Raw genomic sequence first — 72,089 nt, 5'->3', positions numbered from 1 at the left:
TGAAGGAGAGGGCTTTCCTACTGAAGGAGAGGGCTTTTCTACTGAAGGAGAGGACTTTCCTAGTGAAGGAGAGGACTTTCCTACTGAAGGAGAGGACTTTCCTACTGAAGGAGAGGGCTTTTCTACTGAAGGAGAGGACTTTCCTACTGAAGGAGAGGGCTTTTCTACTGAAGGAGAGGACTTTCCTAGTGAAGGAGAGGGCTTTTCTACTGAAGGAGAGGACTTTCCTAGTGAAGGAGAGGACTTTCCTAGTGAAGGAGAGGGCTTTTCTACTGAAGGAGAGGACTTTCCTAGTGAAGGAGAGGACTTTCCTACTGAAGGAGAGGGCTTTTCTACTGAAGGAGAGGACTTTCCTACTGAAGGAGAGGGCTTTTCTACTGGAGGAGAGGACTTTCCTACTGAAGGAGAGGACTTTCCTACTGAAGGAGAGGGCTTTTCTACTGAAGGAGAGGACTTTCCTAGTGAAGGACAAGACTTTTCTAGTGAAGGAGAGGACTTTCCTACTGAAGGAGAGGACTTTCCTACTGAAGGAGAGGACTTTCCTACTGAAGGAGAGGGCTTTTCTACTGAAGGAGAGGACTTTCCTAGTGAAGGACAAGACTTTTCTAGTGAAGGAGAGGACTTTTCTTCTGAGGGAGGGTGGATTATGAAAACTTTCTGTGAGGCGTCGGTGTTGTTGATGCAACAGACATTGTTAAACCTGTTGATGGAATCAGCTGACCATCACACAGGGTAATTGTGGCTGTAGTGTTGGATCGTATGTTGATGACTGGTGTTCTGCTCATATGGAAAGATTCTAAGACTTATAGGAGAGATTTGGCTGAGATCTGTGCCCTTGCGGACAACAATCAAAAGCTTAAAGCTGTTATGTAATGCAAAGTCAGAAATTAGCCATCCTTGCCACGCGTAACAACACCTGTGTGCCTCCAGATATTCTAGCTATAACCAATACAGTTTACCACGTCCGCTGTGTGAGTGGGAACTGTACACTCCAAACGTTCGCTATCCTGGGCCAAGTAGATGCAGCGTCACCATGAGCGGGAACATGCAGTCACCCTCATCGCAGATGATATGAAGTATACACTTCTGTCATCATACTGCGTACGTCAAGTGTGTGTGTGTGTGTGTGTGTGTGTGTGTGTGTGTGTGTGTGTGTGTGTGTGTGTATGTGTGTGTGTATGTGTGTGTGTGTGTGTGTGTGTGTGTGTGTGTGTGTGTGTGTGTGTGTATGTGTGTGTGATACACCAGGAACACAATATGTCAACGATAATTCTTGCCTCCGTGTCCTTGGTAGCCTCTGTGTTGTCGAAGAGTCTCAGCAGAGAACGTAACCCCATGATTCATATCCTCTGAACCAGACAAATCAGAATGTTTATGGAAACAAAGAAACAATGGATGTATCAGACACAGTGTAAGATTAACTGGTCCGGCAGTGATGGGAAATACAGGAGTATAGATTTTGAGAGTTGCAGAGTAGAAGAATGAGAAAATAGAATATTTAGATAAATGTTAAGCCTTTCATATGGGTGTATACAGTTCTTCAGTTTTCCCACCGAATCACTGTGAACAACAGGAGAGTGGAAGACGTAATAATCAGTACAACTACACACACACACACACACACACACACACACACACACACACACACACACACACACACACACACTCAAACGTAAAACAAATCATACAAACTCACATGAATAGTGTTTAGCGCACGTCTTCTCTCACCAAGATTCACAACAATTTGTTGTTGTAATTGTGCAGATAAAGGTACAGAAAATCATCGAAGACTGCACTAACTACAGACGTGAGGTTTGAGCCACATCACACACCAGCCACAGCCGAACGTAACACAAGATATCACAACAAACACCAGGACTCGATGCAGCCGCGACCATCATCCTGGAGACCCAGATTTACGACAGCCACCCCAGGAGAGACAGGTACATTCACGCAGCTGCTGGCTCCCCTCCGAACTGGGTCTTTGGCAGGGACCACTACCCTGAGGGGCGGATCAGGGTACCAGAGACCTTCTTATTTTGGTTCTGGGGCGCGCAGGACAACCAGGATGAGGAGGGTAAACCAAGAGTCCTCAGGGAACAGCGCTAGACATGTGGGATCCTTCAGGGAGAAGGGACTTCGACTGCAGGTCGAGGCGCTGGTCGGGACGGCTCAGCTCACGGTCCGCAGGTCTGCTAACGCTCCGGGATCTCTGCTTCTAGATTATGTGGGTGGCTTGCTGATCACGCTCTCTGATCTGCAACAAATCTTACCTTCAGGTGTTACCGGACGTCTCTTGCATGAGTTACACCACGAGCGAAAAGTCACCTTTGGCGAGCTTGCAGCACTGGGAGAACACTCTCCTCAAAGAACTTACTTTAAACGAGTCCACATTTTCTTGATACTGGAAACAGCGTAACGGCTTCCCCTCACTTCTGGCAATCTTTCCTCACTCCTTCTCTCCATGTGACCAAACCATTTCAACACACCCTCCTCTGCTCTCTCAACCACACTCTTTTTATTATCACACATCTCTCTTACCCTTCCATTACTTACTCGATCAAACCAACTCACACCACATATTGTCCTCAGACACTTCATTTCCAACGCATCCACAAAAATTTATCTATAGTCCATGCTTCACATCCATATGATATTGCTTGAACTACAGTTCCTTCAAGCATAGCCATTTTTCCCTTCTCGACAACGTTTCCCCTTTCCACTCATTATTCAGCTCTCCCAGCACTTTCGGCCCCTCCTCCATCCTATGACTCAATTCCGCTTCCACGATTCCATTGGTGCCAATTCCACTCTCAGTTCTTCTCCATTCAAATTTACATCCCAATTAATTCGTCCTTCAACCCTACTGAGCCTAGTAACCTTACTTCTATCAATATTCATTCCCAACTTACTCCCTTCACACACTCTTCCAAGCTCAGATATCAGCTTCTACAGTTTCTCACTCGAACCTGCCACCATCGCTGTATCATCAGTAAACAATAACTGACTCACTTTCCAGGCCCTCTCATCCCCTACAGACTGCGTACTCGCCCATTTTTCCAAGACTCGCATTTAGCTCCCTCACCATCCCATTCATAAACAAATTAAACTACCATGGTGAAATCACACAGTTATGCTGCAGACCGACCTTTCCTGGGAACCATTCATTCTCCTTTCTTTATACTCGTACACATGCCTCACACTCATGGTAAAAAATTCTCAGTGCTTCTGGCAGTTTACTTCCCACATTGCATATTCTTAAGACTTTCCACGAAGCATTTCTATGAACTATATCATATGCCCTCTCCAAATCCATAAGCGCCGCGCACAAATCCATCGGTTTTTTCTGAATATTTCTAACACACAGTCCTTATAGCGAACATCTGATCCACACATCCTCTACCACTTCTGAAACTACAGCGATCCATCGCAATCTGATGCTCTGCACGTACCTTTATCCTCTCAGTCAAAACCCTCTCATACAACTTACCAGGCACACTCAACAAACTAATACCTATGTAGGGTGAACACTAACTTTATCCCCTTTGCCTATATACAATGGGGCTATATACATTCCGCCAATCATGAGGCACTTCATCATGATTTATACACACAGAGAATATCCTTAGTAACCAATCAACAACACAGTCACCCCCTTTCTTAATAGATTCAATTGCAATACCATCCATTCCAACAGCATTGTCATATTTGATCTTACGCAAAGCTTTCACTGAATCTTCATCTCCTCACCAAAACATCTCCATGACTCTCTCACTTCTCATACCATCCTGACCAAGACAACCTATATCTGCCACTCCATCATCAAACACATTCAACAAACCTTCATCACGACCTGTTATCACTTCCCCATTAGCCCGTTTCACCGATGTTCCCATTTGTTCTTGTGTCTTTCGGACATTATTTATCCCCTTTCAAAGCATTGCTTTATTCTCTCTCTAAAGTTTACTGATACTCTCACTTCAACTCTCATTTGCCCTCCTTTTTAAACCGTGCACCTTCCTCTTGACCTCCTTCCGCTTTCTCTTATACATCTTCCAATCACCACTTGCACTCCAATGTAAGTATAGCCAAAACGCCACTCTTTTCTAGTTTATTAACATTTTACTTTCTCATCCCACAACTCACTACTCTTTCTATTCTACCAACCTCTCACCTTCCTCATGCCATGCATCTGGCATATGCCATCAGTACTTCCCTAAACACATTCCATATCTCACCCACTTCCTTCACTTCATTTGGTCTCACCTCTTGTCATTCTACACTCAATCTCTCCTGGTGCCTCTATACACAAGTCTCTTTTCCAAGTTCACGTCCTCTCACCAACTCTTCTCTACCCAACATTGTTTCTTGCTTCGAAAAGCTTTACAAATCTTTACCGTCGCCTTCACATGTATATACATACACATGTATATACATAAACGCCCACACACGCACATATACCTACCTATACATTTCAGCGTATACATACATATACATACACAGACATATATATATATCTTCTTTTCTTTCTTTTCTTTCATACTATTCGCCATTTCCCGCGTTAGCAAGGTAGCGTTAAGAACAGAGGACTGGGCCTCTGAGGGAATATCCTCACCTGGCCTCGTTCTCTGTTTCTTCTTTTGGAAAATCAAAAAAAAACGAGAGGGGAGGATTTCCAGCCCCCCGCTCCCTCCCCTTTTAGTCGCCTTCTACGACACGCAGGGAATACGTGGGAAGTATTCTTTCTCCCCTATCCCCAGGGATAGGTTAGGTTAGGTTAGGTTAGGTATATAGGTATATATATATATATATATATATATATATATATATATATATATATATATATATATATATATATATATATATATATATATATATATATATATATATATATATATATATATATTTTTTTTTTTTTTTTTTTTTTTTTTTATACTTTGTCGCTGTCTCCCGCGTTTGCGAGGTAGCATATATATATATATATATATATATATATATATATATATATATATATATATATATATATATATATATATATATATATATATATATATACATATATATATATACACGTGTACACATCCACAGTTGCTGCCTTCATCCATTTCGTCGTCACCTCGCCAGACATGAAATGGTACCCCCCTTCCCCCGCGATCGCAAGAGGTAGCGCTAGAAAAAAGACAACAAAGGCCACATTCGTTCACACTCAGTCTCTAGCTGTCATGTGTAATGCACTGAGACCACAGTTCCCTTTCCACATCCAGGCCCCACAGAACTTTCCATGGTTTAACTCAGACACTTCACATGCCCTGGTTCAATCCACTGACATCACGTCAACCCCGGTATATCAAATCGTTTCAATTCGCTCTATTCCTTGCATGCCTTTCACCCTCCAGTATGTTCAGGCCCTATCGCTCAAAATCTATTTCACTCCATCTTTCCACCTCCAATTTGGTCTCCCACTCCTCCTCGTTCCTTTCACCTCTGACACATATATCCTCCTTGTCAATCTTTCCTCACTCATTCTCTTCATGTGACCAAACTATTTCAATGCACCCTCTTCCGCTTTCTCAACCACGCTCTTTTTTATTACCACACATCTCTCTTACCCTTTCATTACTTTCTCCGTCAAACAACCTCACACCATATATTGTCCTCAAACATTTCATTTCCAACATATCCACCCTGCTACGCACAACCGTATCTATAGTCCACGCCTCTCAACCATATAACATTGTTGGAACCACTGTTCCTTCAAACATACCCATTTCTGCTCTCCGAGATAACGATCTCGCCTTCCACACATTTTTCAACGCTCCCAGAGCATTCGCTCCCTGCCCCAATCTGTGACTCACTTCCGCTACTTTGGTTCGATGCACTGCTAAATCCACTCTCAGATATCTAAAACACTTCACTTCCTCCAGTTTTTCTCAATTCAAAATTACCTTCCAATTAACTTGTCCCTCAACCCTACTGAACCTGAGTCATGACCTTGCTCTTATTCACATTTACTCTCAATTTTCAGTCACCAACTTCTGCAGCGCTGTATCATCAGCGAACAACAACTAACTCACTTCCCCAGCCCTCTCATCCACAAGACTGCATGCTTGTCCCTCTCTCCAAAACTCTTGCATTCACCTCCCTAACAACCCCATCCATAAACAAATTAAACAGCCATGGAGACTTCACGTAGTCCTGCCGCAAAGCGATATTCACTGGGAACCATTCACTTTCCTCTCTTCCTACTCGTACAAATGCCTTACATCCTTGATAAAAACTTTTCACTGCTTCTAGCAACTTACCTCCCACACCATATACTCTTGATACCTTTCAGAAAGCATCTCTATCAGCTTTATCATATGCCTTCTCCAGATCCATAAATGCTACGTACAAATCCATCCGTTTTTCTAAGTATTTCTCACATACAGTCTTCAAAGCAAACACCTGATCCGCACATCCTCAACCACCTCTGAAACCTCACTGCTCTTCCCCAGTCTGGTGCTCAGTACATGCCTTTACCTTCTCAATCAGTACCCTCCCATATAATTTCCCAGAAATACTTAACAAACTTATGCCACCGCAATTTGAACACTCACCTTTATCCCCTTTGCCTTTATAAAATGGCAGTATGCATGCATTCCGCAATCCTCAGGCACTTCACCATGAACCATACATACATTGAAGATCCTCACCAAGTAGTCAGCAACACAGTCACCCCCTTTTTTTTAATAAATTCCACTGCAATACCATCCAAACCCGCCGCCTTGCCGGCTTGCATCTTCCGCCAAGCTTTCATTATCTCTTTTCTGTTTACCAAACCATTCTCCCTGACCCTTTCACTTTGCACACCACCTCGACCAAAACACCCTATATCTGCCACTCTATCATCTAACGCATTCAACAAACCTTTAAAATACTCACTCCATCTCCTTCTCACATCACCACTACTTGTTATCACCTCCCCATTTGCCCCCTTCACCGATGTTCCCATTTTTTCTCTTATCTTGCGCACTTTATTTACCTCCTTCCAAAACATCCTTTTATTCTTCCTAAAATTCAATGATACTCTCTCACCTCAACTCTCATTTGCCCTCTTTTTCACCTCTTGCACCTTCCTCTTGACCTCCTGCCTCTTTCTTTTATACTATCTCAAAATCCATGCAGTCGGAAATATCTTCTATGTTTGAACTTCAGAGGTACCACATGGTCATATGTTTAAGATTTTCCTTCATGCATAAGTAATAAGTAATATTTTGCAATAATTGAACGAGATTTTTTTAGGAACCTTTGTAGTTAAATGTACCAAAAAGTAACATAATGAGAACTTCTATGTTACAGTTTCCTCAATAAGTAGTCGTCTAATTCGACAGGAAAGAAAATGGACTTTCAGAATCTACGTAGTGTAATTTAATTGAAATATGTTACCGTAATTTTCAGTAATCTTAACTCTGAAAATGATGCTGAAGTTCTCTGACTTCTTTTCATCATGGATAACCCACAGTGAGGCAAGCCAGCCACTATGACATGCTACATCTTCTTCAAGTATTTCACATGGCTGTCTGGATGCTGCTGCTTGTAGGTCCACCAGGTAACTTTCTGAAGCAACCAAGGTGAATGACCCAGAGAGACGTTGTTAACAAAATACACGAAGGAAAAAAAAACCTTGTAAATCTCAGTCAGATGCCATGCTCTTGTGAAACTTACATGTCCATTCCATCTGGTCTCATTGTCAACTATTCTGTCTTTTTATTCCCCTCATGTAATAACACTGAGCACTAATTACTCTATTACGTTTTTACTCGTACAAGCATATTTGGCAAACTTCAGAATGTGTACTAATTTTCATGAATCAGATTGTTCAACAGATACCGTTCTGAACTGGACATTGTGAAAGAAATTTCAATTTTCAAAGCAGCTTTCACATGTTAAGTTCTCCTTTGTACTTTTTATTGTGTCTTTCTGTCTAGCTGTCTGTTTAACATCCTGCCATTTTTGTTTAAAGAACAGATTACTTAATTTCTAAAGACCACAGAAGCAAAACTGTTTAATGGAAATTGCAAGTCTATATCAGAAAAATATAATAATGTACATTATCATTATCTTACAAATGTTTGACCTTTTCTTTCATCATATAACTTGGCAGAATATAATCATATAACTAATTAGCATATAATACAATATACCCTTTGAGTATAAAATACCATATACTTAGTCAGTATATAATGATATACCATGCCACTATACGATGATATTCATACATTTTGTCAATATATAATCTGTTTCTCAATATTGATATATATTCAGGGTTTAGAAACATGATTTATCAAAGTATTGTCATAGGTATTTCAGTTGAGATAGAATCGTGTTCTTATAATTTGCAATGTTGATTCTGGTTCTGTAAACGTTTGAATGCTGTTTTCACTCATCATGTAGTGAGTAAAAGGTTCCAGTAATGTTTTAAGCAAAATAAGATTTCAATAATGAACAGCCTATAGTTAGTTAGTGATATGTCTCATGATGATGATTGTTTCACAGAAGACTGAAAGGTACGTACGTATGATATGATAACGACAGCAACTTGGGTTCTTGAACTGTTTATCTTCCTTAGTGAAATGAGAGTTTGAGATCAATACAGAGTCCACCGTCGGCCATGCAACACCTCTCCCTCCGTCTGCTATGTTTCCTGAAACATTCATGATCTCATTCCCTTCCTCTGATCACCAGTACGGAGGAAGCAGTAGCATAGTCTACGGGTGATCTCCTCCCCTGTGTGTGGTCCCAGGGGGCTCTGGTAAACCTTTTCTCGAAGTCGTCAACCTCAGAACATTGAACTATGTGTCACATAAATCTTGGTTTTCTAGACGACCTTCCTTCGGGTTGTTTGCTGCTCCCTGTTCCCAAATGCCTCGATTCCTTTCTGGTGTTCCATCACAGTAATTGTTGATGGAGAGACGCTCCTTTCTTATCGTATTTATAGTGGCGCCCCTTACTGCTCGATCCCATCAACAGTGGTACCCCTCAGTGTTCTGTCCTATTAACAGTGGTGCCCCTTACTGCTCGATCCCATCAACAGTGGTATCCTGCAGTATTCAGTCCTATTAACAGTGGTGCCCGTGAGTGCTCTACCTTATTAGTAGTGATGCCTCCTTAGTGTTTTATCCTACCGCCTATTATCTTTCTTCTCTATATAAATGATTTCTTGTCTTCATTTTCTGTTCCTATTCACTCTTATGCCTGTGATTCCACTTTAACCGCTCAGCCCACCTTCTTTCCTTGCCTCTTTTCTATTGCTTTTTTCTTTTTCGTACTGAACATATTTCCTCTCACTGTGTTCACCTGGGGAAGTAGTATTATGTTCAAATTATTTGCGCTGGAAATCAGATTATCTCTACATGTCTATGTGAGTCATTAGTTCTCTTCAGTTCAGTCTTTCATCACTGCAGTTCAACCCTATGATGACACAATTCAGATGGACACAACCATATCCTGTACTATCTCCTGGAAACCACACATCATAATCAACATCTGAAAGTCTACAAACACCTGCAGAACCCTGAATGGTGTCTACATTCCCTTCTTCTCACGTGAGAAGGCCCGGGTTGGGGGATGTGTTGCCTGCACCATGTCGGTCGCTTCGTTAACCAAGCAATACAGGAAATATCTGGACGAACACGTGTGTGTGTGTGTGTGTGTGTGTGTGTGTGTGTGTGTGTGTGTGACGGGTCAGTTCAACTGGTCATCACCCGTCGTGGACGCGACTGGTCCTGGCTGACTGGAAGCTGGGACATCTGAAATTCATATTATGCAGATGGTACACCTGCGGTGCGTCGCGTGGCTGTGGGCAGCGACCGCTGTGTGCTGCACACACACACACACACACACACACACACTTCTTTATTCAGACACCTGGCTGACGGAGCGGGTGCTCTGTGTGGTGAGGACCTTCTTTCTCTGTTACGTTTATGTAGATGTAATGAATTCATACGTCTTTGTACATGGCCATAGAGATAGACATATTCTGATGAAAGCTTTGGGTTTGGCCAGAGTGACGTCTGGTGTTCTGCGCAGCAAGTGATGTTTAGTATTATCTTGTGTAGGCAAGGGAGGCGAGGCTGTGTGTATCTGTCATATGTGAAGCAGGAGTCAGGGGTTTGGGCTACCTCAGGTTTCATGATATCAGGTTGATGCTTCCAGGATTATGGAATGTGTTTGAGATTCCTTCTTGTGGTTTCCAGCTCCACTGGGACACTGAATATTCAAGAGGGAGGTCTTGCAAACACCCAACCTAAAAGTTTTATAAAAAAAAATTCGTTTTCAGTTTATTCACATTTTCCGAAGACATGGAAACACAAGGAAAATGTTAATCGTTAAATCTAGCGACAGATAAACAAATACATGAACAAGTAAATCAATATCAAATCACTTTTTTCATTTGCGATGTAAATAAGAACAGCCACGTTCAGAAAACAAACACATTTGTCGACATAGATGTAAAATAAGAATAGAGGAAATGCATTATATAAGATTAAAACTACAATATGAGTAAAGGTAATAAGGAAACAATAAAGTAGAGGAGAGAAAACTCTTATTAAAAATTGTCGTGAGTTTTCAGTGGGATCAACAAAATCCTGACTGAGGGAAAATTCCCATTAGTAAAGGCAGGTCGGCAGCGACCGGGAAAGAGAATACAGAATGTTGTGTTTGAGATGAGGTGATTGAAATATTGAATAAACAGTCTTAGACGCACCAACGAATTTCGATTTATCAACTGAGAGGAAAGGAAAAATGTAGGAATGAGTGTTTGAACATTCAATTATGGTGATCAAGGAAACGTCTTGCGCTCTCCTTGCAATCCGATATATATCAGTCACCAAAAATGATGTTTATCTTGGTGACGTCACACTAGTTCTGAGGCGGTGAAGACCCCTGTACCTCCGCCCTCACTGCTGACGTACACATCACAGATCTGGTACACTGCAGGTGCATCATGACAGGGGTCCAGGGGCTGTAAGGACAGAGAAGGGGGCCAAGTGAGGATTACCTTCAAAGGCTCAGTCCTCTATTCTTAACGCTACTTTGCTAACTCGGGAAATGGCGAATAGTATATATATATATATATATATATATATATATATATATATATATATATATATATATATATATATATATATATATATATATATATATATATATATATATGCATTATACATGACAGCTAGTGATCGAGTGTGAACGAATGTGGCCTTTGTTGTCTTTTCCTAGCGTTACCTCGCGCGCATGCGGGGGTTGTCATTTAGTGTGTTTGCTACGTTCATCCACCACACTTGCTTGAACATTACATCTTGATGTCTTTCATTACGTTCAGAGTTCAGCAGATTGTCAGGGTCCCTGGCTGTACCGTTCGGCACATAGCGCAGAACTGCTCACTGTTGACAACAGCAGACCGGTTTGAAAACATGTAGGTTATGATACGCTCATCTCTTACTCATCTCTCTTCCATTGTGGACAAATATATGGCCTCTAACCTTATACAGTGACCAAGTTCTTTTCATTCTGCCATCATCTCTGTTACCCGCCTTCAGAACTTGTGGCTCGTTCACATCGGTGACCAAACCTCAGAAACATGTCCAAGTCTTAGTGTGACGTGCGATGACAACGATTGACGGGAGGTTTAAATAATCCTGTACGGCTGAGATTCTAATACTTCTCTGAGGAGTTTTTCGCTCTGACAGATGCCCAGAGGTGGAGCTCTGGCGTCAGGTTAAGTAAAATGTCAACTCACAGGTGCTACACACACACACACACACACACACACACACACACGCACACACACGCACGCACACACACGCACACACACACACACACACACACACACACACACACACACACACACACACACACACAGAGTTCCTGCTGTTTATTTGCTAGTAGCGGGTGGTAATAATGATCGTGTCCAGGCCGTGACTGACTGTATACCATCTTCATTACCTTGCAGTGACTTGGGCTGAATTCCTGTAGACGTTTGGAGGTTATCTGTGTCCCCTCGTAGCTTGAGGCAACCCTCATGACTCACTGCTTCCCTCATGACCTCATCATCCACGTATATATTCGGGTACAAGTCCAGTCCTTCTGGTAAGTCACTGACATAGATCAAGAAGAGTAATGGTGCCTGACCCCAGCGTTGGTCACCTATGATGACCCCACCCCATTTAGAGAAGGTTCCTCTAACAAGGAACTTCTTATTACTTTCCCAAATGTCGGCACATCGAAGCTTTCTTACCCTCATTCCCGCCTTAAGGTCGAACTTCTTTACCAACCACGACGTCTGTGGTAATGTCAAATGCTCTCTGGAAGTCCAGACGTGTGTGTGTGTGTGTGTGTGTGTGTGTGTGTGTGTGTGTGTGTTTCAAAGGGTAAATCAAAATCTCGATATTTTTCAGGAGAATGACGCAGGAAACAATCCCAGGGGTACGGGAGTCGTCGGTGTCGGCCGCTGGCTGCTCTTGTTCCTGGCTAACAGTGTCGCCGGTGTCGGCCGCTGGCGCCCCATGTTCCTGGCTAACGAACCTTTTCTCACCTCACAACTTTATCCTTTTTCTAAATTCTCTCTCCCAGCCTCTGTTGACATATTTTCCTTATTAAAGAATTCCCATCTCATCTCATACCATATCTAGTAATTCTTCAGTCGGTTTTATCATTTCTATCCTCTTTCCCCATATATATATATATATATATATATATATATATATATATATATATATATATATATATATATATATATATATATATATATATATATATATATATATATATATATATATATATATATATATAAGGTGAAGATTTGTATGGGTTTTCAAAAAAGAAGAGTGAATGTTGGGGTGAAGAGGGTGGTGAGAGTAAGTGAGCTTGAGAAGGAGACCTGTGTGAGGAAGTACCAGGAGATACTGAGTACAGAATGGAAAAAGGTGAGAACAATGGAAGCAAGGGGAGTGGGGGAGGAATGGGAAGTATTTAGGGAATCAGTGATGGATTGCGCAAAAGATGCATGTGGCATGAGAAGAGTGGGAGGTGGGTTGATTAGAAAGGGTAGTGAGTGGTGGGATGAAGAAGTAAGAGTATTAGTGAAAGAGAAGAGAGAGGCATTTGGACGATTTTTGCAGGGAAAAAATGCAATTGAGTGGGAGATGTATAAAAGAAAGAGACAGGAGGTCAAGAGAAAGGTGCAAGAGGTGAAAAAAGGGCAAATGAGAGTTGGGGTGAGAGAGTATCATTAAATTTTAGGGAGAATAAAAAGATGTTCTGGAAGGAGGTAAATAAAGTGCGTAAGACAAGGGAGCAAATGGGAACTTCAGTGAAGGGCGCAAATGGGGAGGTGATAACAAGTAGTGGTGATGTGAGAAGGAGATGGAGTGAGTATTTTGAAGGTTTGTTGAATGTGTTTGATGATAGAGTGGCAAATATAGGGTGTTTTGGTCGAGGTGGTGTGCAAAGTGAGAGGGTTAGGGAAAATGATTTGGTAAACAGAGAAGAGGTAGTGAAAGCTTTGCGGAAGATGAAAGCCGGCAAGGCAGCAGGTTTGGATGGTATTGCAGTGGAATTTATTAAAAAAGGGGGTGACTGTATTGTTGACTGGTTGGTAAGGTTATTTAATGTATGTATGACTCATGGTGAGGTGCCTGAGGATTGGCGGAATGCGTGCATAGTGCCATTGTACAAAGGCAAAGGGGATAAGAGTGAATGCTCAAATTACAGAGGTATAAGTTTGTTGAGTATTCCTGGTAAATTATATGGGAGGGTATTGATTGAGAGGGTGAAGGCATGTACAGAGCATCAGATTGGGGAAGAGCAGTGTGGTTTCAGAAGTGGTAGAGGATGTGTGGATCAGGTGTTTGCTTTGAAGAATGTATGTGAGAAATACTTAGAAAAGCAAATGGATTTGTATGTAGCATTTATGGATCTGGAGAAGGCATATGATAGAGTTGATAGAGATGCTCTGTGGAAGGTATTAAGAATATATGGTGTGGGAGGAAAGTTGTTAGAAGCAGTGAAAAGTTTTTATCGAGGATGTAAGGCATGTGTACGTGTAGGAAGAGAGGAAAGTGATTGGTTCTCAGTGAATGTAGGTTTGCGGCAGGGGTGTGTGATGTCTCCATGGTTGTTTAATTTGTTTATGGATGGGGTTGTTAGGGAGGTAAATGCAAGAGTTTTGGAAAGAGGGGCAAGTATGAAGTCTGTTGGGGATGAGAGAGCTTGGGAAGTGAGTCAGTTGTTGTTCGCTGATGATACAGCGCTGGTGGCTGATTCATGTGAGAAACTGCAGAAGCTGGTGACTGAGTTTGGTAAAGTGTGTGGAAGAAGAAAGTTAAGAGTAAATGTGAATAAGAGCAAGGTTATTAGGTACAATAGGGTTGAGGGTCAAGTCAATTGGGAGGTGAGTTTGAATGGAGAAAAACTGGAGGAAGTAAAGTGTTTTAGATATCTGGGAGTGGATCTGGCAGCGGATGGAACCATGGAAGCGGAAGTGGATCATAGGGTGGGGGAGGGGGCGAAAATTCTGGGGGCCTTGAAGAATGTGTGGAAGTCGAGAACATTATCTCGGAAAGCAAAAATGGGTATGTTTGAAGGAATAGTGGTTCCAACAATGTTGTATGGTTGCGAGGCGTGGGCTATGGATAGAGTTGTGCGCAGGAGGATGGATGTGCTGGAAATGAGATGTTTGAGGACAATGTGTGGTGTGAGGTGGTTTGATCGAGTGAGTAACGTAAGGGTAAGAGAGATGTGTGGAAATAAAAAGAGCGTGGTTGAGAGAGCAGAAGAGGGTGTTTTGAAGTGGTTTGGGCACATGGAGAGGATGAGTGAGGAAAGATTGACCAAGAGGATATATGTGTCGGAGGTGGAGGGAGCAAGGAGAAGAGGGAGACCAAATTGGAGGTGGAAAGATGGAGTGAAAAAGATTTTGTGTGATCGGGGCCTGAACATGCAGGAGGGTAAAAGGAGGGCAAGGAATAGAGTGAATTGGAGCGATGTGGTATACCGGGGTTGACGTGCTGTCAGTGGATTGAATCAAGGCATGTGAAGCGTCTGGGGAAAACCATGGAAAGCTGTGTAGGTATGAATATTTGCGTGTGTGGACGTATGTATATACATGTGTATGGGGCGGGGGGGGGTTGGGCCATTTCTTTCGTCTGTTTCCTTGCGCTACCTCGCAAACGCGGGAGACAGCGACAAAGTATAAAAAAAAAAAAAAAAAAAAAATATATATATATATATATATATATATATATATATATATATATATATATATATATATATATATATATATATATATATATATATATATATATATATAATCATAGGCCTAATATCATGCAATTATCTTCATGTTTGCTGTTATGATGTTAGTGGGATATGATAAGTTTTGGTAATGCCACTATAGAACACATTCAAAATACCATGACGGGTCCAGTGTGGCGGTAGAATTAAGTCTGATGTTTATGCTTTTGTAAAGTCATACAGATGATATTTACATCTGCGTCTGGCAACATCTGTTGGTCTGACGAATATCTCATACACGATATATAATGAGGAATATCTTATCTGATATTACCAAAATATTGTTCTCTAATATGATTCAACGCATCTTAAACCATGAAGCACGACGGTACAACCCTTGAGCACGACGGTACAGCCACTGAGCACGACGGTACAGCCACTGAGCACGACGGTACAACCACTGAGCACGACGGTACAACCAATGAGCACGACGGTACGACGTTTGCACATGACGATGCAACGCCTGAGCAAGATAGCACGACCCGTGAGCACAACTTCACGACCCTTGAGCACGACGGTGCGTTCCCTGGGCATGATGATCTGACCCTTCTTGGATAAGGTCATCATGCCCAAGGGTCGTACCGTCACCGTTAAGGGTCGTATGGTCGTACTGATAATTCGCACCGACGTGCTCGAGAGTTGCAATATCTTGTCCGAGAACAGCGTAAAGAATTCTTCTTCTTACGAAGAAAATATGATATCCTTTGAATCACTTACCAAACTTACACTTCAGTGAAATTCCAGTGATTACTTCCCTAACATCAGGATGATAAGTGGTGAAAATTTCAGAGTGATAGATTCAACGGACATGAGAAAACAAAGTCTTTTAAACCTTCAAATTTGAAAAAAGAGAATTCAGAATAAATTGGTGAAATTCCACTTATAGAACCATTTCAAAATTCCCTGCAATGGTTCTTTAAAAAGTGAAATCTTTTCGGACCGGGTGTGATGCAATCCATCATGTTACACACTGACTGATAACTGTATAGGCAACAGAAGGTGTCCGCCCCGGCTGAAGCATGTATGACAACACACCTCACGCATCTCACACCAAAATGCTTCAGGTTTTCTCTCTGGGAGATAATCCAGGTTGCATCATATAATGCTAATGCAACAACATCTACCATGGAATTTACCGCAGTGTCAAAATTAGGTAATCATATACTCCTAAAACCCAACAACGCAGAGGAAATATATCTATCAACTGCATCACATTCGCTCATTTCATCATACACTTTCCTCGTTCCCAACAACATATTTCAGTGTCGAGCATTTTCGTCCTATAGAACATATAAAGTAAAAGACTTACAGTTTTGTGCACAATGGACGTAGAGAAGGTCAGACACACACCACACTGTCAGGAAGGCAACGAACAAGTGACCAGACAGCCGAGGTGTGGCTGCTGGATGATTGCTTCCAGTATAGACAATCTGGAATTCTAAGGTCACATGAAGTTGGGAATCATTCCTGAAGTGTTGACGTGTAAGGGATGAGGCTGTCTATATCTGGAATATATATTGGTAAATCATGGATAGAAAAAGATATATGCGGCCTCCCATATATAACTGGCTATATTATTGAAGTGGAGGGGAAATGATGGGTTCTTGCCCAGTTCAATTATATTTTCTTCTGGAGTGGAGGGGGACCTCAACAGCCTCTTGTCTGCTCCAGTCAGTCTGTGAGAGACAGTTAAGATAACACGAGGATGAAGCTAACGTTTGTTTGAGCAGTTGATCTATTCACTTGTTTGTTTGTGTGTGTGTATATATATATATATATATATATATATATATATATATATATATATATATATATATATACGAATAAAGTGTATATGAACTGGCACCTTCATAGAACATACAAAGCTCCAACAGCCAGGATCGAACCTGGGACCCCTTGTGCAAGAGGCAGGCATGTAACCGCTAGGCTAAGGGACTGTATAATAGGAAACAACTATTCGAAATACTAAGTACTCGAATACCCTTCGTCTCACTATGGTGAGCAACGGGGTCTATCGGGGTCTATATATATATATATATATATATATATATATATATATATATATATATATATATATATATATATATATATATATATATATATATATATATATATATTGTATATATATCATATATATTACATTATGCTTTGTCGCTGTCCCCCGCGTAAGCGAGGTAGCGCAAGGACACAAACGAAAGAATGGCCCAACCCACTCACATACACATGTATATACATACACGCCCACACACGCACATACACATACATATACATACACAGACAAATACATATATACACATGTACATATTCACACTTGCTGCCCTAAGCTATTCCCGTCGCCACCCTGCCACACATGGAATGGCACCCCTCTCCCCCAGCACGCGCGAGGTAACGCTAGGAAAAGACAACAAAGGCCACATTCGTTCACACTCAGTCTCTAGCTGTCATGTGTAATGCACTGAAACCACATCTCCCTTTCCACATCCAGGCCCCACAAAACTTTCCATGGTCTACCTCAGACACTTCACATGCCCTGGTTCAATCCATTGGCAGCACGTCGTCCCAATTCACTCTATTCCTTGCATGCCTTTCACCCTCATGCATGTCAGGCCCCGATCCCTCAAAATCTTTTTCACAGTCCATCCTTCCACCTCCAATTTGGTCTCCCACTTCTCCTCGCTCCCTCCACCTTCGACACATATATCCGCTTTGCCAATCTTTCCTCACTCATTCTCTTCATGTGACCAAACCATTTCAATACACCCTCTTCTGCTCTCTCAACCACACTCTTTTTATTACCACACGTCTCTCTTACCCTTTCATTACTTACTCGATCAAATCACCTCACACCACACATTGTCCTCAAACCTCATTTCCAACACATCCACCCTCCTCCGCACAACCCTATCTATAGCCCACGCCTCGCAACCATGTAACATTGTTGGAACCACTATTCCTTCAAACATACCCATTTTTACTTTCCGAGATAGTATTCTCGCCTTCCACACATTTTCAACGCTCCCAGATCTTTCGCCTCCTCCCCCATCCTGTGACTCACTTCCGCTTCCATGGTTCCATCCGCTGCCAAATCCACTCCCAGATATCTAAAACACTTCACTTCCTCCAGTTTTTCTCCATTCAAACTTACCTCCCAATTGACTTTTCCTTCAACCCTACTATACCTAATAACCTTTCTCTTATTCACATTTACTCTCAGCTTTCTTCTTTCACCTACTTTAGCAGACTCAGTCACCAGCTTCTGCAGTTTCTCACCCGAATCAGCCACCAGTGCTGTATCATCAGCAAACAGTCAATGGACTGAGCCAGGGCATGTGAAACGTCTGGGATAAACCATGGAAAGGTCTGTGGGGATTGGGAGCTGTGGTTTTAGTGCATTACACATGACAGCTTGAGATTGTGTGTAAACGAATGTCACCTTTTTGTCTGCTTTTTCGGCGCTGCCTCGCTGAAGCAGGGGTAGCAGTGCTGTTTCCTGTGGGGAGGGGTAGCGCCTAGAATGTATGAATACAAGCAAATAGGAATATGTACATATGTATATACGTATATGCCTGTGTACGTGTATGTATTTGTATGTATATGTGTATATGTTGATATGTATATGTATGTATATATGCGTGTATGGGCGCTTATATATATGATAAGGTATACACTACATATGTACAAGGTTAAGAGGTGGGGCATCGCGAGTGTAAAGTCTCTCTTCCTGACGAAGTAGTCATAAAGCGTAATCACATATCTACCATAGTCACCTCTGTCACCGTAATCAAAGGGACCTTCCTTACAGTGGCCTGACTCCTGGTTGTGGAAAATACCTGGTGAGATGCGTTAGAGTTGGCGTGAGGACGGGTGACGCGCTGCTCTGGAGATTAATTCTATATGTTAAGAAGCTCATTGAATATTCATGACGCTTGGGTATTGTCGTCGACAGCCAACCCACACACTGTAACATCAATGAAATAATTTGAAATAAGTGCTCTCTCTCTCTCTCTCTCTCTCTCTCTCTCTCTCTCTCTCTCTCTCTCTCTCTCTCTCTCTCTCTCTCTCTCTCTCTCTCTCTCTCTCTCTCTCTCTCTCTCTCTCTCTCTCTATATATATATATATATATGTATATATATTTATATGTATACATATATGGAATCAAACATTTCAAGATTTTCAGTGAATCTTAATTACAGCACTATAACCCCCAAACCACTGCCTCGCGATAAGGTCTTTCATCCTGAAATACTGTGTGTAATTCTGACGTTTATTTTGGGTTAAATACCCCAATTCTTAAAGAGAAATTCATTTGCTTTTTGTGTTGTCTTGACCACCAATATAGAGATAAATGACACTTTTCCTGCATTGAAATCAATCATTTAAATTCTTCACGTAATACTCTGGCGTTCCCCTTGATATACCTGAACGTTTTAATTATTCAGTTAACTTTTCTTAACATGTTAATTTCCTTTAATAGTTAATGAACTCAGCCTCGGAGACTCGCATGTATTTCATACCTCGTCATTACACCAGAGGATTAATGTCTTGTAAATCCCACACATGAAATGACAACCCCCTCCCTCCGCGCCCACAACAAAGGCCACATTCGTTCACAGAGCCTCTAGCTGTCACGTGTGATGCACCGAAACCACAGCTCCCTTTCCACATCCAGGCCCCACAAAACTTTCCATGGTCTACCCCAGACACTTCACATGCCCTAGCTCAATCTATGGACAGCACGTCGACCCCGGTATACCACATCGTTCCAATTCACTCTATTCCCTGCACGCCTTTCACCCTCCTGTATGTTCAGGGCCGATCGCTCAAAATCTTTTTCACTCCATCCTTCCACCTCCATTTCGTCTCCCACTTCCCATTCCCTCCACCTCTACCACATATATCCTCTTCGTCAATCTTTCCTCACTCATTCTCTTCATGTGACTAAACCATTTCAATACACCCTCTTCTGCTCTCTCAACCACACTCTATTTATTACCACACATCTCTCTCATCCTTTCATTACTTACTCGATCAAACCACCTCACACCACATATTGTCCTAAAACATTTCATTTCCAACACATCCACCCTCCTCCGCACATGCCTCGCAACCATATAACATTTTTGGAACCACTATTCCTTCAAACACACCCATTTTTGCTCTCCGAGATAACGTTCTTACCTTCCACACATTCTTCAACGCTCCCAGAAACTTCGCCCCCTCCCCCATCCTGTGACTCGCTTCCGCTTCCATAATTCCATCCGCTGCTAAATCCACTCCCAGACATCTAAAACACTTCACTTCCTCCAATTTTTTCCATTCAAACTTACCTCCCAATTAACTTGTCCCTCAACCCTACTGATCCTAATAACCTTGCTCTTATTAACTTTTACTCTCACTTTCTTCTTTCACACATCTTACCAAACTCAGTCACCAACTTCTGCAGTTTCTCACCCGAATCAGTAACCAGCGCTGTATCATCAGCGAACAACAACTGACTCACTTCCCAAGCCTTCTCATCCACAACAGACTGCACACTTGCCCCTCTTTCCAAAACTCTTGCATTCACCTCCCAAACAACACCATCCATAAACAAATTAAACAACCATAAAGACATCACGTACCCCTGCCGCAAACCGACCTTCACTGTACACCGATCACCTGCCTCTCTTCCTACTCGTACACAGGCCTTACATCCTCGATAAAAACTTTTCACTGCTTCTAGCAACTTACCTCCTACACCATATACTCTAAATACCTTCCACAGAGCATCTCTATCAACTTTATCATATGCCTTCTCTAGATCCATAAATGTTACATACAAATTCATCTGTTTTCTAAGTACTTCTCACGTACATTCTTCACAGCAATCGCCTGATCCATACATCTTCTACTGCTTCTGAAACCACACTGCTTTTCCCCAATCTGATGCTCTGTACATGCCTTTACCCTCTCAATCAATACTCTCCCGTATAATTTCTCAGGAACACTCAACAAACTTATACCTCTGTAATTTGAGCACTCACTTTAATCCCTTTGCTTTTGTACAATGGCACTATGCATGCATTCCGCCAATCCTCAGGCACCTCACCATGAGCCATACATACACTGAATATCCTCACCAACCAGTAAACAATACAATCAACCCCTATTTTGATAAATTCCATTGCAATACCATCCAAACTCGCAGCCTTGCCAACTTTCATCTTCCGCAAAGCTTTCATTACCTCTTCTCTGTTTACCTAACCATTCTCCCAGACCCTCTCACTTTGCACACCACCTCGACCAAAACACCCTATATCTGCCACTCTATCATCAAACACATTAAACAAACCTTCAAAATACTCACTCCATCTCCTTCTCACTTCACCACTACTTGTTATTACCTCTTACGCGCTTTATTTACCTCCTTCCAGAACATCTTTTTATTTTCCCTAAAACTTAATGATACTCTTTTTCACCTCTTGCACCTTTCTCTTGACCTCCTGCCTCTTTGTTTTATACATCTCCCAGTCATTTGCACTTTTTCCTTGCAAAAATTGTCCAAATGCCTCTTTCTTTCTTTCACTAACAATCTTGCTTCTTCATCCCACCACCCACTAACCTTTCTAATCTGCCCATCTCCCACGCTTCTCGTGCCACTGGCATCTTTTGTGCACGCCATCACTGCTTCCCTAAATACATCCCATTCCTCCCCCATTCTCCTTACGTCATTTGCTCTCACCTTTTTCCCTTCTGCACTCAATCTCTTCTGGTACTTCCTCACACAAGTCTCCTTCCCAAGCTCACTTACTCTCACCACTCTCTTCACCCCAACATTCTCTCCTCTTTTCTGAAAACCTCTATAATGTTCCCTTTCGCCTTCACAAGATAATGATCAGACATCCCTCCAGTTGCACCTCTCAGCACATTAACATCCAAAAGTATCTCTTTCGCGCGCCGATCAATTAACACGTAATCCAATAAAGCTCTCTGGCCATCTCTCCTACTTACATACGTATACTTATGTATATCTCTCGTTTTAAACCAGATATTCCCAATCACCAGTCCTTTTTCAGCACATAAATCTACAAGCTCTTCACCATTTCCATTTACAACACTGAACACCCCATGTATACCAATTATTCCCTCAACTGCCACATTACTCACCTTTGCATTCAAATCACCCATCACTATAACCCGGTCTTGTGCATCAATGCTGCTAACACACTCACGACAGTCTATGAATTATGGTCCCCCTCGGTGGACGTGGCCAACTTCCTGAGCACTGCTAAAGCTTCACAATAAAAGCAGGGACTGCTGGACCAAGGAGGAGGTGCATATAGATATTTCATTTATGATTACCCAAGCATCATGCTTATGAGAGAGTACTTATATTTTCTGAAGGTTTCTGGAGCCAAGGCTGCCCTAATTTCAATAGCAGGAGGTTGTAGAGTCCTTTGGAGTGAAAGTCCTTTAACGAGGCTATACTCCCAATAGTACAGCCTCCCCAAAGGTGACTTTCCTCATCTTGCAGTACAATCTTTTGCACACACACACACACACACACACACATATATATACATATATATATATATATGTATATATATATATATATATATATATATATATATATATATATGTATATATATATCTTTGCCTTTGGTTTGAGATGGTTATGTTAGTCATGTACGTATGAACGTAGGTTAATGTGTTACAATGATATTTTCCATATATTGTATTTTCTTCAGGGCCCAATTTTCCCATGTAACAATTAATGGAATTATGCAAATTGCTCATTATCCCGTGCAGAAAGATTTTAGATAAAATTCCAATTCTGTTTCCCGAGTTCCAGGATTGTCCTCCCTTCCTGGGGAGCTTAAAGTAAACTCACAAGCAAATATGGAATTGATGAAGTTTGAGTTGGATCCGAATCCTGGAATATGGAAAATGAAGGAATAAAAACCGTAATGATAAAAATACTTTCGATATGTTAGAAGGATAAATAATTTTCACGAGATATGATCTTGGGATTCATATCTCCTGACGTAAACAAAAATCTCATTAGTGCCTTGCCTCCCATCGTCCATGATCCTCTCCCACGTTCGTCACACTGGCTCTTGTTTTACATTCTTCTGCAGGATCAGGGATGACCCACTCCTCAATTTCCTATCGTTTTGCATCATTTGATAAACATATCTCAACAAATCATACCTGGGAAAGTGAAGATTTGTTAACGAGATGGGTCCCTTACCTCGCAGGTTGACTGAGGGCTTGCTAATACCACAGTACCGTCACTGAAGTCTTTATCAAGTGTTCCAATACTTTTTACAGCATTACCCATACATGACGCCCTAGTTCGTTTCACTTAATTCAGGGCCGGGTGTCACCGAGAGGACTTATGCGTCATTACTGAAAAACCTATGATTCTGTATGATTTTTTTCCTTTTTTCCTACTAATTCGCCTTTTCCCACGTTAGCGAAGTAGTGCCGACAACATACGACGAAAAGGCCAATTTCACTCACATTTATTCTCCAGCTGTCATGTGTAATGCACTGAAACCACAGCTCCCTATTAACAACCAGGCCCCACAGACCTTTCCGTCGCTTCCCACACCAAATTTATAACCCCTTTTTCAGTCCTGCATGTTCAGGCCCCAACCGCTCAAGTATTCTTCACTCCAGCCTTCCGCGTCCAGTCAGGTCTTCCCCTTCTCCCATTCCCCTCCATTTCTGCTACAAATATTCTTTTTGTCAACTTCTCGTCACATATTTTTTTCCCCACATCCTCATCTACAGCCCATGCCTCACGCCACACAGCATCGTTGGGAATGACAACATTCAAACATTATCTTCCCTCCAGATACCGTCTGGATGGGCTCTGAGAACCTTCGCCCTCTTGCTCACCCTGTGACTCATTTCCACTGCCATGGTTCCATTCGCTGCCATATGTCCACTCCTAGGTATGTATTCAGCTTACCTGCAGCAGGAGGCGAGGCCGGGAGGAGTGGTAGGTGAGGGTTGTGCTGGTGGTACAAGACAGAGTCAACGCCCAGGGGCATCGTAGCCACAGGCACGTGGCTTGACATGGTAAATACCTGCACATCTCAAGGTGTTCGACGAGCCTCTCTGCGGCTGGGAGAATCTTCATCAAGTACCATTCGCAGGGACACAGCCCTGAGGCTTGAGTCCCTCGTATCCTTACGCTGATGCCTTCAGTATTGGCTCGGCCCTGACGTGTCTATAGTAAAATGTAATTACCTTAAATAGTTAAAGGAAGGCAGGTATGGCCTGGTGGAGAGGAGGCTTGGCTCCAGCCGCTGCAGCCCCGCTGAAGGGAAAAGGTTCCCATTGATAAACTGGTGGTTTTCCTGTTTTGCTCCCGCAAGTGCGTTGCGTGAGGGAAGGTGCGTTGATGATGAGGAAGGCAGTGTTGGCAATAGATGGTTTGCTGGGTGACGGAGGATAAACTGCTGTACAGATGAGGGTGTGACAATGTGGGGAAGGGTGTGTTTACTATTAGGAAGAGTGATTGATAACGAGACTGAGGTGCGTTGGTGGTGAGCTTGTTAAGATTGACGATATGGAGGGTGCGTTGATGAGGAGGTGGTTTGCCAGATGGCGAGGGTGCGTTGATAAAGAGGGCATTGTTGGAAGGGGGGGCGTAAATTCGATGGAGGCCTGCATTTGGGGAGAGTTGCTCTTGAGAGACGTTGCCCTGACAAGTAGGTGAAAGTGCGTTGATGATAGAGATGCGAAACAATGATGATGAGGAAGGGCGCACACATGAGGAAGTGAAGGTGCTAGATGAGGGAGGGAGGGAGGGTGCGGTCATCCAGTGGGAGGTTGAGCCGGGTGTGCACTTACCAACCAACACCAGAAGTGGTGGTAACCTCACGGGATGGTCATGAAACGGCTGCTTGACTCGAACCTGGGCCCGCGAGGTGCATGAGCTACAGCGGTCAACACCACATGGTGGCTCGTGTGTGGGATAAACAAACATGGTTCATTGGATTCAGGCAGCTATCCAGCTGGAAATGAACAGATGAGATATTACAGATGTTACAGAACTTGGTCATGATAGGTACCAGTGAACTACCATAACAGAGCTAAAGATCGAGTAGGCTGCATCTTTCGACGCACTGGATAAGCATGTGTGAGGTACATGTAGATAGTCAGGGTGGCAAACATTCAGCTTTCTCTCTCTCTCTCTCTCTCTCTCTCTCTCTCTCTCTCTCTCTCTCTCTCTCTCTCTCTCTCTCTCTCTCTCTCTCTCTCTTTCTTGTGTGTGTGTGTGTGTGTGTGTGTGTGTGTGTGTGTGTACGTGTGTATATTTGAATAAATTTGCGTAAGCTGTTTAATGTCTGTATGCAAACACAGACTGGATTAATGAAATATCTACGGTGTTTCCTTCCATAGTTCTGTCTCTCTGTTTATACACACTAGGTTCACGTGAAGACAGTACGTCATCATGATGGTAAGCCACGAGCATTGAAAATATTTTTGGATATCGTCTGAGAGGTAATTAAAGTTGGGTTCAAATTATCCCTCCAATACCGCCAGCAAGAAGAAATAATCGGATTACCTTTCAACGTGGCGGACTGTGGCAACTGCTGGGAAGAGAACAGTGAATTGTGGCGGACGGGCCCAAGCCATGAGCCCAGGGGACAAGGGCCCAGGGGACGAGTCCCTAGCCAAGGGCCCGGGGGAAGAGGGCCCAGCCAAGGGCCCAGGGGACGAGGGCCCAGCCAAGAGTTCAGGGGACGAGAACCAATAAGGCCCAGAAAACACAACTGGCTGCTGCTTCCAATGGTATCTGTGTGGAGACCAGCCACACAAGGATTGACCGTTACGTTACCTTAGTTTCCTCGAACGTGGAAGCTTTCGCGTTCTCTTACTTACCACTTTCTCTCTTCCTTTATCCTTTCCAGTTTTCATCCTCAGGTCTGCAAACAGCTGAAGAGATTAGATTAATTTTTTCTTTGTTCTTTTCTCACATTCTTTATTTTTCTTAGAATCCGAGATGACCAAACGTGGTTTGGCTCGTGCTGTGTCGGTTGCTGTGGATTATGATTAGTCTAACACAGGAAGGTAGATGGTTGCTGAGCCAGTGGCCACAGGAGGGTAGATGGTCGCTGAGCCAGTGGCCACAGGAGGGTAGATGGTCGCTGAGCCAGTGGCCACAGGAGGGTAGATGGTTGCTGAGCCAGTGGCCACAGGAGGGTAGATGGTTACTGAGCCAGTGGCCACAGGAGGGTAGATGGTCGCTGAGCCAGTGGCCACAGGAGGGTAGATGGTCGCTGAGCCAGTGGCCACAGGAGGGTAGATGGTCGCTGAGCCAGTGGCCACAGGAGGATAGATGGTTACTGAGCCAGTGGCCACAGGAGGGTAGATGGTTGCTGAGCCAGTGGCCACAGGAGGGTAGATGGTTGCTGAGCCAGGGGCCACAGGAGGGTAGATGGTTGCAGTTTGAGAAGAGAAGGAAGGGAATCCACACTCCGGCATCAATATCATAAAAGAAATATCCGTGGCTCCCAAGAGACCCAGGGCGTCAGGCAGGCGGGCCACGGAGGATGGCTCTTGCCAGGTAAGGCCCATGGTGGCGGGGGCCAGGTGGAGCCCATGGTGGCGCGGGCCAGGTGGGGCCCATGGTGGCGGGGGCCAGGTGGGGCCCGTGGTGGCGCGGGCCAGGTGGGGCCCGTGGTGGCGGGGGCAGGTGGGGCCCGTGGTGGCGGGGGCCAGGTGGGGCCCATGGTGGCGGGGGCAGGTGGGGCCCGTGGTGGCGGGGGCCAGGTGGAGCCCATGGTGGCGCGGGCCAGGTGGGGCCCATGGTGGCGGGGGCCAGGTGGGGCCCGTGGTGGCGGGGGCCAGGTGGAGCCCATGGTGGCGGGGGCAGGTGGGGCCCGTGGTGGCGGGGGCCAGGTGGGGCCCATGGTGGCGGGGGCAGGTGGGGCCCGTGGTGGCGGGGGCCAGGTGGGGCCCGCGGTGGCGGGGGCCAGGTGGTACCCATGGTGAGACAGTTATAACAGCGATGATAATGAGTGCGTTATGTGATCTCTGTACCCTGCTGTACCCAGCCAGTGCCATACTGTACCCTGTTGTACCCAGCCAGTGACATCCTGAACCCTGTTGTACCCTGCCTGTGCCATACTGTACCCTGTTGTACCCAGCCAGTGCCATACTGTACCCTGTTGTACCCTGCCGGTGTCCAGGACGCTGATCCATCCGGCGCGGTAGAGGGAATCTAACTCGTGACTTGCGCAGGTGTTGGACGGAGGTTTCCACACACCACCTGCACACTCGTGCAGACTGAGGGAAACAAGAGGAAATCATTTGACCATCATCCTCTCCTGACTTGTCTCCTGCTGAACACTTCCTGCCTCCAGAGATGTCTGAAAGGAGAACTCCCTCGGGATAATCCTCAAACGCTTCAGGATCTCACGACAAGCACCACTGGGGAAATCACCCGCTTTCCCGCGGCGATAACATGATGAATGCAGCAGAGAACCTGTGTTCCAGGTGCAGTTGTACTCCGCGCTCGGCCCACCTGGACTCAGGACGTCATCAACACCTGTGCCTCTATAGCCTCAACCTTCCTAAAATACAACAGTTCTAAGGGTAAACAAACCATTGACGTCCCTCCTTTCACATATGCAAGGAACAAAATCGCCTGCAAATTACACGTTCTGAATTCCCATAAGTTCTGACTGTACAATACTTGGCCCACCCGCTTTTAGCCAGGTAGCGCCAGGAGCGGGTATCATTCACTCACATCTACACTCTAGCTGTCGCGCGTGCTGCACCAAACCAGAGCCCCGTCTCCACAACCAGGCCCGACACATCTGCTCCATGTATCTACACAATTTCAGTACATCCTCTTCAGCTTTCCCGTAATTACGCTTTTGCCTTCTATACCTCTCTCTTGATCTACTATATCTTATTTGAACAATCCTCGTCACACCACATACTGTTCCCAGACAATCTATTTTCGACACAATCATCTTTTTCCGAATATTTTCATCTAAGACTCAGTCCTCGTATCCATACAACACCGTCGGAGCTACAATACCATCAAACATGCTCATGTTTGCCCTCACAGACAATGACCTCTCCTTCCACGTACTCTTCCTTGCGCCAAGCACCTTAGACTCCCTCAGCCAGCCTCTGGTTTCATTGGCTGTCATATCCACTCCCAAGTATCTACCGGACCAGTATAAGTGTTTCGTAATCAATACATAAAATAACGTATCTTAAAGTTCTGTGGGTAAGGAGGATGCCATGCCAAGGTCAACATTATAGCTCTGTGATACTGAATAATGTAAGGAATGTGTGATGACAACTTTCCTCCCTGAGTATGAGACAGTTAACTCAGGTGACGTTGTCTCAGAGTATGAGACAGTTAACTCAGGTGACGTTGTCTCAGAGTATGAGACAGTTAACTCAGGTGATGTTGTCCCATTCTGATGCCTGTGAGAAGTTCCTTACGTGAATGACCTGAGGAAACAGAAGCTCAGTGTAAACGTATTGTTTCCTCCAAAGATTAATCTGCCCTGTACGTGGCCCAGGTCATCCCTGGAATTCACTGAACATAATAATGGTAAGAGTCGCGTTATGCACCTGAACAGCTGTTGTCTGGCCTCAGCGGATCTTCACACTACGAAAGATGTTCTAATATCATGTTTCTTCAGTCCCAGTTCGCTTTTTAAAAGCTGTTCTTTTCGATTTTGTTTTCATAACGAATAGAAGCGAGACAGACGAATATTTATAATGACTTTCTTGTGTGAGAATGAGGCCTTAGTTGCTGCTAAATTCCTAGCCTGTTGTTGGGGATCAGAACGCTGGAGCTGACCACTTTCCTTACTTTTAGCCGCCACAGCAATTTCCTAATACGCTCAGAATTTACATATATATTTGGTGGGCGAGCATTACAAAGCTACAAGAGCTCAGAGCTGGGAATAGTCCTGTCTCACTCAGGAATTTCTATATTGTCACTGAATAGGCTTCCCAAAAGCTCTATTTCCTCTATACCCCAAGGTATTTGTTCCATCAGACATTTTAGAAGAGATGTACTATATTTTTCCTTGTAACACGACCTCTCGTCTTTGTTGCGGCTTCTGGTCCAATCAATTCCTTGTGCCTGTCTCCCACCTCACCAACTACCAGAATACATCCCAACGCTATTTGCATGAAAGCTATCTACAGCCGACACACTAGAACACTGTAGACTTACACAAGACCTGAACTTCGTATGTTTCACTGAATTTCAGTCTAAGGTCAGACGTAAAACGTAGGATGTTCCTCTTCTCTTATCGACACACTAGGTCAGGCATGATTGGTTTGATGGCTGGATCAGGACTTTCAAATGTTTCATTTTGTGTCTCATCGCCATCGAGTGTGTTTCCCAACCTGACAAGCGTGTGAAAGCTTTACTGTGAGTGTCATAAAGCAACTTTCATGCATGCTATACTGTCTCTCTTTTAATTTGATGTTATATGTAAGGTATCCGCGGCTCTCACTAGATAGAGTGTAAAGTCTTCGATGTATCTTCACCGTAACTTGTGTATATATCTGTGGGTTACTCTAGTGTGGGCAGCATTAGTGTGGGTTACCTTAGTGTTGGCAGGACTAATGTGAGTTTCACAAGTAAGGATGTAGTGACTTGGTGGCAGTCATGTCTCATGTTGTTTTCTAATATGTTGATGAATCCTTGTAGGAAGGTAATACGAGCTGTGCTCGCTGGATTATGTACCATATCAAACATTTAACATAAGATCAGGTATGTCTATAACATCTTGACAGTAAGAGTTCTCAACATATGTTGTGATTGATGGTGTCTGTCTGGTTATAGACGGTAACCAGGCAATTGTAATTTCACCTATGGACGGTAGATGGATTGGGTCACAAGTGAGCTGGTCTCTCATCGGGCACTATCCTGTGCTAAAGTGCATGAATTACATCTTTGGTCAGAGCTGACATGGTAGGGAGGAGGAGGCGAGCGGGACCAGTGCACCTTGATAGCCAACGACGACAAGTCGCGTTCTTTCCTGCCGGGTCGCTTCTTTGTTCTTGATGTTCTGCTCTTCATCAATCTTCCATCTCGAGCCACGTCAGGACGAGATAAGAGCACCAATCTTTACCTAACACCTCGACACATCAGATTTCACTCGAGTCATCTACCCTCCTAAGGGATGCCGGGAGAGAGAGAGAGAGAGAGAGAGAGAGAGAGAGAGAGAGAGAGAGAGAGAGAGAGAGAGAGAGAGAGAGAGAGAGAGAGAGAGAGAGAGAGAGAGAGAGAGAGAGAGAGAGAGTGAGGGGAACTCACAGAGCACGTCTTCTTATCCCAGTCACCTCCTCCTGACGGCACTTACCTCTCTGTCGCCACATTAGCTCTCCCTCGCCACAGGGTAAAAATGTTTTCTCCCATGAATATCATCTTTGTAAGACGGAAAAGGCCAAAGGGAGACTTCTTGCATGGTAAGACATTGTCTTATTATTTCTGGTGTACACACAGTATCTCCACCAGATGGATGGTGAAGACAAGAGTATAGGTCAACTTGTCTTCTCTTGACCTCACTCAACACCTTGACATGATATGGTCGCATGATGTCTTGTCTCTGGAGAATATATGCATCTATAAATTTTCTTATAAGTCTCAGGACGAGGATAGATCAAGCTTCGATCACAGGTATTATTGTGTGGGTCAGAGGCAATGTTACCACTCGACCCAACCTGTTCCTCCCTTCTTAAGCCTTATGGACGGATCCAAGACCTTCATATCCTGAATGTGTTATATAAAAGTGCTATAAATGTAAATTCCATTATCAAGTTTGCCAGATGGACGATTATCCTGCAAATCCTAGTACTTTCTGCCGCCCGAAGGATACCCGCTGAACTCCCTCACCATCCCCAGGAAGCTTATCATGGATATAGAAAATGAGGATAGGGGAGAAAGAATACTTCCCACGTATTCCCTGCGTGTCGTAGAAGGCGACTAAAAGGGGAGGGAGCGGGAGGCTGGAAATCCTCCCCTCTCGTTTTTTTTTTTTTGTTTAATTTTCCAAAAGAAGGAACAGAGAAGGGGGCCAGGTGAGGATATTCCCTCAGAGGCCCAGTCCTCTGTTCTTAACGCTACCTTGCTAACGCGGGAAATGGCGAATAGTTTGAAAGAAAAAGAAAATGGAACATGATTTTGTTTACTTTGACTACATGAATATAGTTATATCATCTACAGTTGAGGTGGTGCATTAAGATAAAAAGAACAAGTTTAAAGCCCCTTAGATGAAACTTGTTATTTTTCAGCAGCTGAGCCAAGTAATAATCAAAGACAGCATAACGTGTTATGGTGATAGCCAGCAGGAGTGGGGCTCACGAAAGCGAGGTTATTGTAACTAGTTCTTTGTGCTGGTTCATGACAGTGGTGAGGGCTGGTTCATGGCAGTGGTGAGGGCTGGTTCATGACAGTGGTGAGGGCTGGTTCATGACAGTGGTGAGGGCTGGTTCATGACAGTGGTGAGGGCTGGTTCATGACAGTGGTGAGGGCTGGTTCATGACAGTGGTGAGGGCTGGTTCATGGCAGTGGTGAGGGCTGGTTCATGACAGTGGTGAGGGCTGGTTCATGACAGTGGTGAGGGCTGGTTCATGACAGTGGTGAGGGCTGGTTCATGACAGTGGTGAGGGCTGGTTCATGGCAGTGGTGAGGGCTGGTTCATGACAGTGGTGAGGGCTGGTTCATGGCAGTGGTGAGGGCTGGTTCATGACAGTGGTGAGGGCTGGTTCATGACAGTGGTGAGGGCTGGTTCATGACAGTGGTGAGGGCTGGTTCATGGCAGTGGTGAGGGCTGTTTCATGACAGTGGTGAGGGTAGGTTCATGGCAGTGGTGAGGGCTGGTTCATGACAGTGGTGAAGGTTCTACTACACATATGTCCATTCTTGCCCGGGATGTCCGTCTCCATTAAATTTTTTGATCAAAATAAAGGAAGGAGACTTGAGAGAGAGAGAGAGAGAGAGAGAGAGAGAGAGAGAGAGAGAGAGAGAGAGAGAGAGAGAGAGAGAGAGAGAGAGAGAGAGAGAGAGAGAGAGAGAGAGAGAGAGAGAGAGAGAGAGAGAGAGAGAGAGAGAGAGAGAGAGAGAGAGAGGTTCGTGTCATGTGAGCTGGAGGTGAAGGACAGAGGTCTTGGTTAGTGAGAGGGCAAGATGATGGGGTGAGATAGTGTTAAGTGAAGACGATAGAGATGGTAGAGAGCAGAGAGGGAGGTGAAGGGATAGAGAATAAAGAGGAAATGAAGGAATAGAAAATAATGGGGTTGGGAATGGGTAGAGAATAAAGATGGAGGGGAGGGATAGAGAATGAGGAAGGAAGGGAGGGTAGAAAATGGGGAAGGAAGGGAGGATAGAGAATGGGGAAGGATGGGAGGATAGAGGACAGAAGCAGCGTTGAGTCTCCGTATGATCGTCTTTGTTTTCAACAGCTATTTTTCTCCATGAATCTATCAAACATTTTTCTATGTTTTCATTAAAAAACGTTTTGTTACAGGATTTCTAGTTTTTCAGTCTTTTTTCTTTGCCAGAGTTTAGGTTCATATTTCTGTTTTTTTATTATAACCAATAAACTAACTTGTATCAATATTTTTTTTAATAAAGAGATGTTTCTTCCTTTATCTTTTTCTGTCGTGGGTTGTCAACTTTTCACTAAAAGTCAGTGAAAAAAAGAAATTTTCTTCCAACGTTATTTTTCTTTATTTTGTGATTCAACCGTTGACCTCAGGTCAGGTGGTGTCAGTCACCCGTGACCTGCACAGTACTCTCTGGGTCACGTCTTGTGACCTCCCATGCAGGTAGCCTACCTGACATCTTCCTCATGATCATAACAATCAAACAACCAATTAACAACTAACGATGAGGAATCTGTACTTGGGCCACAATCATCTTTGGTGAATATTACAATATTTGTCCAACATGAATATCTTATACAGTCTGCTTAATCTCTGAAAATTTTTTGTAGTGAATATCTATATCAGATGAATATCACGTATTATATCTGAATGATATACCTGAAGTGGCTACAACATTAGTAAGTCCTTGATGAATATCATCATATTAATGACATCTCTGAGAACCGTGGCCACTAGGGTTATGTCTTCACCATTATGGAGCCTTGGTGCCTGACACTTGGGCATGTTTGATGGTATAGTAGTCCCAACGATGGGGTATGGACACGAGGCCGGGCCTTAATGATGTTGCCGGTTTTTTAGATTCACATGTTTTCCTCTTACAAGTGATCCCACAGAAACAGTAAACTGTATGTTGTTCAATAAGAAAATGAAAATATTCCTTAAAGACAGTAGTGTGTTGAAGATATTTTCTTCTTGGGTCCTTCCTGACCCTACATGTATGGTTTAACTCTCACACAAGAATACCCTGTAGGATATCTTTTTTCTCATATCAAAAACAATATTGATTTAGTAGACAAACTCAGCAGTGTCCAGCTTGTTTATAGATTGAAGTTTATCATATATGATGTCGCGTTATCATTTATCAAAGTTCCTGTTGATAATTTTTGGAGATTTTGGAGGAAGAGCTTGACAAGCATACACTACCATTGCCCACAAGAACCATTTTAGCTCAACTATATGATAAATGTTGAAAGTTTTAGTGTAATGGTAGTTTCCTCACACATCAGTTTGGTACGAGTTTGGGAAATCCCCTCTCGGTCCTCCTCAGTAATTCATAAATGGATTTTCTTTGAAAGCAAGATACTTTATGACATCTTACCTGGCAATACCAGAAGGTTCAATGTGTTGATTATATCCTTTGTTTGTGGGTTATTGATAAACACGAAATTCATTTCTTAACAATCTGAATTGTTTGGTAGACTAAGTTAAGTTCACCTTGGAGACTGAGATATACACTAAATTGGCTTTCTTAGACTAATATTCATGGGAATGGAAATAAACCAAAATTCATCATATATCTCAAACCACAAATATTTGTTCACATATTCACCAATTCTTTCCTCATCATAATAAAGTGGAACGTTCTGTGTTTTCATCAATGTTTTCTAGAACATTTCTCATATTTAGAGCAGAATTCGTTGATGATAAACACTGCAACATTTCTCACATTGATTGTAAGTTATAGTATCTGAAACATTTCCTTGATTCAGCTTGTGATTTTGCTAGAAAGTCTTTTGACAATGTTCAGCCTAATGAACCATTTGTGAACATAAACTCTATCATGTGAACTTGCTGAATGCTCCGGTTTTGTTATTTTCTAGCGTTAATGTCGTCTTTAGCACCAAGCATACGGTTAAGAAGAATATAAAGTCTGTAATTTCCCAGAAGGTTGTGTGTACAATATCCCCTGTAAAGACAGTGATCAAGTTTCATGGTCAGATTGGTAAGGTTATCAATAACAGGATTAAACAACATAGATATAGTGTTAAGTATGGTCAAGAATCTAATGCAATATTTGGCCACCTCAAAGACATTGGTCAACAGAGTGAGTCGAGCAGTGTTAAAGTTATCATATACAATAACTCAGTAATGGATCGAAATATGGTGTAACTGTCTCTTATCAAGCACAGTAAAGATATGAATCAAAATATTGGTAGATATAAGTATGTTGCTAACTCAGGAAACAGTGACTAAGTCTAATAAATACATAAATAGATACATACATACATATATATATATATATATATATATATATATATATATATATATATATATATATATATATATATATATATATATATATATATATATATATATATATATATATATATATATATATATATATATATATACACACCTGTGTGGGTTGAGAAAGAAGTGGTCTCCACGGGCCACGTTGGTAACATTTTCAAAGGCTCACACCAGGCCTTCACCATTACAACATCTCATCCTGGGAGGAAAAAAGGTAAGATAAGAGTGGAGCCTCCAGGGCCTCACGTTTACCAGTGGAAACAAAGGCTCCCTTGTGAACATCAGGCGCCTGGAGCACTCGAGTCAGGGCTCCCTATGGGCTCCTTCCAGGGCTCCCTTAGGGATTCTGGCCAGGAATATTTCCCTGCATCAAGAAGTATAAGACTTACCTGCCATGCTGGCCACATTCTAGCATATACAAATCTGTCGTCATCATCCTGGGGAAAGAAGGAAAATATAATCAGAGGATTTACTGAGAACTAAAGGAAATTATCTTAGTTTAGGTCATCATAGATGAACACAAGAGCCAGCGGGGCTACACCACTTTAGAAAATCGCATCTTTCATTTCGTCTGCAGACATTATTTTGTCATATTCGTATTTTCCGTCCACAGTTGTATATTTTTAGTATACAAACATCATTTCTGGGGAAAAGACTGATTTCTAAATCTATTTTCTTTCTCTTCTTAAATGCATTTTGTTTATGTATAGAGTGTCTTGTCAACAGTGTATTTGGTCTATATATATATATATATATATATATATATATATATATATATATATATATATATATATATATATATATGTATATATATATATATATATATATATATATATATATATATATATATATATACATATATATCATTTTTTCTTCAGACCTGACTGTGTCCTCACAGACCAGACATTCGGAGTCAACAGATTATCATTTTGATCCACATATGTTTCTATTTCTGCTCAGAGCTGAAAGTACAGTAAAGGGCAACACAAATCATTTTGATATTTCTTTGTCATAAGTTTATGACATACTAGAGTTTGCATATAGGAGAACATTACCAGTGTTGTCCAGTGGCTGTTATATATATATATATATATATATATATATATATATATATATATATATATATATATATATATTTTGGGAGCCTTGAAAAATGTGTGGAAGTCGAGAACATTATCTCGGAAAGCAAAAATGGGTATGTTTGAAGGAATAGTGGTTCCAACAATGTTGTACGGTTGCGAGGCGTGGGCTATGGATAGAGTTGTGCGCAGGAGGATGGATGTGCTGGAAATGAGATGTTTGAGGACAATGTGTGGTGTGAGGTGGTTTGATCGAGTAAGTAACGTAAGGGTAAGAGAGATGTGTGGAAATAAAAAGAGCGTGGTTGAGAGAGCAGAAGAGGGTGTTTTGAAATGGTTTGGGCACATGGAGAGAATGAGTGAGGAAAGATTGACCAAGAGGATATACGTGTCGGAGGTGGAGGGAACGAGGAGAAGAGGGAGACCAAATTGGAGGTGGAAAGATGGAGTGAAAAAGATTTTGTGTGATCGGGGCCTGAACATGCAGGAGGGTGAAAGGAGGGCAAGGAATAGAGTGAATTGGAGCGATGTGGTATACAGGGGTTGACGTGCTGTCAGTGGATTGAATCAAGGCATGTGAAGCATCTGGGGTAAACCATGGAAAGCTGTGTAGGTATGTATATTTGCGTGTGTGGACGTGTGTATGTACATGTGTATGGGGGGGGGGGTTGGGCCATTTCTTTCGTCTGTTTCCTTGCGCTACCTCGCAAATGCGGGAGACAGCGACAAAGTATAAAAAAAAAAAAAAAAAAAAAAAAAAAAAAAAATATATATATATATATATATATATATATATATATATATATATATATATATATATATATATATGTATATATATATATATATATATATATATATATATATATATATATATATATATATATATATATATATATATATATATATATATATATATATATATATATATATATATATATTCCTATGAGTCCACGGGGAAAATGAAACACGAAAAGTTCCCAAGTGCACTTTCGTGTAATAATCACATCATCAGGGGAGACACAAGAGAGGAATATAACAGTCAGTTGATATACATCGAAGAGACGAAGCTAGGACGCCATTTGCTAAACATGTTTACCAAATGGCATCCTAGCTTCGTCTCTTCGATGTATATCAACTGACTGTAATATTCCTCTCTTGCGTCTGCCCTGATGATGTGATTATTACACGAAAGCGCCCTTGGGAACTTTTCGTGTTTCATTTTCCCCGTGGACTCATAGGAATATCTTGATCACGCGCAAAATTGTGATCCTTTCCAATATATATATATATATATATATATATATATATATATATATATATATATATATATATATATATATATATATATATATTCCTAAGAGTCCACGGGGAAAATAAAACACGATGAGTTCCCAAGTGCACTTTCGTGTAATGATCACATCATCAGTGGAGGTACAAGAAAGAAATATAAGTCAGTTGATATACAGTTGATTTTACCCTAAAGTGCACTTGGGGGCTTATCGTGTTTTATTTTCCCCGTGGACTCTTAGAAATATACTTGATCACGCGCATATATATATATATATATATATATATATATATATATATATATATATATATATATATATATATATATATATATATATATATATATATATATATATATATATATATATATATATATATATATATATATATATATATATATATATATATATATATATATATATATTTTTTTTTTTTTTTTTTTTTTTTTTTTATACTTTGTCGCTGTCTCCCGCGTTTGCGAGGTAGCGCAAGGAAACAGACGAAAGAAATGGCCCAACCCCCATACACACGTACATACACACGTCCACACACGCAAATATACATACCTACACAGCTTTCCATGGTTTACCCCAGACGCTTCACATGCCTTGATTCAATCCACTGACAGCACGTCAACCCCTGTATACCACATCGCTCCAATTCACTCTATTTCTTGCCCTCCTTTCACCCTCCTGCATGTTCAGGCCCCGATCACACAAAATCTTTTTCACTCCATCTTTCCACCTCCAATTTGGCCTCCCTCTTCTCCTCGTTCCCTCCACCTCCGACACATATATCCTCTTGGTCAATCTTTCCTCACTCATTCTCTCCATGTGCCCAAACCATTTCAAAACACCCTCTTCTGCTCTCTCAACCACGCTCTTTTTATTTCCACACATCTCTCTTACCCTTACGTTACTTACTCGATCAAACCACCTCACACCACACATTGTCCTCAAACATCTCATTTCCAGCACATCCATCCTCCTGCGCACAACTCTATCCATAGCCCACGCCTCGCAACCATACAACATTGTTGGAACCACTATTCCTTCAAACATACCCATTTTTGCTTTCCGAGATATATATATATATATATATATATATATATATATATATATATATATATATATATATATATATATATATATATATATATTGGAGAAAAACTGGAGGAAGTAAAGTGTTTTAGATATCTGGGAGTGGATCTGGGTGCGGATGGAACCATGGAAGCGGAAGTGGATCATAGGGTGAGGGAGGGGGCGAAAATCCTGGGAGCCTTGAAGAATGTGTGGAAGTCGAGAACATTATCTCGGAAAGCAAAAATGGGTATGTTTGAAGGAATAGTGGTTCCAACAATGTTGTATGGTTGCGAGGCGTGGGCTATGGATAGAGTTGTGCGCAGGAGGATGGATGTGCTGGAAATGAGATGTTTGAGGACAATGTGTGGTGTGAGGTGGTTTGATCGAGTAAGTAACGTAAGGGTAGGAGAGATGTGTGGAAATAAAAAGAGCGTGGTTGAGAGAGCAGAAGAGGGTGTTTTGAAATGGTTTGGGCACATGGAGAGAATGAGTGAGGAAAGATTGACGAAGAGGGTGTATGTGTCGGAGGTGGAGGGAACGAGGAGAAGTGGGAGACCAAATTGGAGGTGGAAAGATGGAGTGAAAAAGATTTTGTGTGATCGGGGCCTGAACATGCAGGAGGGTGAAAGGAGGGCAAGGAATAGATTGAATTGGATCGATGTGGTATACCGGGGTTGACGTGCTGTCAGTGGATTAAATCAGGGCATGTGAAGCGTCTGGGGTAAACCATGGAAAGCTGTGTAGGTATGTATATTTGCGTGTGTGGACGTATGTATATACATGTGTATGGAGGTGGGTTGGGCCATTTCTTTCGTATGTTTCCTTGAGCTACCTCGCAAACGCGGGAGACAGCGGCAAAAAAAAAGAAAATATATATATATATATATATATATATATATATATATATATATATATATATATATATATATATATATATATATATATATAATTTTTCATTATTGTATTAATAAGAGAACTCTGTTATGTATTTCATTATTAATAACTTTTTCCACACTGTAAATGCAGCAATCCTCAGGCAATCATTGTTTTATTTTCTTTATTTATTCATTAACATATGTGGAGGCATGGCTCGTGCTTGGTGCCTTCCAATCACAAACAAGAAAAATGAATTTGTTTTTTTCAGGCTTAATTACATCTCATTGCAAAGCTTTTATTGTGAAGTTGATAGTGTGTGTAATTACGAATCTGTAATTACTTGTTTATACTCTACGGGGAGGGAGTTCTGCCCTCTTGGGGGACCCATGTGTTTTGAACTTTTTCACCGTCACATAACGTTTCAAGCTTGTACATGCCACCAGCACTCACAGTGTCATTGTTCATTCTGCTTCATTTTTCATGCAGTGTGTGTGTGTGTGTGTGTGTGTGTGTGTGTAAGCATTTTTGCGATTATTTTTAAACAAATTATGTAAAAGGAAACATGTCAAACGTTGACAGTTTTCCATGACAAGGTTTCTTGCCACCTGGATGTCATATCCTTGACAGGAGTATCATGGTGGCCGGACTGTCACTCTCCAGCTCCCTCCGTCAAGGTTGTTGCCCCGTGCATGACGCTCTCCTGACAACATGTCATTTATAATCACTCACGATTATACTGAATATGAGGACGAACTATTGTGCAACTATCATCCACGCCCTTAACTATCGTCCATGTCCTTAACTATCGTCCATGTCCTTGATTATCGTCCAAGCCTCTCAACTATCGTCTATGCCCTTAACTACCATCCACGCCCTTAACCATCGTACACGCCCTTGGTCCTTCAAGTGTATCAAAGGACACAGACTCTAGTGTCTTCACAACGGTGTCAGTCTGAATGCTTCATACAGACGTACGTGCCTTGGTATAGTCCAACATCAACAATAAAGTAACAGAAACATGACGTTATCCATGTTAGATTCAGTGTGTTCATGATGACGTATGTTGTCATCATAGACAACATATAATCAACCATGTGGTGTACTGGTTGACTAATGATCATTATATGTTTCGTCACCTTTACATGAGACAACTGTTGTAGCTGTGGAACATAACATGCTTCCCGGGTGGGTCCTCGTCTGCCTCTAGATTAGTTCATTGTTACTTATCTATTCTCTCTTACTCATCATCACTAACTCATAGTTAATCACTTCCACTCTCTCTCTCTCTCTCTCTCTCTCTCTCTCTCTCTCTCTCTCTCTCTCTCTCTCTCTCTCTCTCTCTCTCTCTCTCTCTCTCTCTCTCTCGCATCCCTAAATTCCTTAATTTTCTGTCTCACTTCCTTGACCCTGCCTCATTGTCTTCTCTTACTTCCTCTTTAATTGCTTTGCAGTCCACCTTTTTTTGTTTATCACTATTTCATCTTTCATTTTCTCCCCCTCTGACTCTCTCTCACACGCACACATATAAACATATGTCACTATCTGTCAGACCGAGTATCATAAAGCTGTACATATGTGACACAGCTGTTCGCGTTACACTTAACGTAGGTACGTCAGAAGTGATCAGTAAGTAGTTATCATGAATCGATCGAGTCAGAAAATATCGACTAAAATCCTGGATGATGTAAATCAGGTCACATGTTATCCAGGAAGTCATCATTCATCCCCCACCTCTGGTCTGGTGAGTAGATACCGTCTGTATACCTAGTCTTCCCCGGGTAACTAATTCCAATATTTACTCACGACGCCTCTGTTATGGCACGGTGAATTTGTTTGGGAGATTCGTATGTTTAGTGTCAATAGACGTTTGAAATGTGTTGGGTACGACGAACATCACATTCCAATATTTGTCAAGTCTCTCTCCCTCTCTCAACTGGTTAGTGACGTCAGAAGCAAAGCATTTCAGCAAATAAAAAAGATTTATCTATCAAAGGACGGCCTCCTGTACCGTTCTGGGGGGCGTCCACTGTACCGTTTAAAGGGCCTTCCTCTGTACCGTTCAGAGGGCCGTACTCTACCTTTCAGATGGCCATAGTCTGTAACGTTCAGAGGGCTTTCTTTTGCACCCTCTCGAGGTCTTCATCATTGTGTGAAGCAACTCAACCCTTGACAGTCGTGCTTTTTGAGCTACAGAAGATAATATAACCTGCTTCATATTCTTCTAAGACACTCCATGATAAAGCTTCCATTCATTGTAGTGTCTTTAAGTAATAAGTGCAATCCTCTCCCATCCACTTCACCTCAAAAACAACCTCAGATCATCACACTATCTGGGTGTATCACTGTCTTTACAGTAAAACCAGAGTCATACCGGCAGGCATCCTCCGGCCTCCTCACCTTCCCCTGCCTCGACTGCACACTGTGGAAAGAATTATCAGAAATCATCAACCTACTCCACCGTTGCTCACTACAGGCTTTGTATTTCTTTCCAGATGCGAGTATTTCTTTTCGCTTCATTTCTTTCGTATGTCGGGGTGGGTTCTAGTAGCTGTCTTGCGGGAAGGAATGTGATAGTCCTTTCATAGGCGATGTTGAATGATTCTTTGAAAGACGTTTTCTGGATGATGAATGATTCTTTGAAAGACGTTTTCTGGATGATGAATGATTCTTTGAAAGACGTTTTCTGGATGACTTTTCTTGAGTTCGGCGGGTGGAATGCGGTCTTGCTTCGATACTTCTCGTCCGAGATGGTTATCTGTGGATGTAGATGTCTTCCTTGGATGACCAGAGGTAGGTTTTGGTGGTGAGATGACGTTGTCAGTAAGGCCACGAGCGCTGACCAGCAGACACCTTATTGTGCGTCTAGAGCGATTGTGTCCCTAGAAATCCCACGAGTATCCACACTTTCTCGCATCCAGGTGAGAGTTCGAACAATCTGTTCCGTAGAAAGGTAAGAGCCAGCACTAGCCTCAGCCACAAGATGAACGATGATTTCACTCTGAGAACCTCATACGCTTGTACCCAAGATATACCTTAGCCGTGCATCGCTGGTGGAAATATATGGGCGATGGACAAGGTTTTTTTCATTTTTTTTTCCGGACGCTGTCCAAATATAACAACAGACGTACATATCATGTTGCTGAGGATCACATAATGGGCCTCGACTTAAGCATTCATGCGTATCTATGATGGTTATGGAGGGCTGGGACATGCTAGGCACTGTGGAGGTCTGGGACACGCTAGGTGTTGTGGAGGGCTGGGACACGCTAGGCACTGTGGAGGGCTAGGACACGCTAGGTGTTGTGGAGGGCTGGAACGGTAACGCCATACAACGTCTTATTAGAATCAACTCGAACAATAATGTGATGTGACCACAGAGGGTGAGTGACATGATCATTTTCTTCTCAGCTGACGTCCTCCTGAACTAACAACATGACCTCTCATATCTGCAAGTTGTCGGGTCAGCGGGTCACTGACCTCTTCATGTACTAATTGCTGGATGTGTGATAAGTCAGTTGAGCCAATCGAAACCTTGGAATTTCAGTGAGCAGTGTTGGTATTGGATCCTGTAGAAAGGGTGTGTGAGATTCCAAAAGGTGCTGATAACACTTGGGTTTCGTGTTGTGAGTGTGTTCTGTGACACACAGTTCTGTTGGGTGTAGGGTTCGAGCCCGGGCTTAATGATCACTCGCCTGTGGGCAGTAATTAAGGTCAATATGAGACACATGACCCGTCCCTAGCGGGAGCCCTGGCTTGACCTAGGATGGGCCAAACGCTGCCAATGATCCTCTCCTACAGCAGTCACCCATCTGACCGAGTTATCCCAGACATGCCAGTGTCAACCACCTGCCTGTGTAGAGAACGACTCTGTTGGTTGGGTAAAATTACTACTTTAATATCTCATCGAGAAACATCCCCTGGCTTTCATCATGCCAGGCTAATTACACTGTAATTATACGCATAAAAAAATTTCTGTGTTTTTCCTGAACATACTTTATATGTGATGATTACACCCGACTAGAAAGAAGCTAAGTATTCATGGAAAATGTGAAAGAATAGCGAGGAATTTAATATCATTTTTATCACGATAGCCAGCTCGCATATGATTCGGCCTCTAGTGTCATGAATATGGTTGTTAGTCATGATAAATTACCTCCTGAAGCTGGAGGTAATTTATGTATGGGACAACAAATACCGAAGAATGAGGTTATCGTATAGGCGAGGTGGCTTACCATAGAATTGCTTCCCACAATCTTGTCATCCATGATTCTTTTTCTTAATATCTAAATTTCATTTTGTTTTGGTTGATATCTTTCCCAAGTTGGTTCTTATATTTAATGTTTCTCTTTCCTTCAGCTTCCTAAATCAAAGCATCATCCTGTCTGCACCATAAGCTTAAACAGCAAGCTTACCTCTCGTAGTCTGCCATCATTATACTCGATATCAGTCTTGTAATCACTTCTTTACACACTTGAACATAGCTCTACACCACCTTCGCCAGGAGTACCGCCCCTCCTTCGCCCTTGCCTCTCTGTCCTCAGCTTTACCCCTGAACATTTTCAAACCATTACACCCCTTTACCCTCCAACTTAGCTTCACTCAGAGCCGGAGTATCGCTTCAAAGGAATCAAAGGAATGTATCATTTCCCTGCTACTGACAGTGGCGCAGGCTTAAAGCTGCAGGAACCCTATAAAAGAAGTTCTGTGGTTGTATGATTAATTATACACACATAACATAGCCTAGACTATATGTAAACTAATTCAAGGGGTCTTGGCGTTGTATAGTCAGGTATGTTTTCATAAGGTAACCCAAACATTGGCAAAGTAACTTAACACATACGAGCTAGTAACCTAGCCTTAACTATCTGGTATGTTTAGGCTCTAAGACTGTAATTCCTTACGTACAAATGTAGTAAGTACAAGTATACTACATGACACCATAAGTAAACCTATATAGAATGTATAACAATAGCCAACCATCCCTGATCATAAGCCATGTATGGTAGGGATGGAATTTGCTTCGTACACCATCGGGTTATCGACAGATCTTACTCAGTTCCTGAATGACTAGATTCTTGTTCTTATATTTCTGCCGCAGGTATGTATGTATGTATGTAAGTGGCTCTAGTTTAGTACCCATGGAGCAGTTGATACTGTCGTAAAGAAGTCTACTACATACAGGCATCGGAAACCCGTTCTCTTGGAGAGATGGTATTGGATCCTATAACTAGAGTCGAGTGTAAGGTTGGGGTTGGGGGATTGGGGAACTTGGTCGATAGACGGTTCTCGAACGATCCTGTTTGTATGTGTGTATACGCATGTGCATATATATATATATATATATATATATATATATATATATATATATATATATATATATATATATATATATATATATATATATATATATATATATATATACACAACTGTTAGAGTCAAAGGAAGTGTTTTCGCAGGCTGAATATAGATGCAATGCAAAGTCCTGAATCTCAAATAAACTTTGATGTTGGAATAAACACAAAACATTATTCAGGAGAGGTATGGTGAGCACCAGGGTGGTGGTAGTGGTGCTGGTGGCGCCGCCGAGGTGCCAAGCCAACTCAAGGTTAGAGACGTAGTTGACCTGCAGGTGGGCACCTGAGAGGCTCTCTGATGTATTCTGAATTTCTCAGATGACGATGGATTACCTATCTTTGATGACAGTGTTGCCACCGATGTGAGAGGATCAAGCACCATTTGATAGGATGCGACGGACGTCCAAACTCTCGAGTGTCAGTGAACGATGCATCTATTGCATGCCTGGTCATACTGATGATAGGGTCTTTGTGGGCGTTGCCTGTAGGGAGATGCCTCTGACCGTCCAGTTGTCTGTGTGGGTCAGGTTAGATCCCTGATGATCAGTGAACTTAGACGTTTTCTTCCATACGATACTCACAGCTTCATCTTGACATGACTGACCTCATGAGCTAACGGGATGTAACCATTGATTAGGAGAGAACATTACTCTTAACACCTGCTCTGTGTATAAGTACATCTATAATAGTCTGACATATGGGCAGGACTGTAGAGTTCTCCGGAGAGTTTCATCTACTCTGTTGCTCTCTACCTCTGCAGTTGACGTTGTGTTCTCACGGTCACTCGACGGAAAATATCCTAAGGAATGGCTGGCAGAGGAACGCTAAATGTTTCGATTCCCACATCAGCCAGTTGTTCCCCAACACAGTAAGATCCTCAGGTTTGATTCTGAGCGTCTGGATCATGACATGTTTAGGGATCAAAAGATCATAATTGAAAGCGTGATCAAGTGAACTCCTTCTAATCTACGGGGAAATGAAACACGATAAGTTCCCAAGTGCACTTTCGTGTAATAATCACATCATCAAGGGAGATGCAAGAGAGAAATATAAGTCAGTTGATATGCAACGAAGAGACGTAGCTAGGACGCCAAGCTACGTCTCTTCCTGACTGTTAAATTTCCTGCTTGTATCTCCCTTGATGATGTGATCATTACACGCAAATGCACTCAGGAACTTATCGTGTTTCATTTACCCGTGGATTAGAAGGAATATATATATATATATATATATATATATATATATATATATATATATATATATATATATATATATATATATATATATATATATATATATCCGAATATCGTGCATATGAGCACGCACTTCCATATAACATACAAAGCCAGGATCGAACCCGGGACCCCTGAGCAGCAGGCGGGAACGCTACTGCTAGGGTATGAACAGTCCCAGAATGACTTTAAGCCTCTTCACCTGCACCATGTCAAGCTCTTTCGGCCAACTTTTCTGTCATGATGAGTCTGAGCAAACCTGATTGCAGTCAAGTTTGTCATTGTCAAACACAATTAGTTCACTGTACCATCAAACAGGGTCACGTCTTGAGTGTATGACACCCTTGTCAAGATCTCTCGTTCTGAAATGACGAGTCGTGAGGGCGGGCAAGGTTAAAGCCGACCACAAAGCTGTGGGCTCCATTAAGTTGATTGTTACAGCCGAGAAAAGTTGGTCACACGAAGGTTAACCTGCTGGTGACGCGCCTGAGGACCTGTGGGACTCAGGGCTGTGGGGCGAGATCGTGGGTGTCATGACGTGTTGTTGACTGGGTGGTGCAGGAGCTGCTGCCTCCTGCTGACAGAATGACTTAGGGAGGAAAGAAAAGATGTGGGAAGGTTAGAGAAAAAAACAATGTAATGAAGGCAAGAAAGGAAAAATGCGTATAAGAGTATTAAGACAGAAATTCAACAGCATAACAAGAGAGGTAATAAATTTGACACTAAATGAAATCCAATTGTTAAAAATAGATAAAGAATATCCTTTAGGAAGAATAATTCAAATTACAGCTGCCAAAGTGCAACAAATAAAGAAAACAAAATAGTCATAAAGAACGAAATAAAGAGAAAGCAACAGTTATAGAGAGTAACAGTAACATAAAGCAACAGATACAAAAGGTAATGGAAACAGAAAGTGGCAATTACAGAGAGTAAAGGTAATATAAAGCATCACTTTCAGAGAGTAAAGGCAACAGAGAGTAACAGTAACAAAGTGTAAGGGTAACAGAGAGTAACGTTACAGAGAGAAATGGCAATAGAGAACGTTAGCTACAGAAGGCAAGTGTAAGAAAAACCAACAGTAATAGATAGTAAGGGTAATAGAAAGCAAGAACATCAGGGAGTGATGGTAAGAGAGAACGACTGTGTCAGGGAGTGAGGGTAACAGAAAGCAACAGTAACAGAGATCACAGCCACCACAGATCTGAGAGATCCATTTCAATTAAGTTCTTGCCACAGATGGCCTCAACCCTCGGCCGGGAATGTCTCACGAGATGCACTTTATTACCTGCAAGTGGCGCCCACCAGGCTTCACAACACACCGTTTCTCAATTTGCATAGACCCTCGGATGGTCGCCACTTTGAATACTAAATTGGAAAACTGGCAGGAGGTTGGCAAGGATATTGCATCTGGTAGGCGCTCCAGGTGCAATTGCGGGAGATGAGTATTTATATCCTGATGCCTAGACGTCCAGCATCTGCCTGGAAAGAGAAAAACCAGCGTCCTGGAAATCACCGTGAGTAAATAAGCCTCCTCGCTGGTCTGTGAAAAATCCAGTCACGAGAGCACAATGGGAGATAGGACGAAGTGCCTCCCATTTTCTCTTTCCGTAAAACGAGGAGGAAAGGCAACATTTATCTCTTAAATGACAGCGCAAAACTAAGAGCTCACGGGGTAGGTAGGTTGGGGGGGGGATGTTGGGGAAGAGTGATGAAGCAGCTGAGTTGTTCATGAAGAGTTTAATAGTGGAGGATGTGGATGTACAGGGAGGATATGATAGTGGAGGATGTGGATGTACAGGGAGGATATGATAGTGGAGGATGTGGATGCACAGGGAGGATATGATAGTGGGGGATGTGGATGTACAGGGAGGATATGATAGTGGAGGATGTGGATGTACAGGGAGGATATGATAGTGGAGGATGTGGATGCACAGGGAGGATATGATAGTGGAGGATGTGGATGCACAGGGAGGATATGATAGTGGAGGATGTGGATGCACAGGGAGGATATGATAGTGGAGGATGTGGATGTACAGGGAGGATATGATAGTGGAGGATGTGGATGTACAGGGAGGATATGATAGTGGAGGATGTGGATGCACAGGGAGGGTGTGGATGCACAGGGAGGATATGATAGTGGAGGATGTGGATGCACAGGGAGGATATGATAGTGGGGGATGTGGATGTACAGGGAGGATATGATAGTGGAGGATGTGGATGTACAGGGAGGATATGATAGTGGAGGATGTGGATGTACAGGGAGGATATGATAGTGGAGGATGTGGATGCACAGGGAGGATATGATAGTGGGGGATGTGGATGTACAGGGAGGATATGATAGTGGAGGATGTGGATGTACAGGGAGGATATGATAGTGGAGGATGTGGATGCACAGGGAGGATATGATAGTGGAGGATGTGGATGCACAGGGAGGATATGATAGTGGAGGATGTGGATGCACAGGGAGGATATGATAGTGGAGGATGTGGATGCACAGGGAGGATATGATAGTGGAGGATGTGGATGTACAGGGAGGATATGATAGTGGAGGATGTGGATGTACAGGGAGGATATGATAGTGGAGGATGTGGATGCACAGGGAGGATATGATAGTGGGGGATGTGGATGTACAGGGAGGATATGATAGTGGAGGATGTGGATGCACAGGGAGGATATGATAGTGGGGGATGTGGATGTACAGGGAGGATATGATAGTGGAGGATGTGGATGTACAGGGAGGATATGATAGTGGAGGATGTGGATGTACAGGGAGGATATGATAGTGGAGGATGTGGATGCACAGGGAGGATATGATAGTGGGGGATGTGGATGTACAGGGAGGATATGATAGTGGAGGATGTGGATGTACAGGGAGGATATGATAGTGGAGGATGTGGATGCACAGGGAGGATATGATAGTGGAGGATGTGGATGCACAGGGAGGATATGATAGTGGAGGATGTGGATGCACAGGGAGGATATGATAGTGGGGGATGTGGATGTACAGGGAGGATATGATAGTGGAGGATGTGGATGTACAGGGAGGATATGATAGTGGAGGATGTGGATGCACAGGGAGGATATGATAGTGGAGGATGTGGATGTATAGGGAGGATATGATAGTGGGGGATGTGGATGTACAGGGAGGATATCATAGTTGAGGATGTGGATGTACAGGGAGGATATGATAGTGGAGGATGTGGATGCACAGGGAGGATATGATAGTGGGGGATGTGGATGTACAGGGAGGATATGATAGTGGAGGATGTGGATGCACAGGGAGGATATGATAGTGGAGGATGTGGATGCACAGGGAGGATATGATAGTGGGGGATGTGGATGTACAGGGAGGATATCATAGTTGAGGATGTGGATGTACAGGGAGGATATGATAGTGGAGGATGTGGATGCACAGGGAGGATATGATAGTGGAGGATGTGGATGCACAGGGAGGATATGATAGTGGAGGATGTGGATGCACAGGGAGGATATGATAGTGGAGGATGTGGATGCACAGGGAGGATATGATAGTGGGGGATGTGGATGTACAGGGAGGATATGATAGTGGAGGATGTGGATGTACAGGGAGGATATGATAGTGGAGGATGTGGATGCACAGGGAGGATATGATAGTGGGGGATGTGGATGTACAGGGAGGATATGATAGTGGAGGATGTGGATGTACAGGGAGGATATGATAGTGGAGGATGTGGATGCACAGGGAGGATATGATAGTGGAGGATGTGGATGCACAGGGAGGATATGATAGTGGAGGATGTGGATGCACAGGGAGGATATGATAGTGGGGGATGTGGATGTACAGGGAGGATATGATAGTGGAGGATGTGGATGTACAGGGAGGATATGATAGTGGAGGATGTGGATGCACAGGGAGGATATGATAGTGGAGGATGTGGATGCACAGGGAGGATATGATAGTGGAGGATGTGGATGCACAGGGAGGATATGATAGTGGGGGATGTGGATGTACAGGGAGGATATGATAGTGGAGGATGTGGATGTACAGGGAGGATATGATAGTGGAGGATGTGGATGCACAGGGAGGATGTGGATGCACATGGAGGATATGATAGTGGAGGATGTGGATGCACAGGGAGGATATGATAGTGGAGGATGTGGATGTACAGGGAGGATATGATAGTGGAGGATATGGATGCACAGGGAGGATATGATAGTGGAGGATGTGGATGTACAGGGAGGATATCATAGTTGAGGATGTGGATGTACAGGAAGGATATGATAGTGGAGGATGTGGATGTAAAGGGAGGATATGATAGTGGAGGATGTAGATGTACAGGGAGGATATGATAGTGGAGGATGTGGATGTACAGGAAGGATATGATAATGGAGGATGTGGATGTAAAGGGAGGATATAATAGTGGAGGATGTGGATGTACAGGAAGGATATGATAGTTGAGGATGTGAATGTACGGGGAGGATATGATAGTGGAGGATGTGGATGTACAGGAAGGATATGATAGTTGAGGATGTGAATGTACAGGAAGGATATGATAATGGAGGAAGTGTCTTTACAGGTGTGGATTATAATGAATGATATGTATGTGCACGGAGGATATGGTAGTGAACGATGCAACTGTATCGAGGAGGACTGGTACTGGAAAGAGTGAATGTAGGAAAGGGGTGTGCTAATGAAGGCAAACGGGTGATTTCTTTTGTCTTATGAGGTGTGTAGCTTGTCGGAGAAGATTGGCTTTATATAAGAATACAATTTCTAAAAGAGGAAACAGAAGAAGTCACGCAGGGAGTGCTCATCCTCCTCAAAGACTCAGACTGGGATGGCTTGATGTGTGTGGATGTAACCAAGATGAAAAGAGAGGAGAGATAGGTAGTATGTTGTAGGATAGAAACCTGGATGTTTTGGCTCAGAGTGAAACGAAGCTCAAGGGTAAAGGGGGAGAATGGTTTGAGAATGTCTTGGGAGTAAAGTCAGGGGTTGGTGAGAGGACAAGAGCTGAGGAAGGAGTAGCACTACTCCTGAAGCAGGAGTTGTGGGAATGTGTAATAGAGTGTAAGGAAGTACATTCTAAATCAATGTGGGTAAAACTTAAAGTGGATGAAGAGATATGGGTGATTATTGATGCCTATGCTCCTGGCCATAAGAAGAAAGATCCCGAGAGGTAAGTGTTTTGGGAGCAGCTGAGTGAGTGTGTCAGCAGTTTTGGTGCACGAATACAGGGTATTATTGATGGGGCTCTAAATGCGAAGGTAAGTGATGTGGCGCTAGAGAGTATAATAGCTGCACATGGGGGTATTCAGTATTATGAATTGGAATGGTGAGGGGCTGTGTGGAATTGTGTGCTGAAAAAAGACTGATGATTGGGTATACCGGAAGAGATGGTCACCGGGCTTTAGTGAATTACGTATTGATTGATAGCCGTGTAAAAGGGAGACTTTTGGATACAGGCCAGACCGGTAAGACTGTAACGGAGAGTGTTAAAGGCACCGTCATGCAGTACGCAGGGTTGACCACAAAAATGCGATCGCTAAACAGTGTCATGAAAAGGATCACCCTGGCCATAGATCTGGAAAATCTCGTTATTTTTTATACCCCTCTGCTGTTGATGCCACACATAACGTCATTCAATGTCTTAATTACTAATAATAAGAGCTTTAATTTGTCCCCAGACAATTTCAAAGCTCATCCTAGCATTAACTAAATCATTATGAGAGAATTGACAAAACACGAAAACATAAAAAAAGTTGTTCATGACACACCCAGCTACCCAGGTCAACCACCGCCACGTGGCCCCCCTTAATCGCTCTCCCTTACAATGGTTATTGCCAGACAAAGCAGACAGTGCTTGGTCTATAAGGATTGGTGTTGGACGGCGGAACTCCAGTGTGATGTTGGGATTGAAATAACTTTAAGTACTGGCACCAGATGATGAGGTACTGTCTCCATGAAACATGTTGTGCCACATGTGTAGAAAAATTACATGTTAAATGAATTGAATTTATATGAACTCTACTGAGGTGCGATTTCTCCTTTATATATATATATATATATTTTTTTTTTTTTTTTTTTTATACTTTGTCGCTGTCTCCCGCGTTTGCGAGGTAGCGCAAGGAAACAGACGAAAGAAATGGCCCAACCCCCCCCCCCATACACATGTACATACACACGTCCACACACGCAAATATACATACCTACACAGCTTTCCATGGTTTACCCCAGACGCTTCACATGCCTTGATTCAATCCACTGACAGCACGTCAACCCCTGTATACCACATGACTCCAATTCACTCTATTCCTTGCCCTCCTTTCACCCTCCTGCATGTTCAGGCCCCGATCACACAAAATCTTTTTCACTCCATCTTTCCACCTCCAATTTGGTCTCCCTCTTCTCCTCGTTCCCTCCACCTCCGACACATATATCCTCTTGGTCAATCTCTCCTCACTCATTCTCTCCATGTGCCCAAACCATTTCAAAACACCCTCTTCTGCTCTCTCAACCACGCTCTTTTTATTTCCACACATCTCTCTTACCCTTACGTTACTTACTCGATCAAACCACCTCACACCACACATTGTCCTCAAACATCTCATTTCCAGCACATCCATCCTCCTGCGCACATCTCTATCCATAGCCCACGCCTCGCAACCATACAACATTGTTGGAACCACTATTCCCTCAAACATACCCATTTTCGCTTTCCGAGATAATGTTCTCGACTTCCACACATTTTTCAAGGCTCCCAAAATTTTCGCCCCCTACCCCACCCTATGATCCACTTCCGCTTCCATGGTTCCATCCGCTGCCAGATCCACTCCCAGATATCTAAAACACTTCACTTCCTCCAGTTTTTCTCCATTCAAACTCACCTCCCAATTGACTTGACCCTCACCCCTACTGTACCTAATAACCTTGCTCTTATTCACATTTACTCTCAACTTTCTTCTTCCACACACTTTACCAAACTCAGTCACCAGCTTCTGCAGTTTCTCACATGAATCAGCCACCAGCGCTGTATCATCAGCGAACAACAACTGACTCACTTCCCAAGCTCTCTCATCCCCAACAGACTTCATACTTGCCCCTCTTTCCAGGACTCTTGCATTTACCTCCCTTACAACCCCATCCATAAACAAATTAAACAACCATGGAGACATCACACACCCCTGCCGCAAACCTACATTCACTGAGAACCAATCACTTTCCTCTCTTCCTACACGTACACATGCCTTACATCCTCGATAAAAACTTTTCACTGCTTCTAACAACTTGCCTCCCACACCATATATTCTTAATACCTTCCACAGAGCATCTCTATCAACTCTATCATATGCCTTCTCCAGATCCATAAATGCTACATACAAATCCATTTGCTTTTCTAAGTATTTCTCACATACATTCTTCAAAGCAAACACCTGATCCACACATCCTCTACCACTTCTGAAACCGCACTGCTCTTCCCCAATCTGATGCTCTGTACATGCCTTCACCCTCTCAATCAATACCCTCCCATATAATTTACCAGGAATACTCAACAAACTTATACCTCTGTAATTTGAGCACTCACTCTTATCCCCTTTGCCTTTGTACAATGGCACTATGCACGCATTCCGCCAATCCTCAGGCACCTCACCATGAGTCATACATACATTAAATAACCTTACCAACCAGTCAACAATACAGTCACCCCCTTTTTTTTATAAATTCCACTGCAATACCATCCAAACCTGCTGCCTTGCCGGCTTTCATCTTCCGCAAAGCTTTTACTACCTCTTCTCTGTTTACCAAATCATTTTCCCTAACCCTCTCACTTTGCACACCACCTCGACCAAAACACCCTATATCTGCCACTCTGTCATCAGACACATTCAACAAACCTTCAAAATACTCATTCCATCTCCTTCTCACATCACCGCTACTTGTTATCACCTCCCCATTTGCGCCCTTCACTGAAGTTCCCATTTGCTCCCTTGTCTTACGCACCCTATTTACCTCCTTCCAGAACATCTTTTTATTCTCCCTAAAATTTACTGATAGTCTCTCACCCCAACTCTCATCTGCCCTTTTTTTCACCTCTTGCACCCTTCTCTTGACCTCCTGTCTCTTTCTTTTATACTTCACCCACTCAATTGCATTTTTTCCCTGCAAAATATATATATATATATATATATATATATATATATATATATATATATATATATATATATATATATATATATATATATATATATATATATATATATTTTTTTTTTTTTTTTTTTTTTTTTTTTGCTTTGTCGCTGTCTCCCGCGTTTGCGAGGTAGCGCAAGGAAACAGACGAAAGAAATGGCCCAACCCACCCCCATACACATGCCTTGATTCAATCCACTGACAGCACGTCAACCCCGGTATACCACATCGCTCCAATTCACTCTATTCTTTGCCCTCCTTTCACCCCCCTGCATGTTCAGGCCCCGATCACACAAAATCTTTTTCACTCCATCTTTCCACCTCCAATTTGGTCTCCCTCTTCTCCTCGTTCCCTCCACCTCCGACACATATATCCTCTTGGTCAATCTTTCCTCACTCATTCTCTCCATGTGACCAAACCATTTCAAAACACCCTCTTCTGCTCTCTCAACCACGCTCTTTTTATTTCCACACATCTCTCTTACCCTTACGTTACTCACTCGATCAAACCACCTCACACCACACATTGTCCTCAAACATCTCATTTCCAGCACATCCATCCTCCTGCGCACAACTCTATCCATAGTTCACGCCTCGCAGCCACACAACATTGTTGGAACCACTATTCCTTCAAACATACCCATTTTTGCTTTCCGAGATAATGTTCTCGACTTCCACACATTCTTCAAGGCTCCCAGAATTTTCGCCCCCTCCCCCACCCTATGATCCACTTCCGCTTCCATGGTTCCATCCGCTGCCAGATCCACTCCCAGATATCTAAAACACTTCACTTCCTCCAGTTTTTCTCCATTCAAACTCACCTCCCAATTGACTTGACCCTCAACCCTACTGTACCTAATAACCTTCACATTTACTCTTAACTTTCTTCTTTCACACACTTTATATTCTACTAACATCCACTATCGTATATTGAGTCCTGACATAGCCAGTGTCAATCCTAGGATCAGGAGTGGTGGTGTGGTGGTGGTGGTGTGGTGGTGGTGGTGGTGGTGGTGTTGGGTAACGAGGTAGAACTGCCTGTTATGCCACAGTACCGCCGCCGGCCCAGGCCCCACACACACTCGTCAGGGGGTCGCCTTCTTCACTACCCCAGGCAGGTCCTCATGTTTTCTCTCCCTGACGCTCGGGTTACAGGTAGTCCATTAGCCGCTCCTCTCCTGCCTGGTTCTCACCGCTGGCCTTAGGAACATCGTTCTCAAAAGCATTATCGTTTTGTTATCATGTTATCAAGGCTCATACTTTTACCATTATAATCATTATTGTTATTATATTATCGTTATCATTATTATCATTATTGATATGATCATTATTACTATCATTATTATTATTATTACTATTACTATCATTATGATTATCATCATCATTGTTATCATTATTTTTATCATTATTATTATTATTATTATTATTATTATTATTATTATCATTATCATTATTATTATCATTATTATCATTATTATCATTATTATTATTATTATTATCATTATTATTATTATTATCATGGTTATCATTATTATCATTATCATTATTATCATTAATATTATCATTATTATTAGCATCATCATTATCATTATTCTTATTATCATCATTATCATTATTATCATTATCATCATTATCATTATGATATTTATTATTATTACTATCATTATCATTATGATTACATTTATTGTTTTAATTTTCATTGTCAGTTATTATCTTAAGTATCATAAATTCTATAATCATCATTATCAATATATTGGCTGATAACAATATCTTGCCATTATCACTGTAAACTATTTTCTTTCAGACAATTGATCGTTGGCCACTTCCTGCTCTCGCTTTCATGCATAATGCACTGCAACCAGAGACGACCCTCCGAAGCCGCGTCGCACCCAACACATCCACCATCCTACGTCGTCTTCTTCTCAAAGATAGAGATTCAGATCCACACAGCAGCGTCTGGACTCGTGCCTTCAGACATACCTATATATTTGCCCTAATTGCCACGATGACCTCTCCGTCCACACTGAGTCGTAGTGTGGTACAATAACACCAGGAAGAAGAATCATATTACGACCAACAACACATGTAGAACCAGAATCCCTTCTCGAGTTCTATAGTTACTTATAAACTTGTATGTATGATGCTCTTGGGTATAAAGCTTTTATTTAGGATCTACTACCACTACCTTAATGACACAATGCCATGTAGGTGGTTCCAGGTCAGATATGGTCAGCCAACGACGGATCAGCAGAATCACTAACTAAACACTTGATTATAGATTAAACGAAAATTCATAAGCACATAACACAATAAGTGGTCGTTACGTTCACCTCAGCAGCTCTCATGGATGTCAGGTGACCTACGGTCAACTTACATGACCCTGGATAAGGTCACACACTGTGCTTCCTTAGCGACCAATAAGAGACGAGATCTTCAACTGACTGACTGATGGCGTTTCCTTCCATCAGTCACGTGACCTGCACTGATGTGGTCACCTCCACCTCCACACGTCTCCCTCACCAGACTTATTTCTTCTCCTCATGATGAAGAAGCGAAGCGTCATCTCCTACAAAGAACCTCTCAATTAAGACAAACCATTCAAACAAGAAATTAAAAGAATTACTACAAAGGTTCTTCTACAAAATATGAATAAAAGAAGAGCTGATCCACAATTATAATAACATCTAACTAACATTACATGTGCAGGTGACTACGAGATCCTGCGGGGGAATCAAATGATATCATGCTGAAAATAATTTGTAAAAAGAAAAAATTCTTTTCATCATTCCAGCATGCCATTTCCTTCCTTCAACAACTTACAGCGCCACGCACTTTCCTGAAAGCCTCCATAACGTAGTGTACAGCGCCACGCACCTCCTTGGCAACCTCCATAACGCACTCTTTAACTTTTGTAATTCAGAAGGCTACGGTCACGGCCCACAGCTGGTAGTGAGGTCGAGCTGTGAGAGGAAGGAAGATAAGGAAGAATAATGTAAAGAGTTTGTGAAGTGGTGGAAAACGTGCTCTCTGAAAAGCCGCAGGTCACACTTATGACAAATGTTTTATAATGAGGAAAAGAAGGATACGAAAAGTGTCATGATACGAACACAAAAGAATGAGTACAAGTGTGTGTGTGTGTGTGTGTGTGTGTGTGTGTGTGTGTGTTGTATGTTAGGAGAGTATTAGTTCCTATAATTTCATCACCGTCTTACCATCCCACGTGACATTTTGTCCAACTTACGTTTCAGTATTATTGAGTTTCTACCGACTATTTGGGGGGGAGGGGGGACACAAAATCCTACGTTCTATTAAGAAAAATCTAGACTTTTTTATTTTGATAATTTTTCATAATTTTGTAGTTGAAATAGTAATGCAATTATCTGGTGACTTCCAATTTACCAAAATTTCCAATGAATGATAATTGCCCTGTATCCTTGAATCATTTTCATGGACCTGTGAATCATTGCTGTGATCTATGAATCATTACCTTGGACTTGTGAGTCATGGCCGTGAACCTGTGAATCATTATCCAGGATTAATGAATCATTACTCTACATGTGTATATCATTTATCGGCATCTGTGAATCAACAACCTGCACATATGAATCCTTACCTGAACCCATGAATCATTACCCTGGACCTGTGAATCAATAACAGGACTTGTGAATCATTACCCTTGACCTGTGTGTGAATCATTACCCTTGACCTGTGTATGACTCATTACCCTTGACCTGTGTGTGAATCATTACCCTTGACCTGTGTGTGAATCATTACCCTTGACCTGTGTATGAATCATTACCCTACACGATCCATTCCAAATCATTATTTACCAGGATTTTTCAGCTCTGGTCATGCACTGTGTCCTGTGATATATTGATATAGTCTGCATCAGCTTATGTTTTTCCCATGCACAACGCCCTGAAGCACAATGGATGTTATGATCCCACTTTAATTGGGTATTTTAACAACATCCATTAGTGAGTTATTTGGTCGGCATTATTCTGAAAGTGTGTCCGGTTTATTGCCTCGAAAAAATACCTGATCACTGCACTAGGAACACGTCGCCTGCACCATCTGGTAGCCGCCCAGGGGTAGAGGTTACTTGATCTGAAACAGCAAGTGATTATCTAACAAATCTCAGAAGCAATCATGTTTACGTCAACATCTTAGGATGATCAGACCTCTAATCAGTACTGAAAATGAAGAGAATTATGAGAACTTTTAGATTATTGTTTGTGTTAATCATAGAGATGTATTGCCAAGTACCGACAGCCCTCACATCTACCTGTGATTTCAGAGAACAAACTTCATATCTCTCTAATGTGACGTATCTAACGGACGAACAACATCAAGCCTTATGAATGGACGTTGATTTATCACAGGAAACGTAGCTTGATGTGATGAGGAGAACGTCTCTGGCTGTGTTGTTCAGGGGCGCTCTGCACGTCATCTTAGCCATTACAGGAAAGAAAAGATCATTAGCACATTTTGTTTCATTCTTTGCACCTTACTTCGTAGCCTTCGTACCCACGTGGGCGTTGTGCTCCCTGGATGGTGTGTGTGTGTGTGTGTGTGTCGTGGTGCTTGCTGGAGATGTCTCTGGGTTGCTTGTGGCTCAATGTTGGTAGTGATTCAGGTTGGACGAGGGAGACTGTTGAGGGTCAAATCTACATGATGAGGTCAGTAGATTTGACCTAGTTCCTCCTGGATTCCCGGTGACCTCTTGATGTATGGTTAGTTGACCTGCAGAGGTCCCAACTTGAAGGGTCATCAAGCACAGGTCTCGACCTGATAGGTCATGGTGCACGTGGGTCAATTGTTTGGATATGAGGATGCAAGATGTTTTGCGGCAGAGGTGTGTGTGTGTGTGTGTGTGTGTGTGTGTGTGTGTGTGTGTGTGTGTGTGTGTGTGTGTGTGTGTGTGTGTGTGTGTATGAAGATAGGATGAAATGACGTTCAGGACATAGTGAAGATAAGGTGGTAGGGAAGAAGTTGGTGTGATGAAGATAACAGAATAATGAATACGTTTTAGTCAACATAAAGATGTAGAGGCCAGCACGTAAGGCGAACCCTGTGATGTATTGCCTGGCAGAGGTTGACAGAGGTTCCTGGCAGAGGTTCACAGAGGTTCCTGGTAGAGGTTGACAGAGATTCCTGGCAGAGGTTCACAGAGGTTCCTGGCAGAGGTTCACAGAGATTCCTGGCAGAGGTTCACAGAGGTTACTGGCAGAGGTTCGTAGAGATTCCTGGCAGAGGTTCACAGAGGTTCCTGGAAGAGGTTCACAGAGGTTCCTGGCAGAGGTTCACAAGTTCATGTCATATGAACACAAGGCACAAGACAAGGGAAGACGCAGAAGGAGACACAACCCACCGCAGGGGTCTTAAAGTGGACGGTGTTTGACTCTCGTCTCCCAAAACCTCAGATCCAATTTCGCCTCCAGGATCCTGGCTTAACTATATGCATTTTCCTGCAGAGACGAGGGCAAGAGACGGCTATTATGCACGCTGGGGAATTTCTATTGAGGGTGCAGCGAGGCAGGCTATTGCCCAGAATGCTTAAGTTCTGCCTATGTTGTTGTGGCTAAAGCTGCGAGAATCTTGAAGCTTTTCTGGGTTATGATACCAAGTTTCCAGTCCACAAGTAAAAAGATTTTGCCTCGTAGCATCTGTGCGTCTTCATCCTTAACAAACAGCAAATGAAGTCTGAAGATAAATTCACGGATTTTCTTTCTACCCTAACGTATTTTTGATATATCCAAGCTTTTTGTTACATGAATCCTAGAACTGATATCAATGAATATGAAGGTAACGTCACACGGTAACGCTTGTTACACTTCCATCAACGGTGTTAAAGTTGTATATATAAATACTGGTTTTCCAATAATCATATCTATATGGTCTTACTCTCACACGTGTTAGGTCCTCACTAGTAACCTACGAGAGTTCTAACATCCTGACATTTATCATATATGAAGATATCCAAACATGAAAACATTTTCCATATCCAAAATACTTTTCCTTTTCCACAACAGAAACGTGAAATCATTTCTGTGACCTTCTCGGTCACGTACAAGTTTACCGACGAACAATAAATATTTCAGGGATTCTGTAGTGAACTGGAGGTGGCGCGAACATCAGAGTTCCACCATCGCCACACAGTCCACTGCACCAGGGACGACTGCTCGGCTCCAGACGATGGCCTGGAGGGAAGAGTTATACATGTGTGTGTTGGGGGGGGGGTCGACGACCAGGTGTTGAATAAAGTTTACATTATATATGGTGAGGCCTGTGTACCCAGCGGCCCATTCACCTGTGTCATGCTACACCCTTCACCCTACACACCTGCCACCACACCATGATATACACCTAAATGCTGGGTACACACACATGACATGTATCTATACACCGCCTATAGCTATGCAAACCTATACAGTGCCCACAGACACATATAAACCTATACAGTAGCTACGAGAACTGGTGGTGACGTCATGCAGCTAACCCAAGGCAGAGCTTTCATTGGTCGGACGAGGCAGCAGCCGCCTGCCGTATTCATCTATCATTGGTCAATGATTTTTCTTTTGAATTCTGACTTTTGTATATAAACCTACACCATGGCGTACTCTCCTCACACCTGAGAATATGACATGTGTCACGACACGTTGTGTTGTATGTTGCTGTGTTGTGTTGTGCTGTTGTATGTTGCTGTGTTGTGTTGTGCTGTTGTATGTTGCTGTGTTGTGTTGTGCTGTTGTATGTTGCTGTGTTGTGTTGTGCTGTTGTATGTTGCTGTGTTGTGTTGTGCTGTTGTATGTTGCTGTGTTGTGTTGTGCTGTTGTATGTTGCTGTGTTGTGTTGTGCTGTTGTATGTTGCTGTGTTGTGTTGTGCTGTTGTATGTTACTGTGTTGTGTTGTGCTGTTGTATGTTGCTGTGTTGTGTTGTGCTGTTGTATGCCTAAGAAGAATTACATGACTAGTTTCTAGTTGAGTTTGGTTCTACCCCTGCCGTGAACTTTGGCCAGCTTATTAGCAGTCTACCTGAGCTGTATAAGATAATCGTTAGACAAGTTGAGAACATCTGTAAAAACTGATGACTACTGAATTAGTGGATATAAACTTATACATTGTCAAGAGCCACATGTAAACCTGTACTCTGCCCTACGGACGAATGACACCAAAATGATGACAGACAATATCACCAAGACGGCCCACTTGTCAGGTTTGAGCGACGTCTTCACAGCGAACACTACCACGGTATCCTCTGGCCACATCTGCCCACACAGACACAAGCTTCGTTGTTAAACACTGTTGCCACAGATGAAGGTCCACCTCAAGGCCAGGACGTCGGTAAAGGTAATAGGACAGACGAGATAATGAGAATAGAGAAGCGAAACATCTGCTCCAGATGGACATGGGCTGTTTCCCAAGTTTAGATGTGAGTTACATGGTTGTATGGAAAAATGTTTCCTTTCTCCTTCGTATGCTTTGTAGCCCGGCGTCGTTCATAACCGAGTAAATCAGGGCAGTCGCTAGTAGCCACGTCTCCAGCTTCATCATTCGTAAATGAACCAAATCTGACAGGTTCTACGGTGCGTAGTCTAACTGGTATTTCTTCCGTGCTGAGTCTTACCATAAGGATAAAGAAAAGCATCAGAGTCCACCGGTCGTGCTGTGAGGTTCGAGTGGCATAGTGAAGGAAGTTGAGAGCGTGGTAGACAGACGGACGTCCCCGACCCGCAGTGGCGCAGCCGGAAGCCTGGAGCCCAGGATTAGCTCCTCTGGCATGTTGTGTTTCGCTATGAACGCATGTTGAATTATTCGTGTGGCAGATTACCTTGGGAATCGTAATACAGGTACCGATCATTTACACTTCTATTGACAGCTAAACAATGGTCGTCCCTTGACGCCTGAGACATACACGAATAGAACCCGTGTCCCAGATCCGGTTCCGACGATTGAAACAGATCAGAGTCCATCAAGAGTCGAACGGATCAGCCAAGCGACCGTGGGGTTCTTGCCAAGATCTGGCATACGTCGCTGCAGTCGAGGACATTTCTCCCCACAACACTCCTGACGTGGTCAGAGGACACGGCATCCAAGGACGGTTAGTGGCAGCGATCCTCTCCTGTTTGTGAGGGGAACACGGGACCGGAGCCATGCGTGACTGGTGAGGTAAAGTTCCTGTACAGCCAACGGTACTACGCAGCCAATCAAGGTGTCACAGATATACTGATTATTTGATGTGTGTTAGAGGGATATGGTGTACATGGAGAGGTGATTAAGAGCCATAAAACTGATACTGAAGAACAATGACATCTGTCGTAAAGGTTAAAAAGGTCGATCACAACTCATGATGAATATATGGAAGGATGGAGTCACAAAGATTTTGAGCGATTTGAGCCTGAACATACAGGAGGGTGAAAAGCATGCACGGGAAAGAGGGAATTGGAACGATGTGGTATACTGGGGTCGACGCGCTCTCAATGGACAGAACCAAGGCATGTGAAGCGTCCAGGGTAAACCATAGAAAGGCCTGTGGGGCCCGTATGTGGATAGGTAGCTGTGGTTTCGGTGCATTACACATGACAGCTAGAGAATGTGGCTTTTCTTCGTCTGTTTCCTAGCGCTTCCACGTTAATGATGGAAACTGCAATTGAGTATGAAAAAAATACATACTGACTTTATCCTTTCACATCCAATTTGGTCTCCCTCTTCTTGTTCCCTCCACCTCTGGCACATACATCCTCTTTGTCAATCTTTCCTCACTCATTCTCACCATTTGTCCAAACCATTTCAATACACCCTCTTCTGCTCTCTCAACCAACTTTTTTTGTATATTACCACACATCTCTCTTACCTGTACAATACTTACTCGATCAAACCACGCTCAACTTCACATTTCCTTATCTTTTTTTAAATACTGTCATCTTCAACCCTTCCCTGTGGATCAGTTCAAGGGCCATCTTCGCTATGTCCGTGTCTCTAATACTTCGTCGTCACCAATGACCTATTGCTTCTCATATGTCTCAGACGATCACCTTTTTCAGATCAAGTAACCTCTACCCCTGGGAGGCTACCAGACGGTGCAGGCGACGTGTTCCTAGTGCAGTGATCAGGTATTTTTTCGAGGCAATAAACCGGACACACTTTCAGAATAATGCCGACCAAATAACTCACTAATGGATGTTGTTAAAATACCCAATTAAAGTGGGATCATAACATCCATTGTGCTTCAGGGCGTTGTGCATGGGAAAAACATAAGCTGATGCAGACTATATCAATATATCACAGGACACAGTGCATGACCAGAGCTGAAAAATCCTGGTAAATAATGATTTGGAATGGATCGTGTAGGGTAATGATTCATACACAGGTCAAGGGTAATGATTCATACACAGGTCAAGGGTAATGATTCACACACAGGTCAAGGGTAATGATTCACACACAGGTCAAGGGTAATGATTCACACACAGGTCAAGGGTAATGATTCATACACAGGTCAAGGGTAATGATTCACACACAGTTCAAGGGTAATGATTCACACACAGGTCAAGGGTAATGATTCACACACAGGTCAAGGGTAATGATTCACACACAGGTCAAGGGTAATGATTCACACACAGGTCAAGGGTAATGATTCATACACAGGTCAAGGGTAATGATTCACACACAGGTCAAGGGTAATGATTCACACACAGGTCAAGGGTAATGATTCACACACAGGTCAAGGGTAATGATTCACACACAGGTCAAGGGTAATTATTTACCGGTTATGTTATTGATATATAGGTCCGGGGTAATGATTCCTGCTATTGATTCACGGGTCCAGAGTACCTTGGACCTGTGAATCATTACCCTAGACCTGTGAATCATTGCCTGGACGTGTGAACCGTTCATCTGACCCAGGGTAATGTTGCAGAGGTTTATGGTAATGATTCATAGGTCCAGGATAATGAATCACAGGTCCAGGTAATAATTGATAGGAAAATTTATTAAGCAAATAATGCATTTTATCTGCAAAATGATACAAAAAGAAGTTAAAAGAATTTTACTTTGCTTATTTCGTTTCATGAATTAAGTTTGAATCCATATTCCATTAAAGGACTTGAGATATAAAGGAAGAAAAATATAAAACAATTTCCAAGAGACGATGATGAATTAGTGGAGGAAATTTAAACGGCGAGCAGTTAAAGAGAAGGTTGATGGAGGCTCCCACTGCGGTGTGTAGCATCGTGAACATAGAATGGTAAGAGGAACACAACAGTATAGTGGATCAACGGATGAAGAAATGTGATCGACAGGGAAGAGTTTGGGCAGAGCTAAATCACTGAGTCATCGGTATATAATGGACGCGTTCGAGATTTGCGCCCGTCTCCTGTCAGGTGGGATGTAATGTTTTTATCATTAGCTTCTTCTGGCCTACCCGGGGTAGAAGGTATTGTGAAGGTGAGGTTGTAGTAAAGATGAAGGTGTGTATCACATGGAGGTGCAGAGAGGATGGCCTTTGCCCAAATTTGTTAAGGTTTAAGTTAAAGGCGAATGACGTCAGGGTATCGTGAAGGTGAGGGTGTTGTAGTGTGGATGGCTGTTGACTTGACTCCCAGAGCCATCATAGCAAAGGTCCAGTCTGGTCGCAGAGGCAAGTGCTGATAAATGGAGAATATGAGGGACACAGGTTTGTGTGTGTGTCCAATGCAAGAGCATCAGAAATTGATATCCTAACTACCTATAGCTGGAATTAGCAGACTGTGAGTGAGTGTAGTGTTCTGTAGCGAATTATAGGTTTCTGTAGCGAATTATAGCTTCCTGATATGGATTAATGCTTCACATAGTAGACAAAAGCCCCTTCTAGATTACAGATGCCAGGGGTAGTTCATAGCTTCCTGCAGTGAGCCATAGTTTCCTTCTATTTATATCTACGAATATAGCGCAGGCAAAGGCGTGCCCCACTGACAAGAGTAGAAAGTGAGTATGAGAGAAATCTAGATGATGTTATGAGGATTACTATGTGCCTCTTTAGTGTTTGCTGGACGCAAGTCTGAAGAATGGAAAAGTTTTAGCAGGAAGGAGTGACGAAAGGAGGGGACAGAATTCCACAGCTACGTTGAGTAAGGAGAGGAGGTATCATAACGGCCAACCCCCTTATGGCAGGTGCCCAAATATAAAAACTATGGGAAGCAGCGGCCGGACAGATGCCTAGGATGCTAGCCATAGGAGCTGAGAGAGACGCAAAGCAATGACTAAAACGATACATGTTGATGAGAGAGAGAAAAGTAACATCATAAAGTAAGGGAAGGGATGCGGAGGTAGGCCTTATGTTACCATTCTAAGAGAGAGGTGGATGAGGAGCCACCCCAGACATATGAGCAGTACTCCACCATAATGAAGCGAAGGAAGTACTAGGAAATAAGGACCAACTGCTTGCAAAGGAAAATGATTACTACGTTTATAGCATCAACAGCTACTGGGAAGGAGATCTTGCAGTGTTAATCATGTGGGTCTTCCAGGACAGAACGAAACATATGTTTATGTCTGACATGTTTTCACCATCGTAAGGCTGAACCATCGTGGATCATACCTGTGTATAGCGCATCATGCTCCTGTAAGTCCACATAATGTAGCAAAGGCATCAAACATCGTTGTACACAGGTCCAGAACCCACGTAAGGATCAACCGTCGTTTCTCTTAAAAGCAAGACGTTGTCATCATAGAGCCAGAACTCCCTCCATTAAGCCTGCTGGAGGATCCTGAGTCAGTTCCTCCTGTAGCTCACCTCGCCGGCAGGTGGTGGGTCTGTTCGTGGCCTTATCGAGGCTGCCGAGCCCAGCATTAACAAGGGTTCTCCCTCGCCTTGTGCCCCGCCCAGGGGGACCATGTAGGCACTCAGCTTTATGGCAACTTTTATGACCGCAATAAATAATTCTGAGAGGCTCACTCTCTCAACGAGAGGCAGACAATGTCGTGAAATATACTCGTGCAAGTATTGAAACTCCGGCCAGCCGTCATACAGGCAGGCGGAAGTGTCGGAGGCAACCTCTGAATGTTGAAGAAGATGGGAGATGTGTGTGTGGCTGAATGCCATATACACACATATGCACGCACACATGAATATTTATACACACACATTTTAGCGGTAACATCCTTGAGTCTTCAAGTTCCTCATGAATGGGGTCTTGAGGCTATATATGATAATGACAGAATTATCCAGATAAGTGGAACTGAAAAGATGGATAATACATAGTGAAAGAATGATAACAGGAGGTTCATTGGCTCACGTGTAAGTAATGTGTTTATAACTTCCATCCATTTCTCTTCCAAAACTAAGTTAATGAAGAAAGGACAGAACACTAAGAGGGATTTCATCTTCCCACATCCTCCGGCAACAACAGATGGAAGGAAACCTGATGGAAGAAGGATAAAAAATTCCATGCATTTGTGAAGTAAGCCTGCATAGAATTTAACAGGACTGAACGAAAGAGAAAATCCTGCAGTTAAATCTTACTACACCATCCTACCGTGCTGCTGCCGTACAGTGTGTCTCTGAGAGAAAGGAATAAGGGAAAGATGATAACGTGTAAGTATATGCTTTTATTTCTCAGTACAAAACTGAGCTGACGAAAAAGGTGTCTGACCGTCTTTTGGAACGAAGTTTTTTGTTCCACTTTCGTATAACCTGTTTTAGCTTCAAGTTTTGTACCATTTGTTGAAGCTACTGAATCCTCCTTTATTTTCAAGAGATCCATGTGATTCACCATATGTCAATTTTTTCAGAAATGTTTTTGTAGTTGTTCCATTCATATTCTTATTTCTCCTGGCAATATATTGAATAAATATTTCGGTTTCTTGACTGGGCTTTCATATGTTTCTAATGTATTTCCTGTTCGTCCCACCATATTCTTGTAGAATCTATTCAAAATCTGGAAACCTTGTATCAGGTCAACGCCAGGTTTATGTTTCTTAAAAGAAAATTATTTTAATCTTTGTTTCTTCACATAGCAAATTCCCTAGAGTTGCAGTGAGTTTTGTCGCCAGTCCTTGTAGATATTCCAGTTTTTCATCATCATTTTTATGGTTTAGCAACCAGAACTGGACTGTATATTCGAGGTAGGTTCTTACTAGAGCGTTTGGAAAAATAATCAGAACTGTTTCCGGTGTTTTGAGGTCGATGTTCAGAGTTATGAAACCTAACATCCGGTGTCCTTTTTCACTCGCAGACATACATTGTTTAATACATTTTTGAATCATGACTGATAACTTCAAGATCCCTCTCTTCACTTATCATAGTCAGTGGATTACCGAACATTTGATAGTCATTTTTAATAGTTTTATGTCCAAAGTGCATATGTCAACGACCCTTGGTTAGCTTTTATCCATCATTTGTCTGACAGTTTGCTAATTTTTTAAGATCTCTGATCATTTTCCAGTTTTGCACATTGATATTCTTCTACCGTCTCCTTTTGCACGTCATCAAATTTAGAGATCACGTCTCACTCTAGATTACGTTCAGGTTCATTAATTTAGAGATAGTATCTTAAAGTTCAGGGTCATTGATTTAGAAATCATGTCTTATACGAGACCAAGTTCAGGGTCATTAATGTATATTATGAAAAGAATAGGGACAAAGACCGACCCCTGAGGCACACCACTTGTCACGGTCAGCCAGTCAGAGGCTTATCTGGCATAAGCCACAAGTCGCCTTCTGTTGTCAAACCAAACACTAATCCAGAAACATAGTCTTTCTCCTGTTCAGTGTGAGTTTCATTTACATTACAGGCTGTACCTGTACTTGGTCCGTGACGTCGATTTTACAAGTCCCGTCGTGTTCCCTACCGGCCCTGCTCCCTCCCTCCTTCTACCTGGGGAGCTGCCTCAACCTCCCCTACTCTGCCTTCATCCCTACCTGCGTCTTTCTCAACCTGCGTTACCTTACCTGTCCTGCTACTTTCCCTCATCAACAGAAGCAGCAAAGGTAATGGCAACGGCAGCTGCAGCAGCAATAAAAAAAAGAAGGGATATAACAGGGAAAAAACAGTAACAATTAAAACGGTATGAACAGTATACAGCAGTGCCACCAAGTGCCATTAGAAGTGGCCATAACGCATCACAGGAGTGTTACCCACAGCAGCAGCAGCAGGAGTGGTGGTACTTGGTAGTCTGGACACAGTATCTCTGCCAACAGCAGGGACGAGGCAGGCATGTCTCCTGTGAAGGGGATCCTGGCTGGCGAATTTATGACCAGACGAAAGTCGTCTGCTTCTCCTATCTGAAAAAAATATATATCACTGAAGAAAACGTAAAGAGGAGGAGGATATAAGCAGACAACAGAGTTCACCAATAAGTTAAAACTCATTTCTCACATTTCTGTTTCAAATCTCAGGCTTCTTATGGCCAGAGCGAGTAATACTATTACGATAAAGAGAATTGAAAATAAACTTCCGCCACTGTTAAAGAAAACGAAGTGCAGTTTCATATGTACTAGGGCAGGGCTTGGCTACCAGAGGGACAGGACGAAATTGTAAACGAAATTGTGAGAGAAAAGTCAGGAAAATTGTAGGGTGACATTAGTTTGACACTCACACCACGGAGGGGAGACGCACTCCCAGTCAACCGGATTCAAAAATAAAATTCCTAACGTTTTTTGATAAAAGGATTCTTTTTTGTATCGATGTAATTTTTTTTTTCCTACTGGGGGACTGGCGTCCGGTATTGGTTCTAGAGCACGATGGGTCCGTGCCCGGATCGTGTTGACTCTTGGATCCGTGAGGCGTGGCTACCTGAACATTGGGAACTGTGTCTTTCTCTGACACCAGCCGCCAGCTGTTGACACCAGGACTAACTCTCACAAGATGATACATACACGAATACCTCGATATATTAATACACAGATGGATAGATATGATGAATAAACAAATTAAAGTAATAAATTTATAGATATAAACAGAATGGAAAAGACAAACAGATATGAAGGCGGAGAGAAGCAAGACTTCAACACGTGGTCTATTAAACGAAAGATAGTGATACACCAAGAAATATATTGATATAACACACACACACACACACACACACACACACACACACACACACACACACACACACACACACACACACACACACAAACACACACACACACACATACATACATACATACATTTTTTTTTCTTTTTTTTTGCTTTGTCGTTGTCTCCCGCGTTTGCGAGGTAGCGCAAGGAAACAGACGAAAGAAATGGCCCAACCCACCCCCATACACATGTATATACATACACGTCCACACACGCAAATATACATACCTACACAGCTTTCCATGGTTTACCCCAGACGCTTCACAAGCCCTGATTCAATCCCCTGACAGCATGACAACCCCGGTATACCACATCGCTCCAATTCACTCTATTCCTTGCCCTCCTTTCACCTTCCTGCATGTTCAGGCCCCGATCACACAAAATCGTTTTCACTCCATCTTTCCACCTCCAATCTGGTCTCCCTCTTCTCCTCGTTCCCTCCACCTCCGACACATATATCCTCTTGGTCAATCTTTCCTCACTCATTCTCTCCATGTGCCAAAACCATTTCAAAACACCCTCTTCTGCTCTCTCAACCACGCTCTTTTTATTTCCACACATCTCTCTTACCCTTACGTTACTCACTCGATCAAACCACCTCACACCACACATTGTCCTCAAACATCTCATTTCCAGCACATCCACCCTCCTGCGCACCACTCTATCCATAGCCCACGCCTCGCAACCATACAACATTGTTGGAACCACTATTCCTTCAAACATACCCATTTTTGCTTTCCGAGATAATGTTCTCGACTTCCACACATTCTTCAAGGCTCCCAGGATTTTCGCCCCCTTCCCCACCCTATGATCCACTTCCGCTTCCATGGTTCCATCCGCTGCCAGATCCACTCCCAGATATCTAAAACACTTTACTTCCTCCAGTTTTCTCCATTCAAACTTACCTCCCAATTGACTTGACCCACAACTCTACTGTACCTAATAACCTTCCTCTTATTCACATTTACTCTTAACTTTCTTCTTTCACACACTTTACCAAACTCAGTCACCAGCTTCTGCAGTTTCTCGCATGAAACAGCCACCAGCGCTGTATCATCAGCGAACAACAACTGACTCACTTCCCAAGCTCTCTCATCCCCAACAGACTTCATACTTGTCCCTCTTTCCAAAACTCTTGCATTCACCTCCCTAACAACCCCGTCCATAAACAAATTAAACAACCATGGAGACATCACACACCCCTGCCGCAAACCTACATTCACCGAGAACCAATCACTTTCCTCTCTTCCTACACGTACACATGCCTTACATCCTCGATAAAAATTTTCACTGCTTCTAACAACTTTCCTCCCACACCATATATTCTTAATACCTTCCACAGAGCATCTCTATCAACTCTATCATATGCCTTCTCCAGATCTATAAATGCTACATACAAATCCATTTGCTTTTCTAAGTATTTCTCACATATATTCTTCAAAGCAAACACCTGATCCACACATCCTCTACCACTTCTGAAACCACACTGCTCTTCCCCAATCTGATGCTCTGTACATGCCTTCACCCTCTCAATCAATACCCTCCCATATAATTTACCAGGAATACTCAACAAACTTATATCTCTGAAATTTGAGCACTCACTCTTATCCCCTTTGCCTTTGTACAATGGCACTATGCACGCATTCCGCCAATCCTCAGGAACCTCACCATGAGTCATACATACATTAAATAACCTTACCAACCAGTCAATAATACAGTCACCCCCTTTTTTAATAAATTCCGCTGCAATACCATCCAAACCTGCTGCCTTGCCGGTTTTCATCTTCCGCAAAGCTTTTACTACCTCTTCTCTGTTTACCAAATCATTTTCCCTAACCCTCTCACTTTGCACACCACCTCGACCAAAACACCCTATATCTGCCACTCTATCATCAAACACATTCAACAAACCTTCAAAATACTCACTCCATATCCTTCTCACATCACCACTACTTGTTATCACCTCCCCATTTGCGCCCTTCACTGAAGTTCCCATATATATATATATATATATATATATATATATTTTTATATATATATATATATGCTCTGTGGAAGGTATTAAGAATATATGGTGTGGGAGGCAAGTTGTTAGAAGCAGTGAAAAGTTTTTATCGAGGATGTAAGGCATGTGTACGTGTAGGAAGAGAGGAAAGTGATTGGTTCTCAGTGAATGTAGGTTTGCGGCAGGGGTGTGTGATGTCTCCATGGTTGTTTAATTTGTTTATGGATGGGGTTGTTAGGGAGGTAAATGCAAGAGTTTTGGAAAGAGGGGCAAGTATGAAGTCTGTTGGGGATGAGAGAGCTTGGGAAGTGAGTCAGTTGTTGTTCGCTGATGATACAGCGCTGGTGGCTGATTCATGTGAGAAACCGCAGAAGCTGGTGACTGAGTTTGGTAAAGTGTGTGGAAGAAGAAAGTTAAGAGTAAATGTGAATAAGAGCAAGGTTATTAGGTACAGTAGGGTTGAGGGTCAAGTCAATTGGGAGGTGAGTTTGAATGGAGAAAAACTGGAGGAAGTGAAGTGTTTTAGATATCTGGGAGTGGATCTGGCAGCGGATGGAACCATGGAAGCGGAAGTGGATCATAGGGTGGGGAAGGGGCGAAAATTCTGGGGGCCTTGAAGAATGTGTGGAAGTCGAGAACATTATCTCGGAAAGCAAAAATGGGTATGTTTGAAGGAATAGTGGTTCCAACAATGTTGTATGGTTGCGAGGCGTGGGCTATGGATAGAGTTGTGCGCAGGAGGATGGATGTGCTGGAAATGAGATGTTTGAGGACAATGTGTGGTGTGAGGTGGTTTGATCGAGTGAGTAACGTAAGGGTAAGAGAGATGTGTGGAAATAAAAAGAGCGTGGTTGAGAGAGCAGAAGAGGGTGTTTTGAAGTGGCTTGGGCACATGGAGAGAATGAGTGAGGAAAGATTGACCAAGAGGATATATG

The sequence above is a fragment of the Panulirus ornatus genome, chromosome 2 (genome assembly GCF_036320965.1).
Source record: "Panulirus ornatus isolate Po-2019 chromosome 2, ASM3632096v1, whole genome shotgun sequence".
Taxonomy (NCBI): domain Eukaryota; kingdom Metazoa; phylum Arthropoda; class Malacostraca; order Decapoda; family Palinuridae; genus Panulirus; species Panulirus ornatus.
This window is presented reverse-complemented; position numbering follows the sequence as displayed.